We start from the raw sequence: 72089 nt of genomic DNA on the forward strand, positions 1-72089 counted from the left end.
CCAGAGAAGGGAAATTTGTGGTTAAACTAAAAAACTCATACTCTAGCTCCAAATCCCTTTTCAAAACAGTACAAAACTAGCAAAGAAAAACACATCAACGCTCTGAGAAACAGAATGAAAAAATATTAATCATTCTGAGCAAACCTCATGCTGGGTGGCAAGGCACAATATTTCCATTTTCTATCGCTAGTGCACAAACACAGCCAGTCATAGCAACTAATATTCTCTTCTTTTTATAACTCCACTCAGTGAAGCAAGTCAAGTCAAAACAGAGCACGTACACACAGGAGAACAGAAAAACACCACCACACACATTAAGCAGGTTTTGAGGTTTATTAAAATAAAGTATTAGCAAACAATATGCAAAAACAAAGTTCTTAAGAATTATGGCTTTGAAAAGCACAATATAGTAAAACCTAATACATTTTTATAAGTATCAAAAAGATAAGAGAATGGAAGCATGTTGCTAGAGTTTCACTTTCTACAACAAACAGAAGCAGAACAAGTACATACAAGAAGCAGACCTATAGTGCAGCCACTGGTTTGGTCTTTATCATCTGCATATGCAATATCTTCTTAAGAGAACATGGGCAGGTACATAAACATCCACTTTTCATTACGATCTTATCTAATTTTAAAATAAGGAATTTTCAAAATGCAACTTAACCAACAAGGTTAAGAAGAAAACCATTTGCCCAACTATTATCTTCAAGAGTCCCTACAGTTAAAAGTCTTTGTGAATGAATCAAGGCAATATCACGTGCAATGGGAAAGCCGACCCTAGAAGATTTTTTCTTTTATAAAGAACCTGGGCTTGTTTACCTCACTGGAGTCTGGTTATAGCTAACAACAACTGGTATTAAGGCAGCACTACTAATGGGATAAAAATCTACCTGTACACAAAATTCTGAACTTTTTAAAAACAGCATCTTCAAATAAAACCTTACAGGACCATAGGATGACGATTTTAAGAACATTAAGAACAGAATTCTTTAGACGAGAACCGCACAAACCTTTTTCACTCTGCCACGAATGACAGAAGAATGTTTTCAACAAAACAACTCCTCACTGGTTTTACAGCAATTGCTACCAGCAAATATTATAACATAAGCTCTTACTTTTAAAAAAATTAATATGTAAAATCTCTCTTATTGGTTTTATAAACCATCCAATTTTCGGGTAATACTTTGATTATCACACAGTTGTATTTTAGAAGATACATTTCTATTATGAATAATCCAGTATAACAAAGGCTTGATAAACACTGTTACCTCTTAGAGTCAGGACACTCTGAACCTGAACTGCAATGGATTCCAAAGAACTGTCCAAGTTTCTGTGCAGCAAGTGAAATTGTTTATGCAGAAGTGATGCCTTGAATTATCACTATCCATACATAGATCTTCTGTAAGAAGAAAACCTCCCCAGAATCCTACCTGCATCAATGAGGAAAAGGCTGCTGTTCAGGGAAAAAACAGGCATCGAACCTGAGATTACCCCCAAAAAGTTATCCTAGTTAATATCTGAGGAGACCATCCATAAATCAATGCTTAGGAAAACTCGCTCCCATAAAAATCACCAAACTTCTAAAATCACCAGGCTATCTACTACCTTCAAAGATCCATGCTTATCTAGCTGATGAGTATGAGGAGGAAACATTTATATTCCTACGAGAGATTGAGGCTTTAACGAAGACAACACAGAAGGGCTCTGACTCTCTTAAAAGTCAACAGGTCCAAAATTTAAGTCATCATTGGAAGTTGAATTCAATAATTATCAAAAGATTCTTCCTTTTTAAGGTAGGATATATTAGGTACTAATATATTTAAATGGGAAAGCGAGAATGATCCAAAGTACTATTAAGCAGACAACTAGAAAAAGTGTGAAGAAATGGATCCAAACTGGTATATTAGATACTCTCTGTAACAGCAGCACAGCACTTAAACGGGTACTACCAAACTTTTTAGTCTGCTATTGGTAGGATTTGATTTTTTATAAAAACTTTCTCCCCCGGCAGAACACTATTGCAGGGGAAGTGTTTCCCACAGGTACCCTCAAATACAGGTTTTATGAGCCCCAGTTCTTGTCTTGACAATACATTTCAGATCTGAATACTTACTGATCATTTTACATCCTAAAAGGATGTCTTGCTCTCAAGTGTATGAAAAGTATATGGCTGCATCCCCTTTCTGTACTACTAGGTGTAGCTTATTGAACTATCTAGTAATCTTACAGTGGATTTCACCTCAGAAACCCAGCCAATTCTATTACCACAGTTTTCTTATATAACAATAACATTTAAAAAATTGTTTATGTTTTGATGTATTTTACATTTTGCTTGATGTCTCCCTTAAATTTTCTCTAAAGAAAAAAATGTTAGCTTCAATAGACCAATAACATGCCTACTAGTTTTCATTTCACACCTTAAGTCAGGCAATACCAACCAGACTGTAATATCTTTTATGTAATGCTGTTAGTCAAATTCTGTGTGTGTATTTCAATCAACATCTTTTTGTTGCTTTAATTCACTACTGAAGTTAATTTTGATGCTATTCTTCTTTTTGCATTTACCAAATTGGTTATAATTTTATTATTCCCAGACTCTCTTTTCAGCTGGCATATATTAATATGTTCTACATGCTATAAAATGATTATTTTAATGGTGTTGTTTTATAAACCATTCTGGATATTAAATAAAAACTTAAAACTGTAATTTTCTGAAATGGTTTCTTTCAAAGGTACTTTCTTTTCATTGATCACATTTTTAATTAGTTTTTTAAAATCTTACTGGCAATTTTTATTTCCTATCCATGGATAATGGACATCTTCGGGAATCATAGAAGCAGCCAGATTAAGTTTTCACTTAAAATCCAGAAGTGTGGAATTGACAATTTTCAGGAAATACAACAGGCTTATACTTCTCCATGAAATTCTTAACAGTTAATAGCTTCAGTACTGTCATTCACAAGACACAGCTCCTTAGCAAAAACACAGAAAAGGCCATTCACATAAAATCCTGCTAACTTTGAAAGCTGTGACATGAATAAAAACAATTTTTAATTAACTCAATTAAAAGTATCGATAAAACAATTCAATAGTTTTCCTCAGTTCAAGCCCCATGAAGTTGATTACATGTATCTGTCATTCAACCAGGGTATTTTATTCCTATAAATTTGTTCCAAAGATTGTGCCATGAGCCTGGTAAGTAAAAAAAGAAAGAAAAAAAAAGAGTAAATAAAATTGTTCTCTCACTAAGCAAATATATCCTCTTTTATACTGCTGACACAATTATGGAAGATTGATAATGCATATCATGGAAAACATATATTTAAGGCTCAGGTAACTGTCAGAAAGTATCCTTTCATCCAGCAAAGGGCTGTGAGCTGAAGCACATGGCAGGCACTTCACCTGAAAGAACGAAAACCATCCATTGGCTGCACTTTGTAGACGCAATAAATAAATGTCATAGAGAACAGAAAGAATCACATTCCCCTTTCCTCAAAAATGCACTTACTTCCTCACAAAGCAGAGAGGGTAAGGTGGAAAGTCAAACCAAACTAACATCTTAAACACAAGACTGACATGACTCCATATAGTACTTACACAAGGTACCAGAAAATAAGTTTCTTCTGATAGGTAAATTAGGTCACTTTTTTTCATAATAATGTCTTTGCTCTCATACCATAACCAAGAGTCCATCTGTGCTCCCTAGAAAAAGAGGTAGAATCTTCTACCCAAAGCCTTTAAGCATGACTGATTAAATGAATATTTTGGAGTTTCCTTGTCTTTCCTTTCTGAGGATTGTGTTCTGGGTGATTAGAATTCACATAGTGCTAAAAAAAAAAGTAAAAAGAGCATGCATGGTAACTGACACGTGAATGTTTTAAAATCAGCTATCTCAACAACCACTGCTGATTCATTCAAGTATCAGACCAGTACTCCCATCTTTGGGGCCAGACTGAAGAGGCTCCTATGGCTACAGCACACAGGTCCTTGCATGGGGAGACTGATGTAATAAGAGCAATGAGATTAAGTACATGACTTTTCAACATTAATAATGTCCATAAAACTGGAATTAAAAAGGCACCTTAAGTTGGAGCTACAGAATAACAGTATTATAATCTAGGCTGAAAATACAACAAAAACTAAAAAAAAGCATTAATTTCCTACAACTGTAATCTATAAATTGCAGTGTTTGTTAATACAAAAGGGGTACCAAGGAAGTAAGGACGAGCATCTAAGTCCAAGTTACTTGAATGTGTTTCACAAAAGGTTACACTAAAAACTGTCACCCATCAAAGTGCAAAATAAAAGATTAATGCATGTCAAAATTAGAGTCCTTGCAACACCAGCTGAAAGCAGCAAACATAGCTGAACAAGGCTGTGCATGCGCTGTCACTAGCTATAACGTAGTACTTATGAGAGGTTCTGAGTAAATGACACATACTAGAGATCTGTTGTTGGCAATTTTTTTTAAAAAAAGGAAATGTCTTACAAAAGATATATTGAGTGAAGTCACAATACACTGACAAACATTTAGCTGTATTAAGTGTAATTTTTATGATGTCGTCTAGAAAACTATCACTTTGCTTTTACTGGACACTACTTGTTACAGCAGTGCATAGTGTTCCTTCAAAAGATTTTTTTTATAGTTTCTCTTAAGCCCCTACTATATGCTTTTATAGAACAATGAATTAGCTTTTTTAAAAGTTGGTGGGACAAAGAAACTGGTAAAAGTACAGCTTCTTGAGGATCAAGAGTCAAAGGGAAGACTTTTTACAGTATACCCTCTTATTACACTATTGTAATTTTTTCATTATGTGTTCTTACTTTTTAACAAAATTTTTAAAAAATTTTTTTGAGACAATAATGCAAAAGAATGTTCCAGTTTAAGATTAATGCCAAACTTTTGAACTGGGGCACAATAATTTTTCTGTATTTTTCACAACAATTTGAGAATTAATCGCATGAACATTAATACAAACAAATGTAGATTCATCACAAAATACAAATGTATTGGTCACAATTATGTAGAAAAAAAATAAGCTGTTTTCCATGTAAGCTCACAGTATCTGTACTGAAAGTTTCCCTAAAATTAAAACAAGTCCACTAATAATATAATTGAAGTGAATACTTCTGCACTATGAAACAGAAGATATGGGGTTCAGAGGGGAGCCCATCTGAGTGAGGACTTTATCCAGCCACTGAAGAGGCCCATGAAGATGAATCTCAATCCAACACGGGGTACTGGTAACATCCTGCCGGTGATATTCTGCTCCCCAGCCCTGGGAAAATGAACAGATATCATAGCAAATACCTCTTTAAACTGTCAACCAGTTGAAACCAATTTTAGCACACTAACAAAAACATACTTTAACAGTAGACATATGCAGAATGTACTTAAAAAAAAATAATCACAAAACCAATCTTAGCATTTACCATGGAGTTAAAAGCAACACAATAGCTGCATTACTGAAAGATAAATGAATTTTTAACAACATATAATTCCATTAATAGAAACCCTTGGAGCAAACTGTTTCACATTTCTTTTTCTTATAATTTTATAAAGTTAATACTTTCTAAAGTGCAATATCTCATAACTTAAAAATTAATATTTCTGCAGTGAGATAAATTCTCACTTCAGATTTTGTCATCAACATTTTTTTGCTTCCAGGTGTTTTTTTAATATCAAATAAGGCATTGTAAAATGTGATTAACCCATGCAATTGCAATTTAAGTGGCAATCACATATCAACTATCCTTTAAAGTGGGAAATTGCTGAGAGGAATTGAGTTAGAACACTTTATCCTAAAACTCCAGATAAAGATTAAACATTTTTGTACTTTTATTTGCCTGTATTTATCAAACTCTCTGCTTTACCACTTATAGCAGTAGTTCTGGCCCAGGAAAATTAGTCTGGGGAGCTGGGACAGGGGAACAGGGCAGGGACGGGGGCAGAAAAGATTATGCAAAAGTCATGTTTTTACAGAAGGGAAAGGAAATGAGTGCCTTCAAGGCTACTGATAAACTGATGCCTATGACAGACCTATAACAAAGCAGCAAGGAAGCACTGGACTGTGGGACTAAGTGCCAAAAAGAAAACACCCATACATAGCATTTGACAGTTGTTCTTCTTGGGCTAAATCCATAAGGACCAAGTATAGGTTGCTTAAATAGATCACTAAAATTCTTCCCAAATTTTGTTCATGAGCCATCATCATCTTTGGAATGCCAATAAAATCTGGCCAAGAGTAAATGATAAATTTGAAAAGTTCTTTAAACTTTGCAATTCTCAATAACAGAACTTAGATACAAGGAAAATAATTTTAGTATCCTAAAGAATTCTTTAAGTTACTCTAATGGGATCTAATAATAATTGAAACTGCTAAAGCTAGGGAACTCAAAAGAAATGTTAATATTAAATGCTCTCTAGCAATTTAGTCTTTAACTTAAATTCTTTACAAACTCAGCCCCTATTCAACATCAAAATCAGTATTGTGCATTTTATGTCTGGTTTATAAAATAAAATCATAGACTTATCATGTGGTTGAAGTTATAGATTCAAGAATTTCATTTAAAAACCAATAAATCAGGTCAAAATTACCACCTTTCATTTAATAATGGCTTTTTAAAAATTATATCCTACAGACATATAATATACATATTCACAGTGACTCAAATTAAGCTACAGGTCCCAACCCACTTACCTTGACAAAACTCATTCGAATTGTACACATTTTGGTGAGCTCATATACTGCCTCAAACCCATGATTGACAGACTGAGCCAGAAGCTGTGCAAACTCTTGATTGTTAAAAATTTTGAGGCTGCAGCTGCTGGGAATCTTACAGACAGTGGTAGGATGAAAGCCGTGATGGAAGTTGCAGTTCCTACTCTGTACAAATATGCTGCTGTCACTGAGACACTCTGCATACACCTCTCCACCAACATAGTACAGGTGAACACCTTAAAAAGACAGGCATGACAAGAGTCAACAAAGCAGTCTAATGAAACCAAAGAGGCAGTATGAAATGCAACCCAGAACACCCACCCACTAATCCATAGCAAACTCCCCACGGTCTTTAGATAAAAGGTACCACTAGATGGCCTTACACTGCCAAAGATAATCAAGAGGTTAATGTCTACCTAAATCTAAAACTGTCCTCCAGTAACTAAGACTTAAGACTCAAGTTGGGAGCATATTAGATTATCAGATCTTATAGTTTTTACCTTTTCCAACAATCACTTATCATCTCTTTGAGAGAAAGCAAAGGCAAAACACACACACACACACACACACACACACACACACACACAAAAGCGCCTTAGGATGAGTCCTTTCAAAGGAATGCTTGGTGCTATCAACTATCACACAAGTCATTTGGCAGAGTTTTACACTCCTTCTGCTAATGGAGGGAAGAGTAACATTAAAAACAAAACAAAACAAAAAAAACCCTAAGGCACATATGTAAATTAAGGTCACAAAAAGGAGTCTTTAAATGGCAGATTTATTTTACTTTCCTTTAAAAAAATATTTGTGTCCCTGGCAAGGTAGCTCAGCTGGTTAGAGCATCGACCCCATATGCCAAGCTTACAGGTTCCACACCCAGTCAGGGGACATACAAGAATCAACCAATGAAGGCGTAAATAAGTGGAATGATAAATCTCTCTCTCTCTTGCTCTCTTCCTCTCTCAAATCAATACATTTAAAAAAGATTAAAATAAAAATTTAAAATATAAATATGAAGTTACAATTTTAAAAATATTAAAAATTCAAATTACACAGCTAAACTGAAGTTGTTCCCAACTTTTCACTACTGCAAACAGTGATAAAAAGGCCATCCTTGTACATACATACCACTGGCATGCACGGGAGTCACAGACTTGTATTAGGCTGTGACATTAAAAACTTTTTTCCTAAGCAACTTAAAATGAGCCATAGGAGAAAGGGTCCTAGAACTGTATAATATACTTTGGGGAAAGTGCAAATGGGTTCCAGAATTCCAGAATTCACCAAGCAGCTTTCTCTTGATTTTTTCTACTCTAGCAATAAAGTCAGTGCACAGAAGTGAGCCCTTTCACCCAAAAAATCAAGTTGGCTAAAGTCAAAAGAGAATGAGAACTTTCTTTTCAATTTATTTTTGGCCATAGTATTTTTCTGAATCCCTTCTGTAAGAAATTGCATTACAATTATAGTTATTTACCTTTTGTTCAGTATTTAGACTAAGATTTTCTCAAGTCAAAGAAGCAAAAAGCAGCAAGTGGTAAAAACAAAAGTTAAGAAACAGGCAATACACTTTACCTGGGACAGACTTCCTTCCTGACCACTTGATACAAGAGACTGACATTTCATTGCAGTGAGAAGTTGTTTGTTATGGTAACTATCTTGCAGGACAAATTATAAATAAAACTTCATTATCTGAATTAAAAGGTGGGAGGGGTGATGGTGAAGCTATTGAAGATTTATATCACTCAAACTGGATTTCCTACCTGTAAATCCTTTTCCTCCAACATAATGGAAATTTCTACACATCATCTCAACCCAAAATACTCCATAAATGTAATTATAAAATCCTAATCCTTCCACAGCATTCATATATCCCACAAATATTTCTTGTGTATTTACTATGAGCCAGGCGCTGTTTTAGCTGCTGAAGATGCTGTAAACAAGGCAGATTTCTGTAAAGCGTATAGTCCAGTGGAGAAAAATAATTAAAAATATAAACATAGAAATAATATGCTTTCAGATCCTAAGTACTATGAAGAACAATGAAGCAGGGTAAGGAAAAGAGGACTAATTATATCTTTACTTCAATATCTGCAACTTGAGGCAGAGGCTAAGCCTTAAGCTTTGTATGCTCCAGCACCTTGCATAGGACACAGCAAGCACAACAAAGACAGCATTCAAGTGAATGCAGAGAAATGACAAAATTACCTTTTCCAATATGTCGCCTAGTGTTTTCAATTGTCGAATTACGATTAACGTTTGACAACAACCCCAAGCAGAATCTACTTTTGTTGTTTGAAGGGTCTGTGAATCCATCTACTAACACACTAGTAGAAGATGCATGAAAAGCTTCCCCAACACGATTGTTTAATTCATAGTAAACAATTGAACACCAATGTTTGGGCTCTTCATAGGCAACAGGCTGAACATCTGTGAACAAACCAAACAAAATATGCTTAATGAACAATTATAATTTAATGAATGATTAAGTAAATTATTATTTAATTAATTATTTAATTAAATTACTTAATGAATAATTATCATAAGACTCCAGATTCTTTTCTTTTTTTTTTTTAACTCCTCACTTGAGGATATTTTTTCCACTGTTTTTCAGAGACAGTGAAAGGGAGAAAAAAAACTATCTATGTAAGAGAGACATATCGACGGGTTGCCTCCTGCAAGTCCCCTCACCAGGGCCAGGGAGTGAGCCTGCGATCGAGGTACGTGCCCTTGGCCGAAACTGAATCCAGGACCCTTCAGTCCGAGTGCTGACACTAAGCCAAACAATTTAAAATGTGATGTTGGTGCCCAGCCAGGTGTGGCTCAGCAGCTGAGCATCGACCTACGATGCAGGAGATTGCGGTTTGATTCCTGGGCAGGGCACATGCCTGGGTTGTGGGCTCAATCCCCAGTAGGGAATGTGCAGGAGGCAGTTGATCGATGATTCTCTCATCATTGATGTTTCCATTTCTCTCTCTCCCTCTCCCTTCCTCTCTCTGAAATCAATAAAGATATACTTTAAAAAAGAAGTGATATTGGCTCTCCTAAGCCAAACCTGCTAGTGCTGGACAACTCCAGATTCTTTATGTGTTTCCCTTTAACCCAACCCAAGCACTATATAAAAAAGAAAATTTTCAGATATTTCACTTAGTCTCACCGTCCTTCCTAACTCTGAGTGTGTATCCAAAAAACAAACTCCAAAATGCCTTGAATATGACAATTTAAAAAATTACACAAATACAAGGATAGCCAACATCACTTTTTTTTTAAAGTATATCTTTATTGATTTCAGAGAGAGGAAGAGAGAGGGAGAGAAAGAAATAGAAACATCAGTGATGAGAGAATCATCGATCAGCTGCCTCCTGCACATCCCCTACTGGGGACTGAGCCCACAACCCAGGCATGTGCCCTGCCCAGGAATCAAACCGCAATCTCCTGGATCATAGGTCGATGCTCAACTGCTGAGCCACACCTGGCTGGGCACCAACATCACATTTTAAATTGTTTTCTAGCAGGATCTAATCCAGGTTTAAATTTGCAGTGACAAACCTGTTTCAGCATCCTAAAAGATTTAACTATACCAGTATCTCTAAAATTATATTAAACAAAAATCTGAACTAAAAAACTAAGTGAGACACTCAGCAAACCAGAATAGAGGGGAACTTCTTCAACTTGATAAAGAAAACATTTACAAAAATACTTACAGCTAACATCATACATACTTAATCGTGAAAACCTAGAAGCTTTCCTGCTAAGGTTAGTAGTAACAAGGTAAGGATGTTCTCACTACTCCTTTTCAACATCATACTGGAAGTCCTAGCTAATGCAGGAAGACAAGAAAAGGAAATAAAATGCATACAAATTGGAAAAGAAGAAATAAAACTGTCTTTTTTCACAAATGACATGACTGTCTACATAGAAAAACTGAAAAGACTGACAAAACAAACAAAAACAACAACAAACAAACCTCTCCTGGAACTAATAATTACAGCAAGGTTGCAGGATGCTAGGTTAATATACAAACCTTTATCACTTTTCATATACTAGCAATGACCAAGTGAAATTTGGCATTGAAAACTCATTACCACTGTCGTGACTGGTGTGGCTCAGTTGGTTGGAGCATCAGCCCGTACACCTAACCGTCACAGGTTTGATTCCTAGTCAGGGCACATATCTAGGTTGCAAGTTCAATCCCTGCTCCAGGAGCATTCAGGAGGCAACTGATAGATGTTTCTCTCTTACATCAATGTTTCTGTTCCTTTCTCTTTCTCTCCCTCCCTCTCTCTCCCTTCCCTTGTCTCTAAAAATCAGTGAATATGTCCTCAGGTGAGGACTAAAAAAAAAAAAACAACTCATTACCATTTACATTAGCACTCAAAAAATGAAATGCTTAGGTAAAAATCAAACAAAAAAATATGTACAAGATCTTTGAAAAAACTACAATATTGTAATGAAAGAAATCAAAGAACTAAATAAGTGGCTATACTATATTCATAAACATGATACCTCAAGATGTCAGCTCTTCCCAACATGGTCTATCATTGATTCAATGCAATCCCAAGCAAAATCCCAGCAAATCATTTTGGATATCAACAAACTGATACTAAAGTTTATATTGAGAGGCAAAAGACCTAGAACAGCAAACACAATACTGAAGAACAAAATCAGAACACTGACACTATGACACTACCCAACTTAGAGACTTGCTATAAAGCTGTAGCAATCAAGACTGAGTGGTAGTGAAAAAAGAACAGAGAGACAGATTGCTCTGGCCAATGTGGCTTAGCTGGTTGGAACACTGTCCCCTACACCAAAAGGTTGCGTGTTTGATTCCCAGCCAGGGCACATATGCAGGTCCGGGGTGCATACGGGCGGCAACCGATTGATGTTACTCTCTTACATTGATGTTTCTTTCTCTCCCGCTCCCTCTCCCTCTCTCTCCATCTCCTTCTCCATTCCTCTCTCTAAAAAAAAAAAAAAAAAAATCAATAAAAACATATCCTCGGGTGAAGATTAAAAAAAACAGACAAATAGATCAAAATAACAAAAAAGGGAACCCAGAAATAGACGCACATAAATATAATTAACTGATCTTTGACAAAGGAGCAAGGGCAATAATGGAGAAAAGATCATCTTTTCAACAAATGGTACAAGAACAACTGACATTCACATGTAAAAAAATTAATCTAGACACAGATCTTACACTCTTCACCAAAATTACCTCGAAATGCATCACAGACCTAAATGTAAAATGCAAAACTATAAAACTTCTGGAAGAGAACGTAGGAGAAAATTTAGATGACCCTGAATAAGGTGGGGAATTTTTAGATATAATACCAAGGCATGATCCATGAAAGGAATAGTCAATAAGCCAGACTTCATTAAAAACTTCTGCTATGCAAAAGACACTGTCAAGGCAATGAGAAGACAAGCCACAGACTGGGAGAAAATATTTGCAAAAGACATACCTGATAAAGGACTGTTATCCAAAATATACAAAGAACTCTTAAAATTCAACAAGAAAACGAACCAAATTAAAAAATGGATCAAGGACATAACAGACACCTCCTCAAAGACATACACATGGCAAATAAACATATGTGAATTAAAATAACAGTGAGATACCACTGCCACTCATTAGAATAGCCAAAATTCAAAACACCAAGGACACCAAATGCTGGTAAGGATGTGGAACAATATGAACTCTCATTCACTGCTGGTGGGAATGCACAATGGTACAGCCACTTTGGAAGACAGTTTGACGGTTTCTTATGAAACTAAACATACTTTCAACATACAATGCAGCAAATGTGCTGCATGGTGCTCCTTGGTATTTTGTGTGAAAACTATTATGTTTAGTAGATTAAGTGTATGAAGTGCTTTTTTGACTTAAAACATTTTCAATTTTCAATGGGTTTATTTTAAGTCAAGGAGCATCCATCTGTACTGACCAAATTCTTATTTGTGTAAAAGTCAACAATTCATAATGGACACAGTGGGTGAGAGGGCCATGGAACCTCTTCCTCCAGTGATAGTAGGGTGTCTGCTTTGGAGCTGTAATAAGACAGAAGTCATGGACCCTCAATTTACTTTTTAAAAAAGCAGGGATTGCCCTGGACAGTTTTGCTCAGTGGTTAGTGTCGGCCTGAGGACTGAAGGGTCCCGGGTTCGATTTCGGCCAAGGGCACATACCTTGGTTTCGGGCTCGACCCACTGCCCTGGTCTGGGCCAGTAGGGGAGGCAACCAATCTCTCTCTTTCTCTCTCTCTCTTCCACTCTCTTTGAAAAGCAATGGAAAAAATATCCTTGGGTGAGGATTTAAAAAAAAAAAAAGCAGGGATAAACATGTAAGAAAAACTTTAGAGTGCTCACATGGCCTATGTATGCAGTGCAAAAGAACTGGTTAACTTTTAAAATTTAATTCTGATTATTCAATTGCAAAGAATTCAGATGAGGGAAAACAGAAAACAATAAATCAAAGTGGACCCATAGAGAGAAATCCTAACAGCTCAGATTTTAAAGAAGTTTATACAAAAATGGAACAAGGAGGGGTCCATAACCAAAGACACATACAAATGAGTAACAGGAAGTTATAAGAATAGTGTCGGGGAAGCTAGAGCCAAGAATGAGAAGAAGCTTGTAGGGGAAAACTGCTAAGCAAAACTAAAAAGACAATTTTAGTTAGGATGAAAAGAACAAAAAGAAAAGCTTTGCCTCTGCTCAAGGCAAAGGATATATTAACTGGTGACTCCAGGCACTGCAGTTTAACTCTGATTTTCCTTTTGTTACCTCTCTGTCAAAGAAAAAAAGAAAACACACAAAATAGGACTGAAATGAGAAAAATCTTGGTGAAAAAACACATCTATGACGATGAGAAGACTCATGTGCCAAGTTCCTCTAAAGGGACTCAGTTGTTCAGCTGAGACAAATTGTACTCCAAGGAACACCTAACATACCACACTAACAAACGGCACTATCTGGTCTCTAAAGAATCGGGAGAGAGAAGAAAAGGAAAACGATTGTTGGGGTAAATACTGTCCGTATTTTCAGAAGGAAGATGATAATATCATTTATTGGTTATTACCTGATGCAGTATGCTAAGATCAGTACATATATTGTTTCATTCAATCAATATACTAATAATCCCTTTGCATATATTCTACTTATTTTACAAATGGAGAAACTTAGGCTTAGAGATTTTTTTAAAAAGCTACCCTAAGTTGCAAAGCAAGTAAGTAGAGATGCAGGAACTCAAATCCAGAAATTCGTGTTCCGAGACATTTTGCTCTAAATAAAGGCAGATTCTATGAATTACAAGCAAACTAGTATGACAAAATTCCTGGGTAAATTCTAAACCTTGAAAAAGCAAACACATTATTCAGATATTAACAAGACTATTGGGGAGCCTGAAATTTAACTGATTTTAGAAACATGGGGCTCCTGGAAAAATATAATGTGACAGACAGTCTTTTGGTATTCTCACAAACACATATCATACACACAAAAACACCATTCTTTTAAGAAATGGCAGAATCTTACTTCTAAACTTGTGACCAACTAAGGAGTTTAATCTCAAAACAAAGTGGCTTTTAAACCATAATGAGATACCGCCTCACACCCATTAGGATAGCTATTTTTTTAAAAAAAAGTGTTGACAAGAATGTGAAGAAATTGGAATCCTAATGTACAGCTGGTGGAAATGTAAATGGTGCAGCCACTGTGGAAAAAAGTTTGACAGTTCCTCAATAAGTTAAACAAAATTACCATAAAACTCAGCAATTCTACTCCCAGGTATATAACTCAAACAGATACCTGTACACCAATGTTCATAGTAGCATTATTCAGAATAGCAAAAAGGTGGAAAAAAGCCCAATGTCCATCAGGTGATACAAAGGTAAATAATATGTGGTATATACATACTATATAATATTATTCAGCCTTAAAAAGGAATGAAATTCTGTTACAGGCTACAACATGGATAAACCCTGAAAACATTATGCTAAGTGAAATAAGCCAGACACAAAAGGACAGATACATTTTATATGATTCCACTCAGGGAACTAGAATAGGCAAATTCACAGAGACAGAAAGCAGAATGGTAGTTACCCAAGGGGCAGAAGAAGGGAGAATGGGGAATTATTGTTTAATGGACACAGAGTTCTGTTTGAGATCATGAAAACGTTCTAGATATGGATAATAGTGATAGCTGCACAACACTGTGGATGTACTGAATGTTACCGAATTGTACACTTTAACAAGAGTCCACAAAGTACACAAAGCAAAAGCCAACTTGAAAACAGAAGTAAATAATTCAATAGCAATAGTTGGGAACTTCAATCTCCCATTCTCAATAATTGATAAAACATTTAGAAATAAATTAAGACAAAAGACCTGAACAATACTATCAACCAACTTGATCTAACTGAAATCCATAGATCCTATTCCTATGACATCAGAATACACAGTTTTTTCAAAGGCACATGAAATATTCTCTAGAGTAGACCATATGCTCTGCCAAGTGTTGGCAAATGTTTTCTGCTCACCAAATACTGCAACATATAAAAAGGATTATATACCATTATCAAGTGGAATGCAAACATTCGGTTTTGCAAGCCACATACTATCTTTGCCACATAGTCTTCTTCTTTAACAACCCTTTAATAATCTAAATACCATTCTTAGGTCACAGGCTGTACAAAAACACGTATATAACAAGTTGCAATAAATATTTAAAAACTGAATACAAAGTATATTCAATGCCTACCATGGAATTAATTTGAGAAATTCTGAAATATTTGAAAATTGATTAACATGCAACTAAATAATCCAAAAGTCAAACAAGAAATTATAAGGGAAATTTTAAATATTTTGAACTTAACAAAAATGAAAACAAAACATATCGAAATTTATGGGATACAACTAAAGGAGTGGTTAGAGAGAAATTAATGGTTTTTAACAGCTATGTTAAAAAAGAACAACTCAGATCAATAACCTAAAATTCCACCTTAAGAAATTATAAAAGAAAAGCAAACTAAACCTAAAGTAAGCAGAATAAAAGAAATAATATAGACTAGAGTAGGAATCAATAAAAAAAAAAAGAAAAGTTGGTTCTTTCAAAAGGTCAACAAAATTGGCAATCCTTTAGCCAAACCAACGAAGAAAAAAACGAACAAGATGCCAATTTCCAAAATCAGGAATGAGACGTAACTACCAACTCTACGGAAATCAGAAATATTACAAAGATACTATGAGAAACTTTATGCCAACAAATTAGACAATTTGAAAGAAATGAATAAACTTCCAGAAAGACAGAAATTACCAAAACTGACTCAAGAAAAAGCATTCACCCTAAATAGAGCCATATAATTTTTAAAAATTGAATCAGTTTTTAAAATCTTCCCACAAAGAAAAGTCTAAGCACCAATGCCTTCACTGGTAGATTTTATCAAATATTTAAAGAAGAAATAATACCAGTATTTTACAAACTCTTCCAAAAATAGGAGAAAACACTTCCCAAGTCACTCCATGAGGCCATTATTACCCCAATACCAATGTCAAAGATATCACTAGAAAACTACAGACCAATATCACTTATGAGTATACAAGCAAAAATCCTCAACAAAATATCAGTAAACCTAATACAACAATATATAAAAAAGGATTATAAACCCTGACCACATGGGATTTATCCCTGAAATATAAGGCTGGTTTAACATCAGAAAATCCATTCATGTAATACACCCTATTACTCAAAAAAGGACCAAAAACACACATGATCATCTCAATAGATATAGAAAAGGCTTTTGAAAAACCCAACACCCATTCATGATAAAAACTTCTCAACAAACTAGGAATAAAAGAGAACTAATAATTTACTGGCTAGACCCTCCAGAACAATGTTGAATAGAAGTAAGAGTGACAGACATCCTTGCCTTGTTTCCAAGTGTATGGGGAAAGCAATTCAGTCTTTTTTATGAAGATATATGAAGATACATGAAGATAGCTGTAGGTTTTTCATATATGCCCTTTAATAAGACAGAAAGAAGTCAAAGGCATCCAGGTTGAATAGGAAAAAATACTGTTTTTTTATCCACAGACAGCATATTCCTGTATTCAGATGTCTCTACAGGTTGAATAGGGAAAAATACTGTTTTTTTATCCATAGACAGCATATTCCTGTATTCAGATGTCTCTACAGGTTGAATAGGAAAAAAATACTGTTTTTTATCCATAGACAGCATACTTCTGTATTTAGATGTCTTTAAGGAATCCACATATGCACACATAAAAAATCCATTATTAGAACTAGTCAATGAACTCAACAAGGTTACAGGTTACAAGATTAATATATAAAAATCAATTGTATCCCTAGCCTGTTTGGCTCAGTGGTTAGAGCATCGGCCTGTGGACTGAAGGGTCCCGGGTTTGATTCTGGCTAAGGGTACGTACCTCAGTTGCAGGCTCAATCCCTGGCCCCAGTCACCAATTGATGTGTCTCTCTCACATCAATGTCTCTCTCTCCCGTCCATCCCTCTCTCTCCCTTCCACACTCTCTGAAAAGCAATGAAAAAAATATCCTCGGTGAGGATAAATAAAATCAATTGTATTTCTATATACTAATAAAGAATAATCCAAACATGAAATTAAAAAAATTCCAATCACTTAGGAATAGATTTTAAAAAAGCAGACATGAAAGGCTTTTATACTGAAAACTGAGATTAAATAAATGGAGAGAGATTCCACGTTCGTGCACTGGAAGATGATGGCAAATTTCCCTAAACTGATCTAGCAATGTGAACTCAACAAAATCCAAAGAGGGGTTTTGTGGGGGAAAGAAATAGAGAAACTGATACTAGAATGACATGGAAATGCCAAGAACACAGAATACCCAACAATTTTAAAAGAGAGAGAGTTGAAGGACTCAAGCTTCTCGTTTGCAAAGCTCACATACAGCTTTAATAATCAAGACTATGAGGTATAGCTATACAGGTCAATGAGTAAAACACTGTCCTGAAATAAATGCTAACTTTTTAAAAATACGTTTTTATTGATTTTAGAGAGAGAGGAAGGAAGAGGGAGAGGGAGAGAGGGAGAGAGAAACATCAATTGGCTGCCTCCTGCACGCCCCCTACTGGGGATTGAGCCCAAAACCTGGCATGTGCCCTGACCAGGAACTGAACCAGCGACCTTTTGGTGAATGGGACGACATTCAACCAACTGAGCCACATCAGCCAGGGCAATGCTAACTCTTATGTAACTGATTTCTGAAAAAAAATGCCAATGCAATTCAATAAAGAAATTATGCTCTTTTCAACAAACACAATGCTAGAACCAACTGGATGTCTACATGCACAAAGATGAATCTAGACCTTTATCATACAAAAAGCTTAACTCAACAGGAATCATATACCTAAATGTTAAGAGCTAAGCTATAGAACTTCTAGGAGAAAACACATTAAGAAAATTTTCATGACTTTGGGATAGCCAAAAATTTCTCAGGTGCAACATCAGAAAAGAAAAAAACTGTTAAACTGGACTTCATCAAAATTAAAAACTTTTGTGCTTCAAAAGATACCAGTAAGACAAAAGACAACCCACAGACTGCAAAAATATTTGCAAATCAGATATCTGATAACGGACTTCTATCCAGAATATATAAAGAACAATTACAATGCAATAATAAGACAAACAAAGCAATTTAAAAATGGGTAAAAGATTTAAATAAACATTTCACCAAAGAAGATACATGAATGGTTAATAAGTACATAAAAAATGTTCAACATCATTACTCATTAGGGAAATGCAAACTAAAACCACAATGAGACAGCATTTTATACCCACTAGAATGGCTATAATAAAAAAATAGAAAATAACAAGTATAAGAGTACGTGGTACCCAGCCAGGCGTGGCTCAGCGGTTGAGCATCAACCTAGGATCCAGGAGATTGCGGTTCGATTTCCAGTCAGGGCACATGCCCAGGTTGCAGGCCCAATCCCCAGTCGGGGACATGCAGAAGGCAGCCGATCAATGACAACTCTCCTATCATTGATGTTTCTATCTCTCTCCCCCTCTCCCTTCCTCTCTCTGAAATCAATAAAGATATATTTAAAAAAAAAAAAAAAAAAAAAGAGTATGTGGAGAAATTGGAACCTTCATATGTTACTGGTAAGAATGGAAAATGGCCCTTCCACTTTGGAGAAACTTGGCAGTTTTTCTTAAATAGTTAACTTATCTTATGACTCAGAAATTCCACTCTTGGTATCTACCCAAGAAAATGAAAAATAGTGTCCACACAAAGACTTATATACTAATGCTCATAACAGCATTGTTTATACTAACCAAAAACTGGAAACAGTTCATATGCCCATCAACTGGTGAATGGATAAAAAAAAAATGTGGTACATCCACATAATGGAATGCTTGTTTAACAATAAAAAGAAACTACTGATACATGCAACAACATAGATGAACCTTGAAAACATGATGCTGAGTGAAAAAAGCTAGATGCAAAAGAGTATACAATGTTACTCTATTTATATGAAATGTTCAGAAAAGGCAAATCTACAGATATAGAAAACAGATTAGAGGGCCTCTGAAGATGGGTCTGGGAGTGGGTACAGGCTACAAAACAGACACAAGGGATATTTTGAAAGGGTTATGGAAATGCTCTAAAACTCCACTGTCGTAATGGTGTAAAACTTTATATATTTACAAAAACTGTTGACTCATACACTTAAAATGGATAAGTTTTATGATATATAAATTATATCTCAATAAAGCTATTTTTAAAAAGTGGCTAAGAAGTTAAGATGCAAGCAAACAAAAGAGCAAGAACAACAAAATAAATATGGCATTTTCTTACCTCTGCTGGATATACTGGGCATAATCTGAGGAATCATATTATTGCTTGTATCCATAGGCTGGGAATTATCTTGGCCCATCTGATCATCTGGTGGCATATAGGCAGGAGGAGGGGTATCAGCTAAGAGGAAGAAAATGAGACAAGTTAAATTCCCAAAAGAATAGTTAAAGTCTTCGTCCTGTTCAAAGTTATCCTAAAAGCATTTAAAAATTCATGTTTACCAGCAGAGTTCGTTAATGAGTATCACAGACACACAAAAATGAAGGATGCTATCTTAGCGCAAAGGAAAAGGAAAAAAGACAGCACAACCATTAGCTACTGAAAACCTACTGTAAGTCCACATATATTTGGGATAATCAGTATAGTAAGATTAATGCTAAAACTCACTAAAATATAATTCAAGGTCAAGAAATTCACCTTTATTTGCTCAGAATCATATGCTCTGAGAAACTGCAAACACTGGAAAGCAATCTGAAGGACACAATTTTCCTAGTATGGGTATGTATCTATAGACACTTTTAAATTATCAACCTCATCACATACTGTTTATTGTTATTTAAAACTGGAAAATAAAACTATGCTCCTTCAAAATTTGCCATCACTACTAAGAGCAGCTGTCTTAATTTTTTGCAACACCTTAAAATGGCTGTTATGCCTTATTAAATGGCTAGGTAATTCTCTCAGGAAATAGAATGCAATTAGAAAATCTTTTGAGTTCCAACACATATGGCTGAAATTCTTTGCAAAAGCTATAGCTATAATTCCCTGTCTCAGTAACTATAAAGACTGAATATAATTTGTCTTTCAACCCCAAGGTTTGTACAAGATAATATTTTGAAACAAGAGCTACAATAAAAACTGAATCTAGGAAAGAGTATGAAAATTAGCTTTTGAACAAATACCTAACAGCAAGTTAAATGTTTGGTACTTAATTCCTCTTCAAAAAAACAAAAAACAAAACAGAACAACATCAATTGATATTTTGCTACAGAGAAGCCACAAAGAATATACTTACATATGACTCCGCCTGCAATAGGCATTCAAATATTTGACAGAGTGACAAAAGATGTGTCTGCACATGACTTGACATACCATTAACAAGTTAGAAACATGATAAATTATAATCTACTTATCTTTCTCCAGGCAAATCAGTTAGTCAGTTATCTAATTAAAGATAACTGGAATTCATTTTAACCTTTCAAAGTCTAAAATGATTTGACGAACAATGTAGTAAAGTTCAAAAAGTACAGACTTTAAAGTCAAACAAACTTGGGTCTGAACCTCCATTTATTAGCTGTGTGACCTGAGGCAAGGTACTTAAACTCTTGGAATTAGTATCAATTTATTTTTCCATCTGTAAAACAGGAATAATATCTCTCTCACATGTTGAAGATTAAATTCAATGTAATATCTTCCATTACAATATCAGTTATATAAAAGGCGCTCAATAAATGGGACTTAGTATTATATGAAAATATGTAAACATATGGTATTTGGCAAAATAAAATCCAAAACTCTTCTGTAAATCAATTACCAAAGAATACAGAGTCTGATGTAGCTAGCTCTTAGCATAGAGCAGTTCACCCAGAGGGCCAGCAGTATAACTACTGCTGATTCTTAGGGTTTATTTTTTTGTATCAATAAAATAAATTCTTACCTGGGAGCTGAAATGGACTTCCTGGTCCAGAACTTGCTGGGGAGTTGGGATACGTGCTGCTAGCAGGAGAAGGGGGATAGGGGCTATTTGGAGATAAGGGAAAAGGAGTGTTGTTGGGCTGGTGGAAAGAATCTGGAAAAGTTGCATTTTGTGGCATATGCGGTTCATTGTGGCTCAGGTTTCTAAACTGAACCAGAAGGCTGTGTTGTGGATTGAATTCATTATGACGAGGCACTAATACTGGAGGTAAGACTGAAAGGCAAAAATCAAAAGTCATCTGTCAGCAACAACTAAAGCAAATATCTCATGCACATTAAGGGGTACATGGAAAGGATTCAGTTAAGACTGTAAACCCATTATACAATTCACTTATGGGAAGGACTGCTTTGTAGAACCTTGAATCTATTTACATAATAAGGAAACCAAAAACTCTCTAAGCATTTAGCATGTATAAAGTACTCAGGAAGACAGAACACCCAGGAAAGATATCATTCCTGTTCCACAGGAGATAAGGCATATTTTAAAACCATAATACAAAAAAACATTAATGCAATAGGAGTTCAACAAAGGTGAGTACTTCCAGCTGGTAATGAATCAAACAAAATATTGTGGAAAAGATAGTATCTGACTGGACCTTAAAGAACTAGGAGGCTTTCACAAGGGAGTGCTAAGGGTGAGGAGAATCAAGGAGGAGATGGGGAGATTCCAGGAGTGAAATGAGAAAGGATCAACAGCTGGCCTAGCCACTGAACCAGGAAGCAAGACGGAGAGACTGAAGTTGAGTTCAGCTGTATAGACATCCTGAAAGCCTCCATGTTTCCAATTCTGAACATTTCATGTTTCTTAGTTTGAGAGATCTCACATTTTATGTTCTTCAGTAAAGTTTTCCCTACTCAAAATAATAACCTTTCCTATGTATAAGTCTTCAATCAAAATCAATTTTCTAAACATGACCATAATGAAAATCTATACAACAAAGCCTAAACATTTTAAGATACATTTTTAAAACAATACACTTTATTTACACATTCACTTTCTCTAAAGACCCCAGTGATCAAGCGCATACAAATATCTGATTACCTTTCACCACAGGAATCAGAAACAAACCTAATTTCTTCAAACTCTTACTGTACCAGTTCATCTCTTCTACAGCTTTCCTACACTTGTCAATGTAATTTCACTTCTGAAAATCTCTTTGACATCATTCAGCAGCAATAAAATCCATCTGTTTTTAAGTTTACTAGGTCATCCTTCTCCTTCCAGAAGCAGGATGTACCTGAGGAATCAGAGCTCTTATCTGTACTGTTGTTCTTTTTTTTTGGTCTCTTTTTATTTTACTGAACTAGTGTTGTAATTATGCGGGTAATATCTGTTTACAACTATTTTTATTCTACTGTGTATTACCAACTGCTGTCCCTCTCACAGACTGATGAGACAGCTCGCTGCCACAGGAGAGTAGGAGGGCATTAGACAGCAAAAAGTTCTATGTTTAGCTAACTAGCAATCTGAAAGACTTAGTAAAATAACTACTTAAGTATTCAATCCAGTAAGGGTTTCTTCACTTTATTTTTTTAAAGGCAGAGCTAAAATCATTGACTTCTCTCTTATTTGTATATCTATACACATTTTTTAGTAATTATTTACATCCAAAATAATGCATGGATAGTTTTAAAACACAGATACTACAAGAGATTATAATAAAAACAGCAACTTCTAAGTCTCCTCATATATTGCTTCCAGAGACAAATATAAACTCTTAGCCATTTTTTTCTAATACTTTATGTACTGCTAGATAATGTTTATATTACTATTATTGATTTCAAGACATTATTTGTACACCTGCTGTTATGGCAAATGAAGTAGCTTTCTTAATCTCATTCTAACCTGCTCCCACTCCCCTTCCCCACAATAATAAAGTTATATTAAAAAATTTTTGTTAAATTAATATCCATTGTTTATATAAAGATTATGCATTGTTGAGCTAAGTATGTACTAAGATTACATTTTTTTGTGAAGAGTGCTTATACTAGTTAATTATTGCCTTGTTCCTTCATTTGCTTAATCATATTTACCACTAATATTTCCAGAAGTCCAACAGATCAGTCACATTCCTATCAATATTATTTTCCACAAAATAAACCAAAAAGTACACTGATTCCATTTTTTCCCCTGGATTGTCCATCCTTTTGCTAAAATCTAGACTGGTTGCTACTTAAGTCTCCTGCAAATTTGAAGTCCTTGGACTTCCATTCTTTTCTCTCCTGTTGGATCTCATTTCCTGGACCTCATCTTCCTCAATTAACTGCCTAAGAAACAGTGTGTAAATTCTGAGTCCTTGCATATACAATAGGTCTTGCCTTTTATGGAGGGCAACCTGGGTTGGCCCTCTATGTTTCTTTTCCAACTATCCTCCATCTTTTTTAATTTTTTTGTAATACTTTCTGGCTCCACTATATATTAGCAATGTGATCCTGTCTAAGTTACTTCCCTTGGTTTCCTTATTTGTGAATTTATTAGGTTTTAAAATGTTAGTACCATTTTCTAACCCTATGAAGAAATAACCTCATAGTATTAGAAAAGTGCCCAGTCCATAAGTGCTCAATAAATGTGTATTACTATTACAGTTACTACTACTACCACTTTATTAATACTAGTACCATAAAGTGATCCATCCTGTATCACAGATGCTTGATTCACTTGCTTAAGCATACCAGAGCTATGCCCCAGTCTTTTCTATAGAATGAATCATGGCTGAGAAAAATGGATTATAAAAACTAAAACATTTCTATAGGGGGAATAGCTGCGCCTATGGGGGAATACACTATATTCCTAGACTTTTTTCCCAGCAACTCCTAGAAAATATCAAGCTAGGGAGTTTTTCAGACTACGCTTCTCTATTAAATCCACACATCTTCCTTTCTTCATCAACTCCTTCAGGCTACAGATTTCTTTAGATTCAATGAGAAATTGAGAATCACCTCAAATACCAATTAAAGCCCTTAAACTGAACTTTCTCTGACAACACCATCCCTGCTATTCTTTTTGCTAGTCTCCACATTCAATATTATTTTCACAGCCTTTTTACCATACTGGGCTTCTATTATCTCCATGTAAAACTCCGTGTGGCACAGACTCCAGGGTGACTACCATAACTACCATCTCTGTGTACCATTCTTGTAGAATCCCCTCCCTTTAAGTGTATTACCTGTGATTTGCTTCTAACCAACAGAATATGGCAAAACTAATAGGATGTATGTGATAACATTCCGTAAGAATATGCCTTCCAGCAAAAAGACCCTCTCTCTTCTACCAGCTTTGAAGAAGTAAGCTGTCATGAATGTGCGCTATCTATGAAGAGGTCATGTGGCAAACAAAGGAAGGCAGCCTCCAGGTGACAACTAGCAAGAGTTCAACAGCCTGCAAGGAACTGAATCTTGTCAATAATCACAGGAGCTGACAAGCAGATCCTTCCCTAATTGAGCCTGATGAGGTCCAAGCCCTGACCAACACAAAAGACCCAGTTAAGTGGTGCCTAGACTCCTGACCCACAGAAACTATGAGATAATAATGTGTATTAAGCCACTTAACTTGTGGTAGTTTGTTATGCAGCAGTAGATAACTAACGCATGCAACTAGTATCTCAGCTTATACAATTCACTCATTACAAAAACTATTTACTGAGCACAATCTATAAAGTGCCAGGTAATATTACTATTGTAGGCACTGGGGATGCAATACAGAATGAGATAGAGGAAGGTCCTGCTCATGTCAGTCAATAAACAAAATAAATGTCTAACACAATGTCAAGTAATGATGCAGGTATCTGAGCAAGCACTGAATGGAGTGAGAAAATGTGCCATATAAAGATCCTGGGAGAAGAGTACTGTAAGTAAGAAAACAGCAAGAAAAAAGCCTAGATGCAGGAATATGGCAGGTCCAAAGAACAGAGGAAGTCTGACAGGTCATGTAGGGTCTCGTAGAAATTTGCTCTAAGTGTAATAGAGGGCAGGGATTGACGTGATTTGGTATATATTTTAAACTATCACTCTATCTGCTATATAGAAAACAGACTGGGTTGGAGAGGAACAAAAAGAGGCAGACAGATCAATTAGAAGACTACTGCAGGTGAAAGATGATGATACTCTGTACTGGAACCGTGGTATCAGAGATGGTGAGAGATGATATTATCAAGATATATTCTGGAGGTACAGCAAAGAGTATTTGCTCACAGCTCAAACACAGGACTTCAAAGAGAAAAATCAAAGATGCTTATAAGTAGCTACTGCAGGAATGCTGGTGCCACTGACTTCAATAAGAAAAACTGGAGAAACAAATGACTTGGTGGGAGAAAAAATCAAAAGTCTTATTTAGACATTAAATATATGTTTATTGGACATATTCAGGTGGAAATATCAAAAGGCAATTGGATACAAGTCTAAATCTTAGAAGAAAGGTTGACTTTGCAGTTCTAAATGTTAGCGTGAGGTAATAGATGGTTTCAAGACATGTGACAGAATGAGAGCACACTTAGAGGAAAGATACATGGAGAAATTGTCTAGAGACTAAGTCCTGTGAAAATAGGAAAATAAACCAACAAAGCAGCTAAGCACAAACAGGAAACTATAGTGTTTCAGGAGCCAATAAAAAAAAAGTTTTGAGTGAGAGGGAAGGAAAGCAACTATATCAAATGATGTTGGGAAGGCAAACAAGATGAGGACTGAGAATGACTGACCCCTCTATCTGTAAGAAGGCAGTCCCTAGTGATCTTGACAAGTCAAATGGTAGAGAAGAAAGGCTAACTGGAGGGGTGTCAAGGAAGAATGGGAGGAAAGAAATGTGAAGATAATAAAAATGGACACTCCTCTAAAAGAACTAGAGGAAATAGTGCAGAAGATTGGGGGTGAGGAGGTATGAGGCCAAGACAGGAATTCTTTTTTAACTTTCAGTTTAGGATGGGCAGTATTATGACATGCTTATAGCTCTCACAAATAGTCAAATAGAGAGGAAAAATATAACGCTGGGGAAAAGTTCTTAAACAGACAAAAAGGGGTGGGATGTAGTATGCACATGGAGCTTAGGCCTTAGATCAAATAGAGACAGGTCATTCACAGGAATGGCAGAGAGTACATATAACTGACTCCTTAATAATGAGTTAGAGGTAAGCCACTTGGGAGCTATATCATCTATATGTAAAAAGCTGAATTCAAAATCCAGTATTCCTTCCAAAATTAAAATCTTTAAGAAGAAAAACACAAGGCTAATATAACCTTTTAATTACTAAATCAGGTTAAACGCAAATCAGCAAGAGAGAAGTTTTTTTAATTCTTCTCAACGGAGTAAAACCTACCTGGACTCTCCACTCTCTTATAGTGGTATGGGTTGATACAAACTTCTTTTTGCTTAGATCCAAAAGGAAATTCACAAATATCCAATGGTTTTAGCTCATGATGACTCTGCAAATCAGGCCAGCGCCAAACACGACAATATATAACATGGGGTAAGCCTTTTCTGTGAGAAACCTGCAGGCGTCCATCTAAAGATCGGGGAATAGTGACACATTTGCTCGGCTGTCCTGGACTACTCAAGGCTTTCTCCAGTTCCTCCATGGCACCCTTTTTCTTTTTTAGCTTTTTCACCAAAGCATCAACTGCCTTTTCTGCCCATTTCTCCTCTTCATCACCTTGCTTCCAGCCCAACAATCGCTTTACTGCTGGACTAGTAAAAGAAAACAAGCTGGCCATTGACGTCATTTGATATAAATCTTCAGAGACCTTCCTGCAACTCAAAGTCAGTGGCTACTGAATGAACAGATCACAGATGAAAAGTCATACACGGGTCCTAAGCAGAAGTTCCAATTAAAAAGGGAAGAGGGACATTTATCTTCTTAACTGCCATAAGCTTCTTTCACTGGTTCAAGTCCTGAAAGAGAAAGGAGGAAAGGATAAGATCCCTAATTTAAAGAATGCAATTAACATACATTAAAATCAACATAATTGAAAAGTATGTTATTTTTATATAAGAGCAGAAAAGCATTACAAAGTAAAACAAAAAAGCCTAAGTCTAGAAAGAAAAATTTTCTCTAAAGTCCTGTGACTACTCAATTTCTTCTTCATAATATGAACAAATAATTCACAGGCAATGCCAAGGGATAACCAATAGCAAAAACAGGTTGCTCTGCTTTCTACTTATTATCCAACAATACAACAGCATCTAGATTTTAATTTTGTTGGTCAGGCTAGTAAGCCCCCAAATGGCCGCCTAAGGTTTGATTCTTAAGTACTTTTCTTCATTGAAACCCATGTTACATGCTATGTCAATTTTGAACATGATATGTCCTGATTTGAACAAAAATCTAGCTCTTCCCTAAGGTCATTATTGTCTTTAAAATGTTTCACAGACATAAGGTTTGGGCAAAAGGCATGGTCTTATTCAATCACATTATTAGATGCAAATTTTATTAAAGGTTGTCATAAGACAAAATGTACCAAGCCCTCAAATAAATCCTCACATACATCGTTGCCAGAAAAATGGAAAGTATCTATTTTTTAAACTAAGAATGCAAAATAAATTTAAAGAGAATTCAAAGTTTAACCCAGAAAAGGACAGTTAATAATTTTATAATTCCTACTGCCTTTTGTGATATTTTAAGCATGTTAAGTTAATGAACCTGCTCCAGGCAGACCACTACTCTGCACCATTAAGAAGCTCTTCGAGTTGATGACAAGAGGAAGTGATGTGCAATGGCACTCCACTGATAAGAATGGGTAAAATCCCCTGTGGTGACTACACAGACAACTACAGACAATGAGCAACCAGTGAAGTAGCAGGAGTATGCTGGAAAAAAGTTGTCAATAATAAAAGATGCTTCCTTTCTTGTGCCTAAAATTGCCAAATACAGCTGCAGCTCTCCTGTGACAAATTCTAGCATCAGGACTATTCTGTATTGAGGGTGCATCTTCCCAGAAAAGAATGTATGTGCTCAGTTAAAATCCAGTTAAACATAAAGTAAAATAAAACTGAATTAAATTCAACAAATAATTATTGCTTGTTATGTGCCACTTACTGTGAACAGCGATAATAGTGCTTTAAAAACAAAAAGCCATAGCAAATAGATCTCATCTTCAGAGCCAACTGATTCATTCATTCAGCATATACTTACTGAGAGCCTACTATGTGCCAAGCACTGTTCCTGGCACTAATCAATTAGTAGTAGCTATCTAGACTGCTTTGTTGCTATGTTAGAACCATGGGGAGAAGGGTGCAGAGAAGTGAGAATATACTCTTTACATATGAATAAATATGCCCAATCCTACATAGGATAATTTTTGCCAGGTAAGTAAAACTGGCTACATTAAACTGCAGCTCTATAACAAAGAATGAAAACACATTTTTCAGTAATAGGTCTCGGACTATAAAGTGTTATGTACTAAACAAACTTTAAGAAGGGCTGATCTCAGTTGTAGCTACATCAAGGACATAGGATATAAGTCATCTGAATCAGAAAGTAAAGGCATGGCTGGGTTGTGTAAGCTGAGCAGGGAAATTTCAAAGACAAAAGGATATAAACAAAAAAAGTTATGAGAAGACATGAATAGAGCATTTCCTACGACAGAAAGGAGAGAGGCCTGGCTGAGTGAGATCTTATTCAGCAATATTGGAATATAACGGAGGCTAGACAGGATAATGCATGTGTGTGTGAGAGAGTATATATGTGCAATGGAGAGATACAATGAAGGGGGAGGCAAAAGGAGTGGAGTTTAAAGACCAGATACTAGATTAGTAGTTAACCACTACAAAGTGCTTAATAAATGTTAACTACTAATCTAGTCTTATCACCATTATCATCATCATTATTATTTTTAAATACTAACCATATTATGTACTAAAGAAAAAACAAAGGAAGTTAAAGTTACCTCTGGGGAGAGGCAATAGAGAGGAATCCTGTGTGATTTATTCTATCTACTTCTGTATTGTTCTAACCTTTTAACGAAAGGAATCTATTAATACATCACTTGCATAATGCTAAAATAAAAAGAGTACTTAATCTACAAAAAATTATGATGAACAGAATGGGGTTAAGAGTGCTGGTACAAAACAGGAGAAACTAATGCATGCTAGTAAAAGTCACGATGGTGATTACCCTTTGAAGGAAAGGGTGAGGGTATTAACTAGAAGGGAACCTAAGGGTTTCTGCCGTCCTGGTAAAGTTCTGCTTCTCATTTTAGGTGATTAAATGGGAGAGTTCAGCTTGTGAAAATTCAGCTCGCTGGAGAGATAAGATGTGTACACTTTTCTGTATGATTTAAAACTATTTTCTCCCCATCATCAGTTCCCTTTCTCACAAGCAATCCCTTTCATTTGCATGTTTTATGTCCTTTCAAAAATATTTTGCATAAATACAAGCAAATACAAATATATACAAAAATCTTTTTTTACACAGTGCTATACTAAAAAGAAAAAAAGGCAGTTACAGAAAAATGTACAGTGTATCTTCAAGACCTTTCCATATCAATATAGAAAGAGCTTCCACATTATTCACAGAATTCCAGTGTGAAAATAATCTTAAAAGTACATCAACCATGTCATTCCCCTGCTCAAAAATTATCCAGTGGCTTCCCATTACACTCAATATCCAAATTCCCTAACATCACTTTATAGCATCTACATGATCTGGCCTTTGACTTCTCCAAACTCATTTCTTACCATCCTCCTACCTAACTTTGCACTCAACTATGCTTGACTTCTTTCCATTTCTCAAGTGTTCCAGGGTCATTCCTATCTGAAGGCCTTTGCACTTGATGTTCCCTGCCCTGGCATTTTCTTTTCCCAGATCTTAACATGACTTACTCTCTCAATTAATTCAACTGCTCAGATGTCACCTCCTGAAAAACGACTTCCTTGAACATTTTATTTAAAATAGCTTACATCCCACCCCCACATCATTCGCTATCATTTGACCCTCCTCGATTTTCTATCATGGAACTTAACCTAACCAGGCATTACATTATCAATTTTACCAATTTATTATATGTCTTCCCCCCTGAAATGTTATTAGGCAGGTAGCCTCATCTTCCTTATCCACCATCATATTCCCTACACCTAGAACAGTGCCTATTTATTAAATAAATGAGTTTTTTTTAATTTTGTGAACTATGCATGCCTTTATAAGAGCATCTGTATAAATTTTTTTTTTAATGTTGTTTATGGATAAACATAGATACAGTAATGGAATACAAGTATGCATGGAGCCTGGCTGGGCGTGGCTCAGCAGTTGAGCCTTGACCTAGGATCCAGGAGACGGCAGTTCGATTCCTGGTCAGGGCACATGCCTGGGTTGCAGGCTCAATCCCCAGTTGGGGGTATGCAGGAGGCAGCCGATCAGTGACTCTGTCACCATTGATGTTTCTCTCTCTCTCTCTCTCTCTCTCTCTCTCCCCCCCTTCCTCTCTCTTGAATCAATAAAGATATATTTTTTTAAAAAGTATGGATGGAAATGATACATACCAACCTCAGGGTACTGAATACTGACTTACAAAAGAAGGAAAGAAGGATGAAGAAGGGATGGGAAAGATTTAGCTGTGTTTCTTATAAAACTCGATTTGAAGAAAATCTGGCAAATCATAAGATGTTATTTTCTCTGCTTTTCTGTGTTTAAATGTTTCATAACTCAAAAAATTCACTATTTTTAATTTTTAAAAAGTAATCTAATGAAAACAGAAGGTCAGATTCTGTCCTTTACTAGGTATATGACCATGACCAGGTATCACTCTTTCTAAGCCTATAAACTTTTCTGGACAGTAGGTATAATGGTTCCTAAGACAATGAAATGATGAAGTAATAAAGTAGTGTGTGTGTATGTGTCTACATGAGGAAGATTACACACATGTAATAGATACTTTATAAACCGAAAAGTGCTATTCAAATTTGAATTATGATCATCAGTGTTCAAAGGAAGAAGAGTCAAGACTTCAAAGACTGGTTAGATTTAGTCTCAATCCAACGTACCCACCACTGTACCACTGTACCCAGTTTCTGATTCAATCCAAATCCCTGCACCTCTGCCCATCTGTGTCTTCCGAGAGAAATCTCACCATCCTTAATGATAAACTCAAATCTACCCCCTTTGGTGAAGAATTCTTCACCCTAAAGAGGCTATGGCCATTTATTATACTTATTATAATTAATGAATAATATCTTAAATGGTAAAAATATATCTTAATTTCCCAAATGGAATACAAAATCCTCCCAGGAAGACATCTTCAGCACCTGGCATTATGCCATGTCCCATGCCACATACTAAGGGAATATATAATGAATGGTCATTGATTTTTCTATCAACTGTACCTTGCAATTAAAAAGATAACTTCAAATTTTAAATCCAGGTGACTAAGATAATGACAATTCCATTAATAGAATTAAGGATACTAAGAAAGTGGCTTAGTCAGCAGAACAGATGGTTAACTCTACTGGAAAAGGGGCATGAATGGAGACGTAGGTTTAGCAAAGAAAACATGAGAAACAGATTTAAGATTTTGCACAAAGTGCTGAAACAGTAAGAAAATGTAGATTTTCAACAGAATGAAAGAGCAGCAAGTAAATACCTGAATATTAGGGAACGTTCACTGGTAGGAAAGAGTTACTGATAAAGTATCCCTAAAAGGAAGATCTTAGAGCTAGATACAATAGTACTGTAGGAGATTAAGCAAATGGGAGAGTTTAAAAAATGTGAACAAAGAAAAGGCCAATGACTTTGTGAGTATTGTATGGCGATGTCATTAGTTAGCCTTCAAGAGATTGGCTTCAGAAAGAATAAGGAGTGTCAGGTTTTAAAACCTAAGACTCAATATTACTGTTTTCTTAAACTAGCACTAGGGTCCTGGGTGGTGTGGCTCAGCTGGTTGGATCATAGTCTCATGCACCAAAATGTCTCTGGTTTGATTCCCGGTCAGGGCACATATCTAGGTAGTGGGTTCAATCCCCAGTTGGGGCGAGTGCAAGAGGCAACAGATATACGTTTCTCTCTCTCTCTCTCCCCCCCTTCCTCTGTCTCTAAAATCAATTAAAAACAAAACAAACAACAACCAAAAACTAGCACTAGGAAAAGGGTAGGGACAAACCTTACACTCAATTCTTTAAATACAGAATGATTAAAAATTTTAAACACATTTAAAAGAATTCTTTCTAAAAATGTGTTATAATTTTTCAAACTACATAAGTGGTATGTGCAAAGTAATCCAAGTACTCATTAGCCTCAACTTACAAAGTTAAAAAAGGAAACAAAATTCATCACAAAAATTCACTAGTGACTAAGCAAAGGACCTGATCGGGTACATCAGATGGTAAAATGGGCTCAACATCATTAGTCATCAGAGAAATTTTTAAAAGGAAAACAGTAAAATATCACTCCACGTCTACCAGAATAGCTAGATTTTAAAAAAATAAAAAAGTGTTTATGACGATACAGATTTGGAACTCTTAATTTAGAAAGAATATAAATTACCCCAACTACTTTGGAAAATTCTTTGACAATATTTACTAATACTAAACATAGATTCCTATAACCAAGCAATTCCATTCCTAAAGACATGATGAATCTCATAGATATAATACTGAAGAAGTCAGATACAAAAGATTAAACATATCATTCCATCTATATGACATTCAAAAAGAGGAAAACCTATGTCATTAGAGGTAGTAACGTTACTAAGATGGGACAAGAGAAACTCTTCTGGGGAGCTAAAAATTTTCTATATCTTGACTTGGGTGACAACATAAATGTATGTGTATGTAAAAGTTCATTAAGTTATACACATAAGATTTATATACTTTATTATAAGATATACTTCAATATAAAAAAATCTTTTAGCAATTTACTAGTGAATTAGCGACCTATAAAATTAGTTCCCATTCACTAGCATCCCTCATCATAAACCATGAGTGAAACTGCAAATTTGCAAAAACTAACATTTCACAAAGTTTATTAAAATGATGGCAAACAATGTAGGGCCTGAGATTTAATTTTACCCTACTGCTCTACAAGCAAATAAGTTAGTTACTGTTTCACAGATACTGACAAAAGACATGAGACTCCAGGGTCAGAGACAAACGACTTTATTACTCATGGCACAGCATTAGCATCAGATTTGCGGTTCTCTTTGCCTCCAACACCCATGGAAGTGATGTAGTATGGTCCAGATGGATGGTACTCCTATAGTGGGTTTGCAATTACTTTTGTAGTAATCAGTAAGCAAGCCTGTTGTTTGTAGAGAAAGAATAACTTGACTTATCAACGGATTAACAAAAGTTCTTGGCAAAAGCAATATATATTTATTACGGATATTTTTGCAAAAGAAAAAAAAAAAATCCTCTTAATGTTAGTACCACAAATGTCAAACATGAAGGATGCTATATCATGCTACTAACTTATTTTTGTGAGAAAAATTAAGCCTATCCATTCACACTTGATTCAGTCTTTGTTCATTATAAGAATGCATATTTACAATTATAACCTAATGTTTTTCCAAAATTTTAATTTTTCAAGATAAAGTCCCAATCAGATCTTTTAGTCACAATTTAGTATGAAACACTACTCTGCATGTTAAGTGGTTTCATTTTAAATGGGCTTTTTCTTAAACCAGTTATCATTAGTTCACAAGACCTAAATGTAACATGAGCTTTTCTTGATGACTTAGTTATCATTATGAACCTGTTACTGTGCTGTGTTAGAAACACACTATAAAAAGCATGCAGAATAAGATGCACTGTTACTGACTGAATAAACAAAAGTGCATGAATAATTTTGTAAAGTTACTTAGATAGGCAGACTTTTGGACACGACTTTCTTAAAAGAATATAGCTATTTCAATAATTTCAAGTTTCCTTTCTACAAAATCAATTGCTAAAGAAACAATAATTCCTTTGAGGAGGGGGGGGGGAGGAGAGGGGGAGGGGGAGGAGGGAAGGAAGATGAGGATACCACTAATATTAATTGAATACTCACTATTCCAAGCACTGTTAAGGACCTTATTATAGTCCAAAAATCATTAAAATCTCAAAACAGCCATGAGGTAAATTCCATTATTTTCATTTTACAGATGAGAAAACAGGCAAAAGGAAATTAAATAATTTGCTTATTTACATAAATAGGGAGAAATAAAGCCAGGAATTGAAACCCTGGCAGCCCAGCTCCAGAATCTACACTCCGAACCACTATACACACTGCCACCTAAAAAGAGATCCTCCTGCCAAGGAATTTTCTTCCCTTAAAGAGCTTCTCTATTGTTCTTCATATCTCTGAATTCTCCAAAACATTCAAATAATTATATATTATTATAAAATAAGATTATATGGTTTCAGAGACCAAGAATAATCCAGTTCAATGTGCTCATTTTCAAGTTGATTTTTTTCATACCACTTAACATATTCTCATCAACTTTATCTACTTTAGCCCACTTTTCTTTCAGTTTAGCTAAGTCAGTCAGTAGGTACGAAAAGACTATCTGGCCCTTGCCAGATATCTCACATTGATGTCTCTCTTTTTCTCTCTCTTTCTCTCTCTCACATCTCACATCTCTCTCTCTCTCTCTCTCTCCCCCCCTCCCTCCCACTCTCTCTAGAAGTCATGGAGAAATGTCCTGGGGTGACGACTAAAAAAAAAGATTATCTAATGTTTAACTATTATTGTATAAAAATTTACATTTATTATGGTAGCCTTTTCTTTTGGAGTTTCAAAGCTCCAGTTATCATTAGGACATTTTTGTCACACTTATCACTAGAACATAATTATCTCAGAAATGATGAGACAATGCACTACTTTATTTTAAATGTTTTTTTCTCAGTATAAAATTTCTAATTATAAAATATGCTTAATCAGTTCATTAACATTTGGTATACTTACTTCCTTATATTTTTTCTCTGCATATATATATATATTCCATATATACATATATATATGTATAGGATATATATATATTCTTCTTCTCCTCTGGCCATGATTGAGGGTATGCTATATATTACTTGGTATTCCGCATTTCCCATTTAATACAACAAGAAACTGCCATATATATGCTTTTAATGCCCCAACCATATTTCACTCATCTACTTTCTTAATATTTTAACATTTAGGTTTCAAAATGAAATTGTTATATTGGGATTAAAACCATTGTATAGTATCCATATGATAGGTCAATTTTCTCCTGTAATCTTTTCTGTAGAATATGTCATGTTCAAAATAAAACCTTGGTACACAAGTTGAAATAAAAGTACTTAGGATACAGTAATAGATTTCACTATCCTCACAAAAGTCCTTGGTTATGAAAGAATTTCTGATTATGTATACAAAAAAATAGGGTAAGATACTATGCTTTTTCTTATTTGCATATATTAGCATATGCAATAGGATCCCCAAGTAAACTTGCAACACCTTTGACAATAAAAGTAATATTAGGTTTTCTAGTAACCAAAGGGTTTAATTTTGAATCTCTTATTGAAAAGTTGGTTCAAATTTTCATGCCCCTTTTGCCTTTCTTCCACTAAATAAAATTAATTTAGGAACACTGAGAACACCCATACTCAATTTAATCAGTCGATTGTGTACATACTACTTTTCTACTATCTCTCAACTTATCCTAGAAATAGAGAAAATCCTCAAAAGGCTATACTCTGTAACTTCAGTCTTTAGAGGTTACAGAATGTTGGGCAATTAAATGTGGTCCTCTATACTCCCTTTCTACAATGCTTTCAGGGTCGACTGAGGCAGTTTTATTAACAAATATACCATCAACATGTATATTTGTACAAATATACGTATATATAACCAGTACCAAACTTAATCTCGGACTAATAGTCTTATTTATACAAAACATATTTACTGAGTGTACCTAAAAATGGCAAACCATGCCCTGGCTGATGTGGTTCAGCTGGTTGGGGGTTATCCATGTACCAAAAGGTTGCTGGTGTGATTCCCAGTTAGGGAACATGACTGGGTTTTGGGATCAATCCCCGGTGGGGGGCATGCAGGAGGTAGCAGATTGATGTTTCACTCAGATCTACATTTCTCCCTCTCTCTCTCTCTCTCTCTCTAAAAAAAACAAACAAAATCAATTAAAAAAATCTTTTTAAAAAAATGTCAAACCACTAAGATAGAGGCTATAAGGATTAAAAGATAATTCAGGTCCAGATCTTAACTTTAAAGAATTACAAATTAATAAACAACTAAGGTGTGCCCATACCTATCTACAATACAGGGTGCTAAAAGAAATTCAGGGGATGGCCCTTTGAGGAAGGCAGTAAAGGGAGATAAGCGACATGAGGTAGTTATAGCTTAGACATAAAAGCTATTGCGAGTAAAAACAGAAAAACAGAGTTTTTATCTACCAGGATGGGGAAATACTACAATTTAGTTTGCTGGAGCATAGGTGGTAGAACAAGAGAACTGGCTGGAAATACACGATAAGGCTAATCTATAACAGGGACATTAACATGTGTATTGCAACATATAAACACCAGATTTGCATTCTAATAAACTTGGGTTCAAATTCCGGATCTAACACACCTAAATTTCAATTTTTTCCAATTTTACATAGTGAATATCAGTTCTGAGAACTGAATAAGATAAAAACACTCAACTCAGAGATGTTATGATCTGAAAAAAATTGCAGCTTTTATTTTCTCCTCTCCCGAAGTCCTTGCTGATGATCTCGTCACCTCCTGCCAGTATCTGTGGCTCTCCCCTACTCTTTTGTTCCCATTCCTTTGACTCTCCTCATTTCTTGCCTCCTCTTTCTCCATTCCTCATAGCTTCTTCCACATTCCTCAGTGCTGGTTTTGGAGAAGTCTGGGTACTACCTAATGATGTATAAACTAACTAATGAAAATGCACTTTCCTTCTATCTCCAAAAGGACCCAATCAGCACACGGTGCGCAATTTATACTTGAGTAGGACCTCCTGGCCAACTCCCATAAGCACACACAAACCACCCTCAACACTCTCCCACAGACAGACAGACACAGAGACACATACTGCTCATGCCCAAACTTCAAAGGTAAATTCATAGCAACAGCTACTTAACTTTTTGCTCCAACATCTCTCTAATTGTTTCAATACAAAATAAAAGGCAAACAAACCAATCCAAAAACCTCGTCTAACACTTTTAGCCAAAACAAAATCTCCTGAGCACATCAACTCATGAAAATAAATGCCCATATGGGTCACAACCCACCATCATCTCAGCCAAACCTGTACAAAAGAATTACCGAATGAGGTTTAAAAAAACAAATTCTTCATTACAACAAAATTCAGATTCATTAGGTTTGAAAGTGGGTCCTATATCCATTTTAACAAGAGTCCCAGGTTATGCAGCAGGTTTGAGAACCAAGGTCTTTAGTATCACCTGCAATAGAAGAAAGTCACTTGCCTATATACTAAATCCAATGGTAATTTTTGTGATTGATGGTGGTAAAACTTTAAAAATATCTTACCCTTGTTGTTCTAATATCAATAGTAGTCACCAAGTATCAGCAAAGGAAGACACCCCCTGCCCACCCCCCCCCCCCACAGTTAAACCAATCCTACACCCAGGTCTACAATTATGACAACATATGTAAGCCACAATCATGCTGCAGGCAGGGAAGATAAGGACACCAAGAGCAAATTTACCCACAAGCTCTCCTAGATTCAGAAATCTTATTCTTTATGAGAACATTTATAAAGAAGAGGGGATATAATCACATGAACATCAAAAACATTTTCGTAGAGAAACACTTAAATCACCACTTTTCCCAGTAGTGACTCCCAATTTCCAAAGACATCGAAAGTTTTCATAGTGGGTGAGAACCAATCAAAGCCATTCAGGAACAGAACTCATGGTCAGACAATTTTCACAGCATAATCTTCTTGCCTAGCCTCTCTTTGTGCCCACACAAGTCTATACTTTTTTATCTCCCACATCCAGACTTTTGTTTCCCAGTTTTTAATCACTCTCTAAACTTCACCTGCTCCTCTAAGTCCTCTAATTAAGCAGAGCCTGATCTAGATGTATCACTCACCCCCACAGAGCCTGCAAGATTCCCTACATTACAACCAGATGTATTTGAATATACTTGTATAGGCCTGCAGGCACAGGAACAGACATAGAGCTGGTCAATTTTTATAGTGCTTTCCTTTAAATTATAAAATCTTCAAGGGCAGATACCAAATCACTACATTACATGTCTCTGGAGTACAAAATGCTAACTTGTGTACACAAGATATATTCCAGTGTTTTATGAAGATGTTCCCCAGATACTTCATGTGCACCCCAGATTTCAAGTTACCTGCTTAAAAGAAAAGGCAGCAAATCTGGCTCTGGGTACCTTTTCAACTCTAGGCAGCATTCATCTAATTTACACTTTCAACTCCAAAGAGTGGGACTGGCCAGTGAATTAAGCAGGCACTCACTTAAGTGAGCAGAAGGATGTGAATAAGGGGAAAGAAAATGAAAGGCTAGCTTTGAAATATTTCTGCAGTGCCCCCATTTCCTGAGAACACACAAACCAGAATAACTAGATCTCAGGTTATACAACCTACCAGATAGATGCTAGGCAGATCCTAACACATCATGAAAACAAAATTGAACAAAACAAAACTTGCCTTGAAAGCACCAGCCATATTCTGAGGTCATAGTTAAATCTGAAAAGTGTGAGACTTCCCAGGACTTCAGTTGCTATGCTCAGAGAAAGGTGGGAAGGTGGCACCAGTTTTTTTCTCATTATTATTTCCAGTAATAACAAAATAACTATATGGAAATCAAAAGAAAAAATTGAATTAAAATCTAACAACACATCAACCCATTTCCAAATTTCTATAGAATATACCAGTCTGTAAATTATATATACATTATAGGCAGAGACTGGTGTACCAAAGAATTCAAGAAAAAACTTGTTTTTCAAAACGTACTTTAACAACTAGCTTCCAAAAGTGAATTACAATTATAGCAGTACACACACAGAACTGTCTAATAAAAAAATTCTTTAAGATCACAGCAGAAATAAACAAAATAGTCTTAAAAAATAAACAAACAAAAAAACAAAGATCAATGAAACCAAGAGCTGGTTCTTTGAAAAGATACATAAGAGTGACAAACATTTAAACCAGACTCATCAAGAAAAAAAGAGAGGACCCAAATAAGTAAAATAAAAAATTAAAGAGAAGTAACAACTGACACCAAAGAAATACAAATGATTGTAAGAAAATATGAACTATAAGCCCACAAATTCGACAATCTGGAAGAAATGGATAAATTCCTAGAAACATACAATCTTCCAAAACTGAATCAGGAAGAATCAGAAAATCTGAACAAACCGGTTACAAGTAATGAAATTGAAGTAGTAATAAAAAACAAACAAACTCCCAAAAACAAAAGTCCTAGAACAGAGCTTCACAGGTGAATTTTACCAAACATTCAAAGAACTAGCACCTATCCTTCTCAAACTAGTCCAAAAAATTCAAGAGGAGGAAAGATTCCCAAGCTCATTTTACGAGGCCAGCATTATCCTAATTTCAAAACCAGATAAAGACACTACAAAGAGAGAAAATTATAGGCCAATATCCCTGACACATAGATGCTAAAATCCTTAACAAAATATTAACAAACCAGATCCAGTGATATATTAAAAAGATCATGCCACATGATAAAGAGAAATTTATTCCTGGGATGCAAAGTTGGTACAATATCTGCAAATCAATTGAATGTGATACATCACATACAGAAAATGAAGGACAAAAATCACACGATCATATCAATAGATGCACAAAAAGCATTTGATAAAATCCAGCACCATTTATGATAAAAACTCTCAGCAAAGTGGGAATAGAGGGATCATACCTCAATGTAATAAAGGTAAACCCACAGCCAACATCATATTCAACGGGCAAGAAGGCAGGGATGTCTGCTTCCACCACTCTTATTCAACCTAGTACAGGAAGCCCTAGCCACAGCCATCAGACAAGGAAAAGAAATACAAGGCATCCAAATTGGAAAGGAAGAAAAATTGTCATTATTTGCAGATGACATGATATTGTATATAGAGATCTTTAGATTCCAGCAAAAAACTGCTAGATGTGATAAATGAATTCAGTAAAGCAATAGGATACACAATAAATACCCAGAAATTAGTTGCATTTCTACATATCAATAATGAACTATCAAAAAGGGAAACTAAGAAAATAATCCCATTTATAATTGTATAAAAAAAAAAAAAAAAAAAAGACAAAACAAAACAAAACAAAAAATAGGAATACATTTAAACCAGAATGTAAAAGACCTGTACTCGGAAAACTGTAAGATACTGATGGGAGAAACTGAAGAAGATAAAAACAAGTGGAAGCATATACCATGTTCATGGACAGGAAGGATTGATAAAATGTCCATGCTACACAAATTGACAACATATCCATGCTACCCAAAGCAATCTATAGATTCAACGCAATTCCTATCAAGACATCAATGGCAAATTTCACAGAACAAGAACAAAGATTTCAAAAATTGCAATGGAACCCCCCAAAAAAACCCCAATAGCAAAAAAGACCCTGGATTAGGCAAAAAAGAACCAAAAAATCCCCCCCCCCGAAAAACCTCATTGATAACTGTATGGAGATTACTGGAGGGAAGGAGGGTGGGGGGAGGTAGGAGAGAGTAAAGAGGGGATAAATGGTGATGGAAGGAGGCTAGACTTGGGGTGGTAAAACACACAATACAATACACAGATGATATATTATAAACTGTACACCTGAAACCTATATAATTTTATTAACCAGTTACCCCAATAAATTCAATAAAAAATAAATTCTTTCTGAAACCACCTCCCTACCAGAATAGGGCCAAAAATCTTCCCACCTAGCTGACGAAGGCAAAAATATATCAAAACTAAAGAGCCCAGAACTAGCTGATTATTTACCAAAAAAACCCGTAATAATTCTGAAACTACCCCATTTTTTCAAAGTTGTAAAATGATAAAAGCTGTGAGAATATGAAGGTGGCCTGTGAGACTGGGAATTAAGTTGGTCCTAACAAAGTTTTTAGCAGTTCTTCAAAAATTTTCTATCTTAATCCTCCAACTAGTAAACATACCTCTCAGACTCAGAGTTTTAGAAAATGGCAATGAACTGGATAATCTAGCACTAAAATTTTCAACAACTACTATCCTATTAACTTTGAAAGTGGAAAGACATGAATAGGCTCCCTGGGGTCATGCATCATCTTCCTTGGTGGGAAAGTACCCCATTTCTGTGCAGCCCTCTTGAATCCTAACCTCCAAGATACTCTTTTCTCCATAATACTCAGGCTGGTGAAGATAAGAATCATTGCTCAGGCTGCTGCTGTCCTTTATAAAAAGAAATCTCCCATATCTCTGACCTTATGAGTAGACTAGCAAACCCATAGGATGTAAGATGCCTGTAACATTTGAAGAAATAAACTATTTGACTGCTTCTTTGTGCTTGGGGGGGACGACTCTAGAAGTAAAGAGAATAAGGAAGACTGATAAACTAGGGGAATAAAGGCAGCTATATCCTATAGTGTACTCAAGTCAGCTCTGAAATTCACCCAAATGTGTGGCTCACTGCCTAAACCAACATATACATCTGGTAATAATAAACACTGATAAGTCATAAACAAAAACGGCTTTCTCAATTCAAAGACTCTACAACCATTGGTAACATTAAAATTTACATAAAACACAATCAAGCAATTTGTGTGAAATAGATTTTTTTAAAAATAGTATTTCAATTTAAGTTACTACACAATGAAAAACTGGTATTTTACTGCCTGGTCTTCAAAAGACTAAGAAGCCACTATCTTTGATTTTACCAAGTTACAAATCTGTTTTCAGTAGAGAGAGAAAACATATTGCCTCTGTTAACCCAAAGGACAAAAAAGATCATCACTGCAAATCATAATGTTTGGGTTCATGATGAAAACAGGAAACAGACAGGCTGCCCAGGTATAATTATGGTTATAGTCTAATGTGCCTTCAGGTTCAGCCAAGAATTAAAACCCAGTGAAGAGGGTAAGGAGAATTTACTTGCCTCTACCTTGCAACAGAAGGCAACTTTTAATAATACTCCCAGCAACATGTTACATAACCAACAGTAAACAACAATCTGATTCAAACCTCATTAGTAACAACATTCTGCCACTGTCTCCCACTGAAATTAATAGCTGACTTTGCCAGAGGGAAAAGAAATGCCGCACGTATCAATCTACCCATTTCTGTGGCGCCTACCACAGTGAACCAGACAAGTAGATAATACCACCAAAACTACACAGATTCTACAAAAATTATTTTATTATTTTCTTTTCCAGCTCTCGGCTCTCTTCCTCCTTTTAACCATATCACAGCATATGGATGCATTTAAAATCTAAGAGGAAAGTCAGTTAAGAAGGTTCATCTAACTTTTACAGCCTATTTCCACTATGATCTGAAAGAAACAGAAACATAAATAACGAATGGATTTTTGTATCAAAGATAAACCAGTCTAGTTTACGCCAATAACAGCAGCTGTGTAAAAAGGAAAAGCACATTGAGGGAGCAGCAATGAAGAGGGGGAAGGAAAGGAGGATGCTATAGACAATCATGTGAACAATCATAAACAAAAATTAAATTAAAAACAAACAAAATATGTACTACTTCTTTCAAGGTTACATGTTAACTTGTCTCTTATGAGTTGTTTTGTATTCCTGTAAATCTCTGGGTTCACCTTAGAAGAAAAAGAGTTAGCAAAGGAGTAAAAAAAATAAAATATAATAATTTGTTCAAATCTAAAAATAATTCCTTACTTAATTTGGAACCCACTAATTTCATAACACTATGTGGGCCAATAAATGTGAAACTATTGCATTGTGTATAGCTACTGTTTTCTGGTATCAAGCAGAAATTTTAAGCTACTTGGATGTTACTATACCTACTAGGACTAAGGTTTTCAACTTTTCGGCTTTCAAATTAACATTAAGAACTAATTAACTCTGGGCAGTTTGGGTACTCTAAAGAAACTCAAGTACTGTACTCTAGTTTAAAAAACATTTAAAAAAAAAAGAATTTTAAAAAACAGCAACTCAAGTACCCTTTCCTCTCAACTTGTATGAGGCCAAGCCACAACCTCCACCTATCCAGCCTTTGTTGCTAGATAAGAACACTTTTGGTAGTGCTAGGCAACAGGCATGATGTGACAAACTCAACCAGACAAAACTTTTTCCATAGAAAGATAAGGTAAACAAGATATACTTAGCACCACACCCATTTCAAGGCACAAGCGACCAGGAAAGCTTTTTTTTCCCTCTCTCTAGACCTCCAGCTGGTTAGGAAACAATGTCTCTACAATCAAGATAGAGATCTGGCCCAGGGTGTTCAGGCATTCCTCACCTCCAGGCTGGCCTACAGCTCCACTCTCCAATGCCATCAAAACCAGAATTGGAACATTTTGTTAGGAAGCGGGCAAAGGTCCAAATACTCGACTATCCTCGTCCCAGTTCTTTTTGCAACCAAAATGTTTTGGTTACTGAGCATGCTCCAACTTAAGACGGGCGCCACATGGGAGTTTTCAAAGCTTAGTATCCAAACTCCACGTAATAACAGCAGCTGAAAAGGGAAGAGAGGAAAAGGGGAGGGGAAGGAGGAGAAACCGGAATATGAATCTTGAGGACTGATATCGAGGTGAAGGGCCCGGGCACAGTGCTTGGCACTCTCCGCGTAGCTATGAACAAGTTTCACATGAAGTAGAAGAAACCTTTGCAGCGGTGAAAACTGGCATGGCAAGTGGCAGAAATCAGGTCTAACACCCAGCTGAGTGCAGTAGCAGGTCACAACCGCCCAGAGTGTAATTCCCACCGATAAGCGTGGATCCTTATCTTTGAAACACAAAGCGACGGCGGCACGGATTCATCAAGCCATTGGACAGCCTGCAGTGGAGCTGACCAGGCTGCTCCGCCGAGCACGGCGATCGTACCAGGGTGGTGCTCAGATGAGGAAGAACAAACCGATCCTCGGGACAGAAGCGGGGCCCGGGACCCCTCCGGGGCGTCCCGAACGCCTCCCTCCACAGTCCCGGCGCCAGCCGCGGCGCAGGACTAGGACCCGCCTCCGCTCCGCCTCAAGACGCCCCCGGCCGCAGGCGAGGCCTCCGCGGGCAGACGGGCCGCCCCATCCCCGCCCGCCCGGACCCCAGCAGGCGCGGGCTCGGCCTACCTCCCGCCCCGCAGGCCCGGGTGGTTTCCGCTCCGTCCGCGGCCGAACGCCCCCGCCTCGGCCCGAGTCCGGCCTCTAGGGCTGGAGAGCGAGCCGCGTCCCGGCACAGCCCGCAGCCCGCTCCCGCTCGCGCCCCGCGGCCCCACACTCACTCTGCGGCGGTCCGGGCGCGCTCTCCCGGCGCCGTCGCTGCGCTTCCCCTCAGTGCAACTTTATTAGCAGCTCGGCCGCGGGACACGCGCACGGCGCCCGCTCGCCCAGGACCCGGATGAGGGAGGGAAGGAGCCGAGGGCACCCCCTTCTTCCCCCCTCCCCCCTGCGCTGAGGTCAGCGCATGCGCGCAAGCGGCCGAGTGACCGCTGCGGGAGCGTGGGCAGGGCCGCCCGCCCGGGCGGCTGAAGGAAGCGGCGCGCTTGGCCGAGCGCCGGCGCTGCCTGCTCCCCAGTCAGCGCGGCTCCGCGCCGCAGCGGCCAGGCCCCGGACGAGAGTCGCCCCCGCCCGCGCGGCCCAGTTCGTCGGCGCGTCGGCCCCGTGCGCCCGACGGGCTGCGGCTGGATTCCCAGGCGGGGCACGTGCCTCGGTGTCGGTTCGATCCCCGGCGGGGCGCTTCGGGGAGCCCACCCTACGACGTCTTCTCTAGGAAGCCGACGTTTCTCTCCCTTCCCCCGCCCTTCTCTAATCAGTAAACATACAAACGTGTCCTCTGGTGAGGATTAGAAAAAGAAGTGCGAGCCGGCTAGCTCCCACCCCCACCATGGCCACTGTCCGTCTCCACTGACCAAATTAACCCACTTTATAATAAAATAAAGTAATTGTCCTCGACATGGACAATTGGAGATTTCCCCAGTGAAATATAAAGTGCAAATAAAGACATCATCGGATGCAACTCTGCTACTTTTATTAACTCGTATGAATCTCAGGGATGAGCAGCCTCTGCGGAGAGCGGCGCTTCAGAAGGAGCTCCGAGCTTCTTGCGGCTTCTCACGGGCGCCGCCGAGCGCCCTGCTGTCCGGGTCCCGGAGCCGCGCCCACGCCCCCCTTGCGGGCACCTGGCAGCGCACGAGCGCCCGCCTTCGAGCTCCCCCAAGTATCCATCGGGAGCTCAGCCCAGCAGCTCAAGACACAACCCCCCACCTCCTGGGGCGGCGGGAGGTCCTGCGGGGACCCGCCCCTGGCGGGGGGCCACGGCCGCGGCCACCGCGGCTGGCATCGCGTCTCACCTCCTGCGGCCAGTCTAACAGCGCCTGGGACCCTTCTCAACACTTTTCCCCTCCAATTCCCCAACACTGTCAGCACGTCCCAGAATATGAGAGTCTACCACCTATGGGGACCCCATTTGGAGATTACTAATGAAGAAAAACTTTTAAATAATTGTTTTTACTTTTAAAGTTCAATACCAATTTTCCAAAATTCCACTATAGGCTTCTTTTAAAAATAATCTAAGTTTTAAAAAAATTGGAGTCATTTTTAACCCTCTCGTATCTTAATCCAATCCATCACAAAACCCTACTAACTCTGCCTTCCAAATATATCCCCAGTCTGACCTTTCGTCACCATGCTTACTGCCACCTCCGCCGCCTGAGCCAGGGTCATCTCACCTGACACGCAAGGTGGGCAGCGCTGGGCCCCGCTGGGGAGCCCGAGGGCGCCTGCTCTGATCCAAAGGGGCAGCTGCGGTTCACGCCAGTCAACTGTCACCACGGGGAGTTGCAGGAATCAGGACCCAGTGTTGGCAGATGTTCTTTTTCAAAAACAGCTGGAAATCTGGATTTTAATGTTTTTTATGTTTAACAACTCCTTTCATTCTTTCTCTCTTTTTCACTCTCTTTCCTAGACACTCAGGAGGCCAACCCTGTACATGCCAAGCAAAACAAATCCATGGTCCCGATTTAGCCTGCTGGCCATCAGTTTGCAATCTCAGGTCTGCATCTTAAACCTCTTTACTGCATCATAAACTTTGTGAAAGTAAAGTCTGTGTACTTTAACTCTTTGTCACACTCGCTGATTATTTGTTGTTAATTCAGAATTTTCCAGCCCTTGGAAGGCACATATTTCTGGAGCCTGCATGGGTTTACAACTCCCAGAAGTGCCTATAACCCTGCCTTGAAGGATGCCTTTTTTTTTTCTTTCCAGGACTGATGTTTGCAGAGTGCTTTGTTGAGTATTATAAGACATAACAATTTTGTTTAAATGTTTTGTACACTAGAGTCACTTCTTACTTCAAACAGATAGTAAAATCCTTTCCAAAACAAACTGTTTACTGTCTCGCAGTCACTGCACATATGTAAGGAAGAATTTGTGATTACAGGATTCCTTTTAACAATCACATTTATAATCTCAAAGCCAACAGTTCTGCTTCCTGAACTGTGTCCACATACTGACCAAACCACCCAGAGACTCCAACCTCTCCAAGTTGCTATGTGGGCTCGGCTTAGATCTTAAATTGCAAAAGATGATAACCTACAAGAGAGGAATGGAAACTTTAGCAGCTCAACAGCTGCCCCCCAAAGGACTGAGAAATTATCCAGACCTCACGGGGTATAAAACATCAGACAGATCACTAAATATCTATATAGCCAAAAAGATATCAAGCAGCAAATGAACAGGCCTGTCAGAACCAGAGGAATGGAATAAGGAAGTCCCTGTTTGGGGCAATCAAATGGGATCTAAAACAAATGTAGAATGGGATGAAGTGAACAGACAGGTAATCAGTAAGGCATCAAAATAAACAAACTGTTTTTCAGTTTAGCATTCATCTGATCAAGAAGATCAGATAACAGATAAATACTCAATTTTACTTTACCTCTAAGAAACCTATTTCTGGATAATTTAGGCCTGTGCTTTTCAACCACGGGTGCCTGTGCACATGTTTGATAATGTTTGAAGACCGTCGTTACACCTAGGAGGGTGGTGCTAGTGGCATCTACTGATGCCAAGGATGCTGCTAACATACTATAATACACAGGACAGCCTCCTTCTACCAAGAATTATCCAGCACCAAATGTCAATAATGCTGAGGTTGAGAAACCCTGATTTAAGCCCAAAATAGTTTTTTTTAAAAAATTGGGTTGATGTTTGGGGGGGGGGGGGTGTAGGAATGGGCCTTTTCTTTTAATTTTTCCAGTAATTGCTTTAATTATTCATTTGGTAGACAGAATGAGCCTAAATGTTGACTTAGGAGGAAAAAATTTTTTTATTGATTTTAAGAGAGAGAAGAAGGGAGAGACAGAGGGGAAAAAAACATCAACTTGCTCTTCTGTTTATTTATGCATTTATTGGTTAATTCTTATATTTACCCTGACCGAGATTGAACCCACAACCTTGGTATATAGGGACAACTCTCTAACCAGCTAAGTTACCCAATCAGAGCCAGAATGAGCCTAAATGCTTAGTCCTTGACCTACTTCAGCCTTGAATTTTCCAGACCCAAAATGGGGGTAATTTTCAGAAAATATGAGACATGAAGAACTGGAATAATTAACTCAGTCTTTCAATATTTAAAATTTTTAAATATAGGGTAATTAAGACAAATTGGTTTTGGTTTCAATATCCTTAAATATCTCAGTTCCACCCTTCGCTGAAGCTCAGAAGATTCTCCCTAAATGACTAGAACACACCCAGTAGAATTGGAAGAATGTGATCATGATTGGACAAGTTACCACCCAACGAAGAAGGATCAGTGAATGAGTGACATCAAGGATAGTCATACAGGGTCTGGTAGCCACCTCAAAGGCTTCTCACTTCCTCACACAGTCATGGCAAGTGGACATCAGAGCAAGAAATATCTGTTTGTGTACTGGAAATGATAAAGCTGCCTTTTCAAGTTCTGAAAATTCTATATGTTCTTCAACTGACAAACTACCCCACCCTCAATCCTTAATATCGGAAACAGTGCAGGAGCCAGAGCTGAACTGGGAAATGTTGTGAGAAGAGTGAGCTCCCCAAGAAATGATGCGCAAAGACATAACTCACCCTCCCATCCGAGGGAGAGAAAAAAATTATGTTACAATTTTCAAAAGAGCCGCATGTTAGTTTTTAACAGAAGGAGCCAAGGTCCCGGGCCAGCCAGAGAATACACTAAAGGGATTTCATCCAATATTTGAAAGGATTTTTCCAGTAAAATTTGAGTGTTCTGATGTGAAATGTTTCCTTAATAATCCACAGACCCTTATTTTCACAATTCAGAAGCTAAGAATCTTATTAGATTGAAAAAAGGAAAAGGAACATAAAAGAACGACATCTGCCTCCACCGGAAGCACAGCAATCTCTCGGCCACAGGCCCTTGAAGCTTCAGGGATGGATACCGGAGACTCCACGAGCCCCTGGAATGAATATGCACATTTTTGAGTATATACCTATGTACAAATTCTCTGCAAAAAAAAGTCCACAGCTTTCATCAGGCTCTCAAACGGTTTCCTGACCTCCAAATGTTTGCAGATGCTTAAAGCAGTGGTTACTTTACGTGTGGTATAAATTTAATGTGTTCATTTCAAGTTATCTTTCCTTTTTCAGAGCAACATAATTGGGGGAGTCCTCTCTAGGGAAGGCTGCTTGATGGAGAGGGTAGGAACCCGGCTTGCCTGTCTCCAACCATCTGCTACATTAAAGAGGGCCTCCTATGGCTGGTATCCAAAACACAAAATTAAAAGGGTTGCTTGCACCCAGAGTCGTAAAACAAAGAGGCTTTCTAAAGCAGGGCTTGGAGTGAACACCCATTTCTTCCTGACTTAACCAGCATCTGTTCTTCCTGATGGCGACACTCTCCAAGTTAACTCAACTGACCTCCACGGTTCTACATTCTCAGTTTTCATCCTCAGAGACGTAGTCTCCGAAGAGCCAAACCACATGTGCACACCGCCACAAGTCCAGAGCAGCAGGTGAAAATCGGGCAGTGCTATGGGATTGGGGAGAGGGGAAGGAGACAGAAACTTCATATTCCTTAGAGTGCCTTTTAACTGCGTAAATCTTAGTCATGAGAACTGTGAAGCCAGACTTCCTGGTTGAACATGGGCTGTCTCACAACCTGCGTCAACTTGCACAGGTTTCTAACCGGTCTGTGCCTCAGTCTCCGCATCTGTGAAATAGGGATAACAATAGTATCAACTGAATAGAATCATTATGAGGATTAAATAAATACAGACTCTGTTAGGTGCTTAGAGCAGTGCCTGGCACATAGTAAGTGCCATACTAATGTTTCTTTTATTTATTTATTTATTAACTTATTTATTTTTTTAAATATATCTTTATTGATTTCAGAGAGAGGAAGGAAGAGGGAGAGAGAGAGAGAAACATCAATGACGAAAGAGTCATTGATCGGCTGCCTCCTGCACGCCCCCGACTGGGGATTGAGCCCGCAACCTGGGCATGTGCCTGACTGGGAATCGAACCCCAATTGCCTGGATCCTAGGTCGATGCTCAACCGCTGAGTCAAGCCCAGCTGGGCCCTAATCAAATCTTAATATGTAATAGGGTGCCACTCTCTCTACCCCCCATGCAGAAACTCAGCTCTTAGATTTAACATTTATTCATTCACTTACCCATTCAACTTAAATATTTCTGTAGTAGCTACTGTGTGCCTGGCACTGTGCCAAGTACTGGTAATACAAAGGTGAGTGGTATTTGCTCTGCCCTGGGGAAGCTCACAATCTACTGGGGGTTTTGCTTATCTTCTGTCTTCAAGATCTTTGACCACTTAAACATGGAAGAGTCAGAGATTAGAGTATCAAAAATCTGTCACTTCAAAGCTATGAGCCCAGGTGTTTAAAGTGGAGGAGGATCTTGGTACTTTTGGGGAGCCCCTTGTTTTGTAAAAAGCTCCCACATATAATAGATCATTTAGTTGTGAAAATGTAAAACAAAGACCCTTTTCTGAAATGGAGTTTTTCGTTCTAAAGGGTTAAACTATTCAGTATGATTATTTGAAAGGTTATGCAGGCAGGGCTGCATCCTTTTGGACTGTATTTCCTGAAATGTGTCATTGCTAAGTATAGATTTTAAAAGCTAGCTTCATAGTCCTTACAAAAATATTGCATGTTTATTGGAAAATTCAGATTATAAAGCAAAGGCAAAAAAAAAGAGTAAAAATTACTTAAGCTGACACAGACAGAAATAACCAGTAAGTTGATGTAACATCTTGCCAGATATCTATGCATATAATAGCTAATATTGATCAATCAGGTCCTTTATGCTAAGTACAAAGCACTGTGCTTTCTATATTTTATTAAACACCACAGTAAACTCACAATGTAGTTGTTATTGCAAACATCATCATCTCCTTTTTCTAAATGGAAAAACTAAGGCACAAGCCATTAAGAAACTAGCTGTTGTGAATGTGCATATTTCTACAATCTACTTGGGCTTACAACTCCCAGAAATGTTTCTAACTTGGCCTTGGAGCGTGTGCTTTTTTAAGAATCGGTGTTTTCAAAATGCTTTGCTGATCATTGAAAGATGTAATGGAATTTGGTTGAAATATTTTGTACACTAGGCCACATTCCACATCCGTGCATTCTGGAAGATCTTACATTCTGTGCTTCCCACAAGCCAGTCCCTTCCTACCTCTCCCATCTCCCTATCCCACCCTCCTTTCTCCCGTCATTAACCTGGTCTCTTTGCTGTCACTACTACTCCCAACTTGCCATCACATTTCCATCAACACACCTTTGCTTTCACAGTAACCTCTAAAGGAAATGTTCCCTCCTGTAGCCTGTCCTGTCTCTCCTTCCCAGGCCAACTTAAATTCCTCCTTCACAAGGCCTGCCTGGTTCTCCAGGAGCTTTTCTTGATTCTTGGAATTATGGAAGCTGCATAAGAAGGAAAAAATATGCAATGCAGAGATGCTGAGATATGAGGGATTTCACAGCCATTTTACAGGTAAGGAGGTGAAGACTCAGAGAAGCAAAGTCAATTCCTGAGTTTATGCAGATCATCAGTAATGGAACTAGAATTCAAATCCAGATGAGTCTGACATCCAGACTTGGGCCTGCTCTCCTGTCTCACTCTCACTGAGACATTCTAGTCTTCTGTGCCCCAACCAAATGGTTCTGTGAATTTTATAGTGATAGGGAACCACAATACTCTGTGAACTGAACTGGGAAAAAAAACAATAGGTTACTTAGTAGGAGGATGAATGAATGCATGGATAAATGAATGTGTCAATGGACACAATTGCAATTTTTAAACTGAATATGTGGTGTTTGGTGATGGTGAAGTCACACAGAGCAAGTAGGTCATAAAACTTTGTATTTACTCTAACAGTCAGGTAAGGGCCTTGAGCAAGCTCAAAAGGCCCTGAGTGAATGGAGTTACTGTTCCAACATGTTTATCTTGAAGTGTAGTGAAACCTATTAATTCTATTTGTATAATGACTAATGCCTCCGCGGATGTATCATTTACAATATGGTGGCATTACTAATGTGCCACATTAAAGGTGATTTGAACCGATGAATCAAATCAGTTAAGCTCCTCTAAGTCAACTCTGGCTGCCCAAGTCGTGCAGTGTACTGTTTCCTCTGCAGAGAGGAGCCTCGCTAAGCGGCGCAGGGCTGTTGATCTCATCTGTGCTGTTTCCGCAGACCTGTTTTTGTAAGAGCACTATCGCACTTGAACCAGAGTTCAAATGTTTTTAAAACAAGGTAAGAAATCAACAGGGTCTCCTGCCCTGAATGTGCCACAGATGGAGTAGTTGGAGCCCTCTGCCAGGTCATTCTGTCAAAAGATGTCTGAGCTCTAGTGTGGTCCTGGCTATAATATCTGTGGGCTCTGTGCAAAAACCATCTGGGGACAGCCAGCTGGTGTGGCTCAGTGGTTGAGCGTCAATCCATGAACTTGGAGGTCACCGTTCCATTCCAGGTCAGGGCACATGCCCGATCACCAGTGCAGCTGATTGATGATTCTGTCTCATCATCGATGTTTCTATCTCTCCCTCTTCCTTCCTCTCCCTGAAATCAATAAAAACATATTTTTTAAAAAATCTTTAAAAAACAAAACAAAACCATCTGGGGATTCCTTCTGGTTTTCAGGACCACAGGAAAGAAATCTATTTCTCATGTAGGTTAAATATTTTACTTATTTATGATTTCTGGATGTTTTATTATATGCACTATAATGGTAAGAAAATTGCTCCATACATTCCTCTATTGATTCATGAAAAATAAGGATATTCAGAGATAAAACTTTCAGTGGAAAAGAACACCCACTTCTCTCCTTGAACCTCCCTCCCTATCTCTTCCTTCAGTCAGTTCCTTGTTTCTATCCCTGGCTTCATGATTTGAAACCTCCTTTCTGATTCATTTATTCACTCAGAAAGCATTTGTGGAGTGCTTGCTATGTGCCAGGCCTTGGGCTAGACACTGGGAATGCTTAAAATGAAAAAACAGGCAGGGCCCCTGCTCACATGGAATGCAATCAAGTCAGGAAGACAGCCATAAATGGCTCCATCTCTAGTCTGCCTAAATAAGATGATCCCCAAACACCCCCTTGGTTGTTTCAACCAGCATTGGCTGAGCTAAGCTTTTTAAACTGCACATTTTTCCCCCTCCCTCTACTCATCTCATCATCACATGCCTGGAGTTCATTTTTGAGGTCTATAACCAGACTTGGGGAAATAGATATACTCGTGCCCTGCTTGATTTTGTTGTTTTTGCAGCACTGACAGAGCCACAAACAAACTGGAGTAACTAGAAGCATCCAGACATCCAAGCACCCCCACTGCTTGACTCCTGAAGGATTTGGCGCCTGGGGTGCTGGTGATTAGCACCGATGCACAAACAGGCCAGGTCTTCACATAGCTGTGATATTTCACTTTAAGGACCCCCAAGGTTCTGGAACTACTAGGATCCCAGGAACAATTTCATCAGCAGCTAATGCCCCACGGCTACATGAGCAGATCAGGAAAACAGGCACTAGACACAGGTTTGTTTTACTGAGTGGTTTCTAGATGCCACATTTAGAGACTGTTAGCAGCCTTAAGGAGAAACCAAGGAGGTCCTTTTTTTTTTTTTTTTTTCCTACACAGAACACGATAAGGACAAATGCAGACAAAAACTCATTCTCTTCCTCACACTCGGATTGTTTTTATTCCTTAAAATTGAAAGGAAGGGATGAACACACATGACCAGTGGTCAGGAGGCATTTCACAAGGCTATCTGGCAGCGCAGGGTGGCAAGGACTGTGGTTTCCTCGGCCATGAAGTCACTCTGGTCCCAGAGCTACTAGAATAATAGCAGAGGGCATGGTTGGGGAGTCAGCCATCCTTAAAGTGCTCTTCCTTCTCTTTTCACATTTTTTTCCAGAATTCCTGGTAGGTAGACTTCTCGAGAGAAACTCCCAAACTTGCCACCACCCAAAATGAATTACATTGGGTAATTCATGCCAAGCCTCCTCAAAAAGTATTGGCCTCTCTCACGCCTGGCTCATTTGCAAGTTGGCAGGGATACCACTCCTCATCTAGGCAACTGTGGACAGAGCTGTAGGGCTGCTTCCACTCAGATCACAGGGCACAGGGCAAAACCACATTGCCAGGAATGAAGTGGCTCAGGTGGCTTTCCTGACAAGGTTGCGGTGAGTATGGCAGACACCTGAGCTTCCTGGATTCCGTTTGTGCCAGCCCAGCACACAAAGTGAGGGCCAGGGAATCTGCTTGGTATGGACAGCTTCCCCTATACAAAACATTCATTGATTCATTTATTCATGCAACTACTCATCATATTTTTACTGATAGCCTACTACGTGACAGGCTCTGTAACAGTTGCCAGACACAATGGTGAACAAAAACAGACCCAGGTCCTGCCCACACAGATTGTATAACCTAGTAGGAGAGACAGGTATTAATCAAATAACCACACGGTATAAACAGGAACATGAGCCGTGAGCACATAGGACCAGGGGGCAGGGAGGACTGCCCTGACAAAGAGGCGCTTGAGCTGAGATCTGAAGGATGAACAGGAGTTAATTGAGGGTGAAGTTTGGGTGGGGATGAGGGTGGGGAAAGCCTTCTAGGCAGAGGAGGGAACAGTGTGTGTGAAGGCTCCAGGTACAGTAGAGTGGTGGTGGCAATGAGGAACTGCGGGAAGACTGATGTTGGACAGAGAACACAAGTGGGCATGAGCCTGCAGAGGTGGGCAGGACAACCCAGGGCTTTGTAGGCCAGGGCTGGTGTTTTGGACTTACCCTAACTGTGCATCACAGGTCAGAGCTGGGCCTCAGGCAGCTGCCTTCCTAGTAAGGAGCAAGGCTGGTGGCACCAGAGAAGATGTACAGGTCAGAGGGGGAGGAGACAGGAAGATGGGCAAGCTCTCCACCAGCATCTCAGGAGCACCATCGCTGTCTCACCTGTGACTTCTAGCCAAGGCCAGTCCAGGATCACTCAGCCACCTCAGACCTACCCCATCGGGTACTCCCAAGGCCTCGTATTGCTCTCCTGTTTTGCTGTGACCCTGTAACTGTATGGACCAGGGTCCCACCCATATGCATAGCAACTGATGGGAAGGGCAGGGGTGAGATGGAATGACGGAGGAGCTGGGAAGGTAGGTCTGGGGCAAACAGGCCCAAGGGAGGACTGGGAAATGCTACTTTTACCCTTACAGGTGTTAAATGTCACTTCCTTCTGGGGTGGGGAGCAGGGGGGACTCTTGCACGACTCTTGGGTGGGCAGATACCCTGGAGCACCTGTGGAAAGGGCTATTGCACCTGAACTTACATCCATGATATAAAGAAGGGGTAGGGATATGTCTGTCTAATTCTTTGCTGTGGTGCTTGGCACATAGTGGTACATGGTAGATCCACAGTAAATGTTTATTAATTAAATTATAATGCAACACATACAAAAGGCTATGTTATTTTTCTCTTATCATCTTGAGGGAAAATAGAAGCAACACCCCAAATTTTTGTCCTCTGAGTTGGGGTAGAAATTATGTTATAAATGGGCAGTGAAGCCCCCACTGGTTGCTCAATTGGTTAGAGTGTGGTCTCGTGCACCAAAAAGGTTTCAGGTTCAATTCCCAGTCAGGGCACATACCTAGGTTGCAGGTTCAATCCCCAGTTGGGGAAGCAGCCGATCCATGTTTTCTCTCTCTCTCTCCACCCATTCCTTTCTCTCTAAATTCAATAAAAACATATCTTCTGGTGAGGAGGTAAACAAAACTGTGAAGGCTTGAACTAAACCGGGGCTCCTGCAGACTTTGCTCTCATTCTCTTAAAAGACATCAATTTGTTTGTTTGTTTGAATTGAGACTTCTTGTATTTTGCCCAGGTCAGTGCTCCAGCAATGGTTGGCACCCAGACAATTTTCACTGTAAAGATGGAGACGGGTCTCTAAGCCCTTTTTTTTTTTTTTTTTTTTTGGGGGGGGGCGGGGTGGTGTGTGTGTGTGTGTGTGTGTGTGTGTGTGTGTGTCCCCCTCTCACTCTTGCTGGCCGGTCAGGGGTAAGCAGATTGCTTCAAGACCACATGTCTGTAGACGTTTGCACTTCACTCACCTCCTAACCCAAAGGAAAATTCTTGCCTGGGAGCCCCAATTTAAATGACAGTAGAGAGGAAGACCCTGTATTTAATGGGGTTGCCCCCCCAAAAGGGAAAGAAAGTGCTCGTTCACTAGCTCATTCTCTGCAGCCAGGACCTGGGAATGGGACCCAGGATGAGGCCAGGTTTCCCTGCCCTCTCAGACATGGGGAAGAGGGACTGGGGTTCCCTGCCTGCCCACTAACTTCCAACTCCCCTGGAAGCCCTAGGTCTCTCCTGGCCCTTTGCAGGATGGAGCCCTGGTGCTGTAGGCAGAGCTTTGTGCACTTTTGCACATGGAAATTTTTCTGGTGAGAGCACCCTTCACCTGATCTAAGGGTTTGTGATCCCTAAGAAGCTAGAACCTCTTATCTTAATAAAGGGAATTCTTCACATTTTAGCTCATCTTCCAGGAACCCACATGACCATGGCCTCATTCCTGTCTGGTCACCTCAGGACCCCACAAGGAGAGCCAGCAGGCAGTGGGCCCCTGGATCCATGAATGAAGGGCCAGACCAGGAAGCTTTCTGTGGGGTTGGGAGGGGGCTCAGTGGGAGATACATGCTCTCTTTGAAGCAGAGCTCACAGTGTGGCACTCTCTACTGGGCCCGGCCTGTGCCTTGTGCCACTCCTCAGGCCAAGCAGCTCCAAGAGTCCAGTTCCAAGAGGGCATCTTGAGATGTGCACAGAACCCTTCCTTGTCCCAGGCAGCGCTTTGGGCCTTGGCTCTGATGGGAGCGTGACCCCTGAGGAAGATGAGCGAAGAATGGGAACAGGGGTGGCGGGTCTGTGGTGAGAGCCCAGGGGCCTTGAGAGGGCTCTCCCTTCTCTCCTCCCATTACTCACAGCTTCCAATCTTGGGGAGGCAGGCCGGAGGGTCCTTTGAGTTTGATCTGGGAAAAAGTAAATCAAATGGCGGGATGAAGCATGGGGTGAGAAGGAGAACCAAGGGATGGGACAGGAGGCTAGGGGTCCATGAAGTGAGTGTGAGGCCTCTATGTGGCCAAGAGGAGGCTGGGGGGTGGGGGGCATGGCCTCAGGCAGGGAGCATTCAGTGAACTAGAGGGAAAGGAGATGGGGCCTGTGAGGGTGAGAGAAAGGCGGGGTTGCCTGGCAGAGAGAGAGGGGCCTTGAGGCTTCGAGTTGGGAGCATCTGGGGTTCAAGAGGGAAAGGGCCTGAGAGTGTGAGCCTGTGGGTAACAGCCTGGGTTTCCTGAGGAAGGAAGAAGGCAAAGGAGTCGGGACAAGGAGTGCACAGGATTGAACCAGACACTCTGGCACTTTAGGCTCCTATCCAGCAAAAAGAACAAAGATTAAAACTAGACGGCAAGTGTACATTTGTATCATGTTAATTTCAGATCCTCTTCACTGTTTCTTAATGAGCAGGCACTTGAGTCAATTCAACTCCAAGTTTCTCGCTTGGTAAAGGATTGAATAGTTAGTAACGAGAGGGACCCAGTCCTGTGAGAAACCCTTTAGTCTGGCAAGTTCACCCCCCATCTGTTTCCAAGTGAGATATGCAGAGGCTGGGGGGGCAAAAGGGGGTAGTGGTGTCAGTAGTCATGGGTATCTCCAGGAAAGGAAAGCCTTCTCCCTTCCTCACTGGCCCTTCTCACTCCTACCCGCTTCTCTCCATCTTCCCTGCTGCTCACGGCACCATCCTCTTGTCTGGAGGGTCTACAAGAGTGTCCACTCCCACTCATCTTGCGGATTTCAGCATCGATTCCTTAAGAAAGCCCTTCCTGATGCCTGTCTAGAGTGGTTCTAGGTTCCTGTAGAGCACCTATGTCCCTTTGCTCTTCTATACCCAGAACTGTGATTATTTGATTAAAGGTGGTGTCGCTCATTAGACTATAAGCTCCACAAAGTTAGAAATGCCTGCTGATGTTCACCAGTGTGTCCCTGGAAGCTAGCACTGGGCTCGGTCCACAGAAGCTGTCCCACCTTTCGCGGTAGCTCACACTATTGATTGGGAAGGAAATGCTCTGGAAATCCACAGAATGGCTCTAATTTTTTTTTTTTTCTGTGAGGTGACTTTTTAAATATTCTAGGGTAGGTCACATGATTCCCTCCCCCAAATCTTCTCAATGTCAAAAGCCTCAGCTGAGAGTTCTGGCTTTTCCTCAGAAACAACATTAAAATGGTGGAAGCTCTCAGACGAGGCAGAATTAAGGGGACCAAAGACTTCCCATCCCACACCACCTTTTTGACAGGTCCAGCTGGCTTTATTGAATCAACAGAGGCGTGTACTTTCTTCCTGAAACCCAGGTAGCTGTGATTCTAGGCTGCTGCTGATGCCTTGATGGGGACGAGTGCCCCTCAGTGGTGAGAACCAGCAGATCCTGAGGAGCTACAGGCAGCACCTGCTCAACCATCTGGTTCTCCGAACTGAAGGTCCCCAGTGTCCAGTCACATTTCTTGTATTGCTCGCCTGGAACCCAAACTTTAAGAAATATAGGGTCATAAGGGGAAACAAAACTTTTTCTGGGGTCTCTGGGAGGAAGGGAAGAAGACACCTGCTGTGCAGAGCGCCCGGCCTGTGAGACGGATTGCGGCTGAAGGAAGCCCTTCTTTCCCAGCTGGCTCAGACCCGGACCTGCTCCTAAGGGGAAGCCAACTCCGGCCACAGTCTCTCTGGGGCCCCAGCTCCACGAGAGGAAAAAGAATGGGTTGTCCCTATATCCAGGCAGCTGGGCCAACTGCTTCCCAACTGCTCAGAGTTCCCCTACCAGGGAGCAACTCAGAACATGCCAATCAGTGGGTATCTGCTGCCCTCATGGAAACAGACCCTTGAGCTCCCCGTGCTCCAGGCCCTGGCGAAACTGACCGCTGCCTACCAAGGAATCTACAAAAGAGCCCAAATCAAACCACCTCCCTGGGTTCTCATAACTGCACCCCAGCCTGGCCCAGTGCCAAGCACGTGGCCCCAGCCCTTAGATTTATTTACCCTAAGGTTTGTTTATGTATGTTTCCCTAATTGGCTTTACTAGATTTTTTAAAATTCAAAATTAATATATCTTTATCATGAAGTCAAGCATTTTAGAAATAAACTCTGAAGAGAGTGCAAGTCTCCTGTGTTCTTTCCCTTTCCCCATCAAGGTAACAATTGTGACTAGTTCTGTGTCTGTTCACCCAGATCTTGTTTCTATGCATGCACTAATGAAAGACATTTCACTCCACTTAATATTTTGCAATCTACCTTTTCTACTTAATATATATTTGGAACCTTTCCATCACACTATACTCTACATATTAAACCACCTCTGTATTTTAAACAGCTCCTATAAATAAATTTTTCATTCTCTTTCTCGTCTGTCTTTTTTTCTTCTGCAATTTCGAACCTGGTGTAGTGAGCATCCTTGTATCACTGCATTTGGATGGGCCCTTGGGTTGTGTCTGAGTCTTTTCTATTACTGGCAAGTTGTGTGACACAGGCGGCACCTCTGTGTGTGCATGTGCATGCTTCTGGGGGACAGATTTCTCGAAGTAAAAGCTGGGTTAAAGGGTAGGAGACATACTGCCAAATTGAGCTCTGAAAAGGTTGTGCCAATTTTCACTCCTACTGGCTGTGTGTGAATCACTCAGTTGTGCTTAATGTTGTCCTTGGCTTTATTGAAGGACATGCTAAGACACAGCACGTGGACTCCGTTCCTGCACTTGCCGTGGGATTTAAGCTCAGCACAGTATGGGCGACATCACTCAGCACCTGCCGTAACATCCCACTTGAGGCTGCACATGAGCGATGATACGGTCCAAGGAAACTTCTGAGGTGGACTTATGAGAAGTCCTGAGAAACAGGGAGAGGTGGGCAATAGACAGCTGGAGAGGCCCTGTGTCTTCTCTCCTATCCGAGGAGCATAACATTTTCTCAGTAGCTGCTTGTATCCCCCCCTGTAACACACACACATAATCACATTTCCCAGTTTCCTGTGCCCTGAACTCCATCAGTTTCCATATAAACGGCCCCAGGCTCACTGAAGATGCCATCCCATCCCCACCTGCCCTGCCTGTGGGTAAGCATGCGGTGAGCTCACAGTGCAGTGTGACTGACAGGTTTTGGAAAGAAATGGCATCTCCATTGGCTACGTCTCAGCTTCATTGTGCATCCTTTTGTCTTTAGAATCCTCACTGCTCTGTCTCCTCAGCCACCCCTCTTTGTGTGACGCAGGGCTGCTGTGGGAAGACTGGGCATTTGGTCCACGTGACCAGAAATGAGTAGAAAAGGCAGCAAAGCACAAGCCCGCTCTGGGCCTCCGGCCATGAGCCCTGAATACACCTCATCACAGACAACAGGGAACACTTGTCCAGTGCTTACCATACACCAGCTGCCATTTCAAATACATTTTATATATATTTTGTTATATATATATGTATAATTTTACTTAATTCTAATCAATCTTATGAAGTATGAATTATTGTCTTAGTCTAACCTGTGTGAGCCAGGCAGCCTGACCCTAGCTCACTCCACAGAGCTCTCCCGTTCGCACGACATGTCTCTTACTTCATAGAGCATTCCAAATATGTCATCTCATTGGATGTTCAAACAAAACAATGCTGCGAGACTGGGAGGACAGGTACTAATGTACCCATTTGACAGACGAGGAAACTGAGGCCTGGAGATGTGCCTTGTCTCAAGCCCCACCCCCATGGGAATGGTGAGGCTGGAATGTGAAATAAGTCCCTTGACTTTTTCACGTGACACCTCAATGGAGTGCCTATCCTTAGGTCTCCGGTATTTCCTCAAAGCACAGGGCTTGAAGCACTGGGCACTGAGCCATCACAGGTGGCTCCCAGCCAGGTGACAGGATCTGTAGACAAGCTTGGTCCCTGCCTGCAGCCTGGTATTCCTCAGGCAATTATTTTGAGAAGCCATTGACATCTTGGTTGGCTAGAAAGCCTGGCTCTCACCCACTGCCCAGGAATTGAACTGCTCATTGGTGCATGGGTTTATGAGTGTCAGCTGCTTTTTCTCATTACCACTTTCAATTAACTCATTGTTCTGAGCCCCAGCTAACAGGCCCCCTTGGGAGCCATTTATATTAATGTGGGGGCCCTGGTTTCTTTCCCTTTTTTTTAGAAGAAAAATTCAGGTTTTGTGAAGTAAACAATTAGAAACATCAGTGATAGAGCCCCCGGCTGTGGGCTGAGGATAGAAAGGGCGCACATTTCCCACAATGACTCTGCCTGGTTGAGGTGCCCTGGCTACCCAAACTGAACACATCCTTCAAGGCCCAGATTGACCTTTCTTCTTGGAGGCAGCCAAGGCTGCAGAACAAAGATGCAGGTGGGAGAGGAAACAAAGTGTTACGGGACTTGCTGAAGAAGGCACCTCCTGCCCTGTTGGGACCCACTCCCTTAAGGAATGGGTGTATAGTCTCCCATCACAGAAGGAAGAAAACTGGAAGAAAACTGAAGCTTATTAAACAGTTACTACATGCTTAGTGTGATACCCTCAATTTACATAAGCCCCATGGCAACTATATCAAATAAGAACTATTATCCCCACTTTATAGGTAAGAAAACTGAGGCACAGAGAGGGGCTTGACTGAAGTCACACAACTAGTTATACCAGCAAACACAGATGTGTGTGGGGAAAGCAGGGGATGGGAAAGATGGAGGGACAGGATTTTGTGCAGTTGAGTGATACCCATTTTAAAGGTTTCCTGTGATGGCCCCACTTGCTTTTTCATGCATTTCTTTGGGTAACACTTGCTGCTTATGGCCTGTCCAAGACTGCTTACTTGAAACCAGTCTTTTCTGAGTATGTTTCCTCTTATGTTTTTTTAAAAGAAAAGTTCTGCTTCTCCTTCCCCTCAAGGTGTTTATTGGATGATTGGTGGACACAGGCGAGAAAAGCCCCACCCATCGCTCTGGCTGCTGCTTCATGGCTGGGGGTTGTGATCAGAGTGACCCTGAGAAAGAGACCCAGCCAACCGTTCCAAGAGCAGAAGGATGGGAAGCAGAGAGAAGGCAGGCCAAGTCCAGGCTTGTGACTGCCAAACTCCTTTCCAGAAACATCTCAGGGGAGGTATAAGTAGAGCCATGAGTGGGCCCTTCATCTGGGATACCCCACTCTACCATCAACCAAGGGACTTGGGGCACAAGTCCTCCCACCCACCCTGCCCCAGCAGAGCCTCAGTTTCTCTACCTGGAAAGGGAAGGAACTGGATGAGCTTCCCTCAGAGTTTTCTCCCAGTTCCAAAGTCTTCTGCTCTGTCTCAAAGACGATCTGTGTCTCTTGTTACTCTAGAAGCTGCAAAAATGGCCTTATCTATTATTTTTCCACACCCAAATACTTTAATGGTAACAGAATTTATGTTCACTTTTCTTTACATGTTATTTTAAGCTGTGAATTTAATTATCTCTGTATTTGATCAAGGCCACCTCTTCTCCATTGGATCAGAATTTGGTGATACACCAAGTGAATCCAAGAGCTGAGCCACTATCCGGTCCCCCCACACCCTCTCCAACAGCCACCAGCGCTGGGCTTACGGAACCGGGTTTATAAATACTCCGCACGTTTGCAGCAGTGTGCAGGCCACCTTTTGTTTCTCCTCTGGAGGGTGTTCATGTGCATGAGCTAAAGGAGATGGAGCGTGAAGAAGCTGAGAGATCTAAGGGAGAGGAAAGGCCGGAAGTTTACAGGGAAGATGGCTAATCCTTGCCAATGGGGTGAAAAAGTCAGACATCTGGTTGCTGGTTGTGCTTCCTGCTGAAATTCAGGGCAAAAGGTCTCCTACAAGTTTGAGTCTGGGCGGGAGGAGAAGAAAGGGAGTCAGAGGATAAATGTGAGACAGAAATTCTGCAGTCGGGGGCGGGAGAAGGGGCAGGCGAAAACAACCGGCCCTATATTCTTTCTGCTCAAATCTTCTTCCAAGAGTGGGAAGGAGATTTGGCACAATATTCAAAGCAATCCAGCTTCCGGGGAGTGAGCAGGATCTAGGAGGCCCTTACAGGCTCGCCCTTGGCCCAGCTCCGAGTTTTCAGGAGGAGCCCCAGGGCTGTGATCCAAAGTCCTGCCAGATAACAGAAGCTGGGGGTGAACCTGGAATTCTTCATTAACAGTGCAAATTAGCGAGAAGAAACATAAACAGATACCCGGATGCTTTGCATGTGCCCCTGTCTGGAATAAGCCCTTGGCGTTTTCACAGCACATTATACTTTTACAAAGGACAGTGTCCTACATCGGACTCCATCATCCCATCTTGGTGAGGGATGAGTGAGTCAGGACTGGAATTTTAATTCCCATTTCACAGAAGGAGACATAGGCTCAGAGAAGAGAGGTACATTTGACCCTTGAACGGCGCGGGTTTGAACTGCCCGGGTCCTCCTCTTTATCCCCAGGCTTTGCGTCAGCGGCTTCAACCAAGGGGGTTCAATTACAGGGACGACTGTAATTCGACCTACATCACACAGACTCATGAGTGACGAGGCCTCCAGGCCCAGACTTTTCCCTCCAACACCTATGTCACCAGGAGCTGTGTAGAAACCAGAGCCCTGTGTGCGGGCACCTGTAGCTTTCTGACAAAGGTGCTACTTCTGGGCCACATAGTGTAGAACCAGCTCTTTGTAACTGAGAACTCCCAAAGCATCTGGTAGGGCCTATTTGTATCACAACCAATCCAACTTTATTTATTTATTTTCTTATTATTTTTAAATATATCCTTTTTGATTTCAGAGAGAGGAAGGGAGAGGGAAAGAGAGAATTGATGAGAGAGTCGTCATTGATCGGCTGCCTCCTGCACGCCCCTGACTGGGGATCTAGCCCGCAACCCGGGCATGTGCCCTAACAGGGAATCGAACCGCGATCTACTGGATCCTAGGTCAATGCTCAAGTGCTGAGCAATGCCCGGCCGGACAACCAACCCAACTTGAAATTCAGTTTTTCTTGAAATAGACTTCGATCACTAGCTCTTAATTTATATTAACAATTGTGGAATCAATATGACACAATTATTTCAACTTTTTGTATGTTAGAAAAATATCAGGAGAAGAACAATATCAAAATACCGTATCAGGGGAAATAGCTTTTATTTGTTTGAACTTTCAAATAAAATGATGAACTGGCCTTCCTTCCATTCATCATTCAACAAATATTTATTGAGCACCGTGCCCGGTACTGGGAATACAGTAGTGAACCAAATAGGCATGAACTTTGACTTCATGATAATACACAAATTAGCACATTTGAAAAATAAAATGTTTCTTCATAAATGCCTGGAAGAAAAAGAAAGTTCTATGGCGCAGAAAAATTAATAGGAGGACCTGTATTCAAGATGGGGAAGGAGGCCAGGAGGGAGAGCACAATGAGCAACGGGGGAGAAACAGCAAATGCCCTCAGGCTGGCAAGAGCGAGATGGGGCCTAGGAACCAAGAAGAAAACCAGTGTGGGCTGAGCTCCTGAGGGACTCTGAAGGTGGCCGCTCAGCCAAGAAGTGTACTCAGTGCTCGCTTCAGCAGCACATATACTAAAATTGGAACAATACAGAGAGAATTAGCATGGCCCCTGCACAAAGATGACACGCAAATTCGTGAAGCGTTCCATGTATTTAAAAAAAAAAGAAGTGTACTCAGCAACACGTTTGGGAGGCTGCTTTTGCTGAGAACTGCAGTTTTCTCATCTGTAAAGTATGGGGAGTGATGCCAACCACCGAGACAGTGATGGGATTCCAGGGCAGTAAAATGCAAATCCTAACCTGCGATGTGCAATGTACCTGTATCATATATAATATCAGCTTTGCTTCACCATAATGTCTCACCGACCTTCCTCGCTGGTCGACCTTCCTAAGGCACTTTGCTTTAGGTCACTCCTACAATGAAAGTATTCTATAATCTATAAACAAACATCTGAGAAATTGTCTGCAAAAGGAAACTGCAGAGCATAGGTCCCCACACCCGCTTCACCCTCCAATTCATTGTCCCCCAGCATTGCAGTGCCAACGGTAGGGGTCCAGCTAAGTAATATACAAGGCTGGCCTTTGCAGGTAGAGAAAAAAAATGTTCTTTCTTTTCTCATATCACTCCCTGCCACCATATTTGGGAGGCATTTTGAAAACTTAGAGGACAGATTGAGATAAGTACGGAACAAGTGTTTTCACAACTATAAAGCAGTATTTCTCAACTGTATGTGTCCAGATACCCCTCTCTTCTTCGAGGCCCCACTCCTTTGAGAACAGCAGGATCTTGGGCGGTTGGTATTACAAATCTATAGGCGTTTTCTAAGAATTATATTTTATATCATGTTTTATAGTTTACCAATCCCTTTGATGAAACTTACTTGAAGGCCTGACAACTCTGGGAAATGAGGTGGTAAGCTAGAACATGACAGATTGCCTACCTGAGTGTGCTGTTGGATACTAACCAGTGAATATATTTTATCACTTCTCCCACTTCTAGAATGTTAACCCAAGGACACCTGTCGTCTTGTTCACTGCTATGTGCACAGCACCTAGAAATATGCCTGGCCAGCCCTGGCTGGTATGGCTCAGCGGTTAGAGTGTCACCCTGCAGACGGAAGGGTCCTGGGTTTGATTCCAGCCAAGGGCATGTACCTCGGTTGCAGGTTTGATCCCCGACCCCGGTCAGGGCACATACAGGAAGCAACCAATCGATGTGTCTCTCTCACATTGATGTTTCTCTCTCTCTCCTTTCCACTTTGAAAAGCAATGAAAAAAATATCCTCTGGTGAGGATTAAAAAAACACGAAATATGCCTGTCCCACAGGAAGCAATCACTATGAGTTTAGTGTATTAACTAATGATCTCATTTAAAAGATGGGGCAACTGAGGTTTAGCAAGGGGTAGTGAATTTTCCAGGTTCAGGCAGGTATTAAATAGTAGGGGCAGGACTAGAAACCAGATCTCTGGATTTCTCATCTAGGACTCTTCCTGAAATATTGCTCCTCTTTCTATGGCATAATCATAAGCTCAGAAATATATGAAATGTGTATCTGAAATATCTGAATGACTATCCTAATAGCCTACCCTTAGAATCAACTTGATTTTCTGTTTTCTGAACAAAGGGGATTGGAAACTCCAATGTGGGAAGGAGCAGGAGGGGAAAGCCACAGGCTAACATCAAGGGGGAGGCAGAAAGACTATGAATCAGGCACGTAGCTCCAAGGGGTTGGCTGGCTGCGGACTTTGACTGTCAGGGCAAAGTCCATCACACACTGTCATAGCTCTAGACAAGAACATCCCTGCATTGCAGCATTCAATGGAACTTTCCCGAAAATTCCAAGTCAGAAAGGACATGCCACAAACTGTAATAGGGGTTACCTGGAGAATAGGGCAGACTGGGCAGATGTCCAGTTTCAACTTTATAGGCTCCTGCATTTCTCTTTGTACAGTGAGGTATATTAAGCATAACAAAGGCCAAAGTATTCACTATATTTAATATGTTCTACTTAATAAGCCTGGAAAATATGCACTTCAGTTGAGAATGTTTTCATAAAAATAATTAAGGTTTAAAGAAAAATAATTAAGATACAAAGGAAAGGGTCATTTTCACTGGCAGTTCAAGTTGCTGCTATGAAATAATAATGCTTACCATCTACTGAGAACCAACGACACACCAGGCTCTATGCCAAGCACTTTGCTTACTTATCTCATGTATGTCTCACTGCAACCCTATGAAGCAGTCCCTTTTATTATCATGATTTTACTTATGGGAGAGCTAGGCTCATAGGGTTAATACACTCACCCGTGGGCACACAGGAAAGCTGCAGAGCTGGGCCTCAAACTCAGCCTCTCTAGTCAAAGCTCAAGTTCTTCAACAAGTGCCCTGAACTGCTTTGTTTTTTGTGTGAAGGGGGTTGGGGCAGATTAAAAGTTCAGGGAAGTGTCTCCATTCTACAAAACAGCATGCCTTCAACAATTCTTTCCCTGCTCCCTGCTGGTTACAAATGTTAATGAGAAAACCCTCCCTTTTTTCCAGCTGCCTGATCCCTCTCCCCCAAATGTGAAGCTCCTATTCAATGCTACCTCCTTGTGAACAAAAGGGTGCTAACTCCATTTTCACTTGACTTAATACTAACGTATCCTCACAAATGTTGCCTATCTCCATATATATTTCCATTTACAAAGCAGCACATGAAAGTGGGAAGATATTTCCCTCTGGATCCAAGAAAGAATTTGAACCCTTGAGTCATGAATTCCTCAGTGACTCCAGCTTTGCTTTGTATCTTTGTGGTGGAATATGACATCTTGAAGTATGAAGATGACTATCATGGGGAAAAGTGTTGCTTACTGAGACAAAAATAAATAAAGGCAAATTCTGAGTATTTTCTAATTAAGCCACCTGTTTTATATCTTTGAGAAGTAACCTTGATCTGTCAGTGTAGCCTCAGAAGGTGTTATAGTGCTGCCTGAGGCTCAGAAAACAAAAGATCCAGTTCCTTTCTGGAGAAAGGGAGCTTTGCTTCTGTTTGATCAGTCTGGACAGGGAAGGTTTTAGAAAAGATGCCTGGAGCTCTCACACCATGAGCAGGAACTTCCAACCAGTGGAGGCAGGAACCATCTCCATCACCTACCAGGTGGTGAAATCGGCCCATGCAGGAGGCAACCAATTGATGTGTCTCTCTCACGTGGATATTTCCCTCTCTCTCCCCCTTTCACTGTCTCTAAAAAGCAATGGAAAAAATATCCTTGGGTAAGGATTAACACACACACACAAACATTGCATTAGTGTTAAAAGTTAAATAAGAAAATTATAATAGAACATAACCTAGCCTGGGTGGTCAGAGGGAACTCCTTGGAAGAAATGAAGGTAAAACTAAGACCCAAAAGATAAGATGAACCCTCAAATGGAAGACCAGTGCCATTGAAATTGTGCTTTGCAAGAACCAACTACATCAGAATCCCCTTTAAAAAATCTGCAAATGTGAAAAGCAAATATTTATATGTCAAAACTGTTTTATATTTGTATATCTTTGATTATTAATGAGGTTAAATTATGTTTTCAAATATTTATTGGTCATTTGAGTCCTTAATTATTTTTATCTATGATCTTTACCCAAGTTTCCTTTTGAAAGCGATCTGTATTTTTATTATTTATTTTAAAAGTTCTTTATATATTAATCCTTTGTCATATTTATCAGGCATTTTTCCAAATTAGTAATTTATCTCAATTTTGTAATGCTCTTAAAATTTAGAAAATGTAGCCCTGGCTGGTGTGGCTCAGTTGGTTGAGCATATTCCCATGTTTGATTCCTGGTGAGGGCACATGCCCAGGCTTCAGATGCGTCCCCAGTGTGGGTGCACACAGGAGACAGCCCATCACTGTTTCTCTCCGCCCCCCCCTTCCTCTCTGTCTAAAAATCAATAAAAACATATATATATATATATATATATATATATATATATATATATATTTAAAATATATCTTTATTGATTGCAGAGAGAGGAAAGGAGAGGGAGAGAGAGAGAGACAGAAACATCAATGATGAGAGAGTCATTGATTGAGCCCGCAGCCCAGGCATGTGCCCTGACCGGGAATCAAACCCCGATCGCCTGGATCCCAGGTCAACGCTCAACAGCCGAGCCACGCCCGGCCGGGCAATAAAAACATATTTTTAAAAATATTTAGAAGAAGTATATATTCAGGTCTATTCATTTTTATTTATTTTTTGTTAATCCTCAGCTGACGATATTTTTTCCATTGCTTTTCAGAGAGAGTAGAAGAGAGCGGGGGGAAGAGAAAAAGAGAGAGAAAGAAAGAGACAGAGACATCAATGCGACTGGTTGCCTCCTGCACATGCCCGGACATGCCTGACCAGGGGCATGGAGCAAATTTGCAACCGAGGTGCATGACCTTGACTGGGAATTGAACCATGACCCTTGGGTGGGCAGGCTGAGGCTCTAACCATTAAGCCACACTGGCCAGGGTAAGTCTATTCATATTTTGATAAATATACTTATATTGTTGATGTTGTTTGTCTGTTTAGAGATTTCTTAACATCAGATAAATACTAGCCTATATTTTCTCTTTTATGGTTTTTTTTTAATTTACATACTCAAAAAATTTTTAAATCTCTGCAATGTTTCAATTATGTTTTATTGGTTCTACACGCACTTATTTTGATTCTATTTAGGATAGCCTACACTTCTTGGAATCAGTCTCTATTATTTACCCTTCAAGTAGATAATTTCCTTTCTCATAATCTTTATTGCTTTTCCCATTTCCTTTGAATTTTCTAAAGACTGCTAAGGTTTATCTTCCATGTGAATGATTTCATTTTCTGGGCATTTAGTTTTTTATTGCCTCCACTTCAGATGATTTTAATCTGACCATTAATATATGAGTTCCCTCCCCCCCTTATACCCTTTTTCATCTCATCTTGTTTTTTTCTCATGATTTCCTACTTCTATTTTATAGAAGCTATGCTCAGTAAAGGTTCTAGTTTTCTAAAATTTTCTTCTGTGTGTTGCCATAAATCATTTGTATTGTTACATACTTCCTCTGAATCTTTAAGATGTTATTTGCCTCTATAGTCTTCACGAGGGTTTTGGTTCTCGCTTGTCAGGTTCCCGCTTCTCCACTTGGTTCTGCACAAAGAGAGAACTAACTATGGAGGCAGACGAGTGGGTCAATTGCTCTGCCCCACTTGTCATGAATTCACCAGTACAGAAGGTGGTCGTGACAGCTCATGACCCAATTCCCAATGTTCAGTAGGTAGGAACGACTGTCATGGTTTTCGGCAAAACTTTTATCAGAAAAAAATTTTACTATAAACTCCAACATAAACGTCTATAAAATCATAAAAGCTTGATTGAAGTGAGGAACAGAGGCCCAGAATATCACTCCTATCATGTGCCTCTCCTGTCCTAAGGTGAATTTCCTCCAACTTCCCAGCTCTTGGCCCCTGGGTGGGTTGAATTGATGGGATAAATGAGAAATGCAAACCCTCATCAGGTGCTGTTATGAAGATTCCTTCTCTCTTCCTTATTGTCAAAGCACTGACCTTGGGACCTCAGCCCCTTAAAATTCCCCATACTTCCCTTCCTCTTCCTCTCTTGCCAACCCCAAACTCCCTGCCCTCCCTCTTTCTGTGATCTGCAGTCTTTGGATGGATGGAGAGCATGTGGGTTTGGAGGGAGCAGGAAATGATTGTCCTCAGAGCTCCTCAAAGGCAGCCTCCTGGTTTTCTGAAAGGTCTACCTGATTTTATGGCTGTTGTAGAACCCCGGGCAAGTAAAATGTGGAGGCTGCTGAAGATTCTTTCTAGGAAGCAGGGATGCTTTGTTTCATGGGTGAAGCAGGATTGCCATTTCCCCCTTCTGTTCCACTTCATTAGCCCTGTATTTGGTGGAAATTCTTCCCAAATTCAGTTTCCAGGTTGTCCTTCAGGCAATGTGAACCTTGGGCCTTTTCTGTACCTTCACAAATATTTTGATGGGAAATTGGAAATAGAGGTCTTGCTTGTATTTAAAGCTACAATTTCCAAGGGTCATGTCATGACTCCTCTAGGAAGCATGGGGACCATAGAGTTGCCCCTGCCTCATCTATAGAAGTGGTCTTGATACCGTTTTAACTAACCTAGTTATGAATAACTGGAAAGGAGCAAAGGGCATGCCGTTTGTGCAGCTTTGCCAGGAAGCTGCAGTGTAGACACATACCCAGTAAAGTCTGGGTGAAACAGGGAAGGTACAGTCGGTCACACCTGGGAACAGGTCATTGGCCAGGGTAGGCATGGCCACTGCAAGCACAGGAAGGTGAGATATATAATCTCCTAAACAAAGGAGTCAGCTCTCTTGACTTGAGCTCTTGTGCTCTTGGCTCCTGGCTCCTGGATTGTGAGGCTCTCATGCTTCTGCATTGGCCCACATGTCTCACAGCCATGCGAACCCCACACACAGTGGATTAATGGACTGCAACTAGCCTAATGCTGGACTGGATCCAGCTCCACCACAGAAGGGAAACTTTCGACACTGGCTTTGTTTCTAGCTCTGCTGACTCCCCAGCTGCACATCTTCCAGGACTGGGTGAAGGGAAATGGGACTTTACAAACTGAGGGATGCAATTCCATGAACATAAAGCTTACTACCACATCTCATCCCCCTGTCGGGACCTCTGGAAATGCTTATGCCAATGGTACCCCAAGAAACCCACTCCTACTAGCAAAGGAGAAAGGCCATCCATGCATTTCTCCAATAAGTCTTATGTTTACATTAGATTTCTCTCTTAATATTTAGTTTTAAATTTCATCCTTTAAAATGTTGACTTTTTAGGACACAAAACAAGTCTCTACAAGTTCAAGAAGATTGAAATCATTATCAAGTATCTCAGATCACAATGGCATGAAATTAGAAATCAACTACAGTAAAAACATTCAAACACATGGAGGCTAAATAGCATGTTATTAAACAATGAATGGGTTACCAATAAGATCAAGAAAGAAATCAAAAACTTCCTAGAAAGAAATGAACACACAACAACCCAAAATCTATGGGACATAGCAAAAGCAGTCTAAGAGAGAAGTTCATAGCACTGCAGGCTTACCTCAAAAAGCAAGAAAAATTTTTAGTAAACTATCTAACCCTACAACTCAAAGAATTAGAAAGCTCCCCTGTGAAGCTGTCCGGACCACGGCTTTTGTTTGCTGGGAGTTTTTTTTATTGCTGCTCTGATTTCATCAGTTGTTATTAGCCTATTCAGGTTTTCTGATTCTTCCTGATTCACTTTTACATGATCTCACTCATGTGCGGAATCTAATAAACAAAATAGACTGAGGAACAAAATAGATCCAGAGACAAAGAAGCATGGAATAGACTGATGAATCTCAGTGGGAAGGCGGGAGTGGGAGAGTGGGTGGGGGGAGATTAATGAGAGAACTTATATGCACATATGCATAACCCATGGACACAGACAATAGTGTGGTGAAGGCCTTGGGGTGGGGGGGACAGATGCGGGGTGGAGGGGATCAGTGGGGAAAAAGGGGGGGATATCTATAACATTTTCAACAATAAAGATAATTTTTTTAAAACGTTGACTTTTTTAGTTGATGAGATATTTAATATATCATAATTTATATGGAGAGGATATGCCCAAACAGTTTTACCAGTAGAGGTATTGTGATCAAAACAGCATGGGGGAAAATAGTGTGGAGACCGCTGGTCTGTAAGATGCTCTG

General features: G+C 39.6%; 1 protein-coding gene and 1 non-coding gene across 6 annotated transcripts; one reads left to right on the plus strand and one right to left on the minus strand.

The window, feature by feature from the left end:
• Window positions 1-319: 319 nt before the first annotated feature.
• On the minus strand, window positions 320-46130 carry SMAD5 (SMAD family member 5). Of its 5 annotated transcripts, none has more exons than XM_087816358.1 (8): window positions 44614-44731; window positions 43640-43855; window positions 26589-27160; window positions 21242-21493; window positions 19585-19704; window positions 8931-9152; window positions 6705-6961; window positions 320-5282 (listed from the first exon to the last, which is right to left on the minus strand). In XM_087816358.1, the coding sequence occupies exons 3-8, from the start codon at window positions 26989-26991 to the stop codon at window positions 5139-5141; spliced, it is 1398 nt and encodes a 465-aa protein (XP_087672484.1). In that variant the 5' UTR covers window positions 26992-27160; window positions 43640-43855; window positions 44614-44731; the 3' UTR covers window positions 320-5138. The 5 variants fall into 5 exon arrangements, with proteins under 5 accessions (XP_087672484.1, XP_087672487.1, XP_016053005.1 ...); XM_087816361.1 differs by lacking the exon at window positions 44614-44731 and adding an exon at window positions 38871-39015 and having other exon boundaries at window positions 43640-44259; XM_016197519.2 differs by lacking the exons at window positions 43640-43855; window positions 44614-44731 and adding an exon at window positions 46060-46130.
• An 18274-nt stretch (window positions 46131-64404) lies between these two features.
• On the plus strand, window positions 64405-64511 carry LOC148093218 (U6 spliceosomal RNA). The gene has a single exon (XR_015714493.1). It is a non-coding gene; the product is annotated as a U6 spliceosomal RNA (small nuclear RNA).
• Window positions 64512-72089: the final 7578 nt, after the last annotated feature.

The sequence above is a fragment of the Miniopterus natalensis genome, chromosome 4 (genome assembly GCF_054644295.1).
Source record: "Miniopterus natalensis isolate mMinNat1 chromosome 4, mMinNat1.hap1, whole genome shotgun sequence".
NCBI lineage: Eukaryota > Metazoa > Chordata > Mammalia > Chiroptera > Miniopteridae > Miniopterus > Miniopterus natalensis.

What these genes read in the sequence shown, in the direction of transcription:
- SMAD5 (XM_016197519.2), bottom strand. Translation starts at nt 26,991, where the DNA reads ATGACGTCAATGGCCAGCTTGTTTTCTTTTACTAGTCCAGCAGTAAAG. An exon ending in AAGTCCATTTCAGCTCCCAG is followed by an intron (nt 19,705 to 21,241) that starts GTAAGAATTTAT and finishes TCTTCCTCTTAG; the next exon opens with CTGATACCCCTCCTCCTGCC. An exon ending in TAGGCGACATATTGGAAAAG is followed by an intron (nt 6,962 to 8,930) that starts GTAATTTTGTCA and finishes TGTCTTTTTAAG; the next exon opens with GTGTTCACCTGTACTATGTT.